Genomic DNA, 72,089 nt, shown 5'->3' on the forward strand with positions numbered 1-72,089 from the left:
AAATTGCAGAGAGGAAAATATTCACCTCTCTTATGGCGTTTTTCACTTTCAACAATTGCTCGTGACTTGCACTGATCATCCTGTGGAAAACCATTTCTTACCCATGTTTGTGTTGTCTCAATGCCTCACATTCAAAACATCTGTATAAACTATAAGTTACTGTATCTTAATTTCATATGGTCTGAAGTGATTTCAGATTTTTGGTAGTAAGCCTTTACATTTCTTATGCCCAAGGTTGGCCAATGATCTATTGGCTTGGAAATGCTTGTTGTTGTAAAATTTCCTGACCCCTTTGGGCCTTTCAAACCTGCCTTAAGGCGCATGACTCCAGCCAGTGTACCTGTTTTGTGAGACCCCTGCAATGCCCTTCAGCAAATAGGAGCTACCTTCAAATGTGTAACGTATTCAGTAGATATTTAGCCCACAGCTGATATTACCTCAAATCACTAAACAGGGTCTCCAAATGAAAGGAGCCAGGGAGCCAGAAGCATGAACTATGAGAATGCTAGCGTTGTAAGGAAACTTTGATACCATTTAATACAATCTCTGATTTTCCAGGAAAGCAAACACAAGCCCTGTGAAGTGAGGTTGCTCAGTCACCCAACTAATAGAAGGTTTTGTAGGTACTGAAACTCAGGCATCTAACAGGGTGTCTACCTGTCATGAGCATATTCTGTTAAATGACCTTAAAATGTCCTGAGTATTAAACTGTGCATTAACAATCAAAACGTTAGAATGATTACAATTGTTTTTGAATGCATCGTAGTTTGAGTTCTCAAGTATAATTTCATATTAAGTTTTATGCTACTTGAAACATGTATTTCAAATCTTTGCAGTAGAAATAATACCTCTTTATTGAAAAAAATTATGAGAAAACATAGATGAAAAAAACCTGATATTTGCTGACACCTTAAAAACAGTCTACATATGTTACAGTAGTATATTTAGCTATTTTATGCATTTGGTTTCTTGCATAATTTCCAAAATGTTCTAGAAGACAGCAATACTTTAAATGGAGTCAGCTGGAGTTTTAAAAAGTATTTTAAGAAAACCACAATCATCTGTCCTCTTGACAGAATGTTCTAGAAGACAGCAATACTTTAAATGGAGTCAGCTGGATTTTTAAAAAGTATTTTAAGAAAACCACAATCATCTTCTGTCCTCTTGCATTCTGAAGAGCTCTGATTGGTTAATATTCATCTTTGCTTAGGTCTTAATCAAAAGATTCAAAGCTACTGTTAGATTGAATTTAATTAATCCAAAAACCACAGAAGAATTTACTTTTCACTCCCTCCAACATTTTGTTTTTCCTTCGCCATAGGAGGTAACTTTTTGTGGAGCAGACCATCTGTGAGACAGGGTTAAGTGTGGGTTAAAATGGTCAGCTGTGGTTCTGTCTTGATCATGTGGTTCTTCCATGACAAAAGAGGCTGTTTGTTTGCTGGGAGAATTCTGTTGTGCTGGGCCCTGTGTCTATCTCCAAATGATCGCACTTAGTTCAGGAACACTGACAATGTCCCAGACACGGAGAGGTTACTCTTCTGCTTAGGACTAGGGAGTGGTAGAGGTAGGCATTTTCTATTTATTCTCTAATGACATCCAGCATCTGCTGCCTGCTCAACCCTGTGTGAACCCTGGACATCTCCACTGACACAGGTAATCTTCTGTGTATTCATAACTAGCCTGGATTTAGCCTCCATTCTTGTTAGGTAATTTTTGAGCATAGTGTTATGTTCATGGAGGGAAAGCTGTGGAAGTAAGCCTTAACCTGCCTGACGGCTGCTTCTCAATAATACCTTGCCTTTCATGGTGCTTCATATTTTTCAAAGTGCTTTCATATATACACATATATGACTTAATCACAAAAACTGGGCAAGTGGTGTGGGAAGTGTACTCCCTGAAAATTCTCCTGAACTTGAGTGTGGGCAGGACCTGTGAGTATGATAAGATTACAGTTAAGACTGCCTTAGCAGACTTGAGAGAGTCTCCTGCTGGCCGTGAAGAAGCAAATAGCTGTGAAAGGCCCCGTAAGCAGGCCACGTGGTGAGGGTGCCCTTTGGAGCTTAGACTGATTCCCCAGTAGACAGCTAGTAAGAAAACAGGAATCCTAGTCTTCAGCTGCAAGGAGGTGACAGCCAGCAACCTGAAAGAGCTTGGAAGTGATTCTTCCCCCAGTGTATCTGGATGAGAACATCATCTGGCTGACACCTTGACTTCGGCCTTCTGGGACACTGAGCAGAGGACCCCGCCTTGACCTCTGGCCTACAGAACATGTGCAATAATAAATGGGTGTTGTTTGAAGCCACTAAATTTGTGGTAATTTGTTATGAAGCAGTAGAAAGCTAATAAAAGCAAAGGCAGATAATACCATAACCATTTCACCAACAAGGAGACTAATTCAGAGAGATGAACTGATTTGCTTAATTTTATTCTGAAAATTACTGACAGGACTGAGATTAGTACCTCAGATCCCCATTTATACCCGCGCATTCTTTCCACTGTACTATAATGCTCCACACTAGAGTTTTACTGGTAGCTTTTCTTTACCTCTGCCCACTAACAAGGTAGAAATTGAAAGTATAATATATTGTCTTCTTGCATACAGCTCAACACAGAGTAAAGCAATGATTTTTATTAATTCTCACATCAGTTCTGTAGTATAATGAAAACAATAATCAAAATCATGTTAAATGTCAAGTTGATAATATTTTAAAAGAATCTTGAATCAAATGTCAATCTTCATCACTAAACAAACAATATTCTGAATAGTTAAGATCAGGAAATGTCATTGGTAATTCTACCCACTTTTTGTATTGCTTCTTTGGTAAATTATTTTTGAAAACCACTACAAAATTCTTTATTTTGAGACAAGGCAAATCTAGGCCTTTGTGCACCATCATCGTTCCCCAAGCCTGGAAAACAAAAGAGAGAGCAAGAGGAAAAATTAAATGCACATTCACGGGCTTCCCTGGTGGCACAGTGGTTAAGAATCCACCTGCCAATGCAGGGGACATGGGTTCGAACCCTGGTCTTGGAAGATCCCACATGCCATGGAGCAACTAAGCCCATGTGAGCCAACTACCGAGCCTGCACTCTAGAGCCCGTGAGCCACAACTACTGAGCCCGCAAGCCACAACTACTGAAGCCCGCGCACCTAGAGCCCATGCTCCGCAACAAGAGAAGCCACCGCAATGAGAAGCCCTCGCACCACAACGAAGAGTAGCCCCCTCTTGCCGCAGATAAAGCCCGCGCACAGCAACGAAGACCCAATGCAGCCAAAGATAAATAAATAAACAAATATTTTTTTAAAAAAGAGCACATTCAATTAAGAATTTCTTTTGGCCAAAGTAAAATTAAGCCCACAGCAATTTACTTACTTGGCCACATTTTTTGCAGATTATCTCTCCATTTGTTTGATAGTCAGCAAACTTTGTTTGCAGTGCTTTGTTTCCTCTCACAATGTACAGTTTCCTAAAATTATCAAGGAATCAGAATCACCCCTGAGAATTCACACAGGACCAGTATGCAGCACACGGTACGCATTGCTGGGCTTGCCACTTGTCCACATGCATGCACCAGCCAGCACCTCATCCCCTCTTCCAGATCATCAGGCACCTCTCAAGGGGTAGGTTGCCTTTTGTAGCTTCTTTCAAGTCTGCTGATTACTTTAACTAGACTTAAGTTGTTCAAGAGGTTGAGAACAAATATGAGCATTCACAAACTGATGTGCCTTGGTTGAAATTGGCTTTCACTTCTCCTTTCCTGCCCCAGTGCATGTATTTGAAAAATGGACACGAAGTAGGGTTTATAATTTGGGGGCTGAGAAAGGAAAGTTCTGAAAAATAATGAATCTCACTTGTACTATTTTGGAAGAACATTTACAATACAACCTGCTTCATCCCTTATAAAGAAACTTAAAATTAAGTCTTCCTGGACTTACTTGAACTCTGGTGTCATATTGACGTGGTGCATCTTTTCAATTACATGGATATCTTCTCCAGAGCAGGCTGGCACACTACAGTTTTTACAGAGAAAACTTATTAATGATGGGTTGTCCTTGAACTGCTTTGCAATACTTCTCTTGATTTTCATTTTCTTTTCCAATATACTTTGCATCTGTAATTCCAAAATCTGCATCAAGAAAAGAATATTCAGTGTGGTCTTTCTCATAGTTTCACTGAAGTAAGTCTCCTGGAATTCAGAGATCTTAGACAGTTATGAAAATGTACACTTGACTCATGAAATTCTACACTTGGTCTAGAAATAGAAGTAATGAGGTGATGGCCCTCAAAGAATTTAGTATAGAATCTTCTCCTGTAATCACAGAAATATGGAATCCTCAGGTGTTCAAAACACAGCCCATTCCATTTTAGAAAAGTTCTGTTGTGAGAAAGTCTTTGGCAATATTAAAAAAAAAAAAAAAAATCCCTCTAACCCCCACCTCCGTTAGTTTTAATTATGTCTCATAAAATAAGTCTAATTTTTCTTCCACATGGAGTCTCTTTAAAGAACTAAACACTGTTACTTCGTCACCCTTAGTCGTTTCTTATCCATGATAAGCCCCCGGTTTCTTTCATTTTTCTTCATATGTTGTAATTTCCAGACTCTTAGCTATCTTTATCTCCTCTATACATTTGTGACAGAAAATACTAGTTTCCCACTCAGCAGCCATTCTTCGTAGGAACAGAACTATAATTTTATTCTGAGTGGAAATATGCCAGCTAAATGAGGACATTTCCAAACCAGTGGCCTTTGAGACATAAGAAGATGTTGAGTGAAATTTCCAGGAAAGTTCCATAAGTATCAGATAGTTGGCATGGGCACTGTTGCCTTTTCCATCTTCCTCTTCCTTCCTTCTTAGAGTGAACATGCAGCAGCTGAAATTCTAAAAGCTTTGACCTTGAGAATGGAAGCCAAATAATAAAGGGCAGAGAAGAGAGAGGAGTTTTGGCTTCCTCATGACGTCATGGAGCGATTGTATGGGTCTAGATTGCCCACTGCCCACATTCTTTATATGAGAGAATAAGTCCTTAAATTTTTATATCCCCCATTCTGTGGCTAGTAGAAAACTTATCAATATTTCATAACAGAGAAAATATAGTTTATGAGAGATATAAAACTTGAGGTAGGGACTGGCCAGTTCTCATACCTATACAATTTCACAATAGAAAACCTAGTTCTTAAATAATTTATCTCCAAACTAAACCTCTCAGAGATGACAAATTTATATTAAGTTGTGGAGGAAGCCATTGTTTTCCTTAAGATCGAAGGAAAGTTTTCAGTAAAAGTAAACTATAGTGCTGAGGAGCAAAGCTGAATGGCCCCTCTCTTTGGCTCTCGCCTCTGTGTTTTAGACCTTGATTTGAGGCAGCCATATTTAGCACAGAAAAGAGAACAAAACCTTGCAAGTGAGCCTGCAGGCTATGACATAGTTTAATCAGACAAGTATGAAGACTAATTTCCCACGTAAATTATAACAATGTAATGAATTGAAGTATTCTGTTCTTTAAAAGTTTAATTAGGTTGTTCTTGCAAGCTATTTACAGGTCAGCGAGCTGGTGCAAAGATGATTTGGCATATAGGAACAGATACATGTGGGCAATTAAGAAACACCTATGAGCTCGACACAACAAAAGACAACAAAACCAAGGTCAGTGTTTGGATATGTAATCAGGACACCGGAAACCAAAAGAGTAGCTCTAAACTAGTAAAGAATATGAAACAATTAGAGGGGCAAAAAGAGAAAAGAGATCATAACAAATATATGGGAGGCACAGCTATGATCAAAGCCCAAATAAAATGTAAAAATGTGGCAAATGTTGTTGGGTGAAGGCCAGGGAACATGTTTAACATCTTCAACTTGCTCCTAGAAGGCTGATTTGATTGAAGAAGCTTTCAGTTATGTATAAACTCAGTATAGAACATGGAGAATAAACCTCCCCTTATGTGTCAACTCTCACCATTCATTAGTGGTTGCCTGAAAGCTGTGTTGAGGAGGTTCTTAAGTCAGAAGAAAGGAGTGCTTTGACCTGGTGGCAATGGGTGCTGGGGGCTTTGTACAGAGTAGTGGTGGCATATACCCCACGTCATTGCCATCCCTTCTCTGGGTTTGTCTACCTGGAGTAGTTTCAGGAGAGTAGGTCTCTTAGCCAAAGGAGACCTAAAAATATAGTCCATTCCAGGGCCCCCAACGGGACTGGGTCTTTTTCTAGAGATTATCTGGAAAAATGTGACTCATAAACTCCAGAGATGGTTCTAGAGTTTATACAAAACAGCAGGTCTTGAAACATCAACCTTTGAAAACATCCCACTTGACTGATTTATTTAGGACTTTAAATGTAAAACAATAACTTTCCAGGGGTATTATATGGCCACAAATGTTTGATCTGACACCACAAAATGTTTGGTTTGCCTTATATTTAAAGGGGTTTTAAAATATAAATTCATGTAGAAACCTGGCCAGGAAACCTTGGAGTTGGTTATAGCAATGCACACCAATTTGAAAGCATCCCTTTTGTGAAACTCTATTTAGGGTAGAGCCAATTCCAATGTTAAGAAACTAACATTCACACCCATATGCAAGGGTGTGAATTTTCTTCTAAATGGATTGTTTGCTATTATAGTAGTTACAGTCTTTAATTCAGTGGTATGGGGGATTTCCTGAAATATTGTAGAAATACATTCTTCCTTCACTGCATTCCTCTCACAACTCAAATGACTCCATGTTAGTAAACTGAGATGCAGCTAGATGATATATGATGTATTTTCTTACCATTCAGGGCTAGCCTCAATGTCTCTCCCTCTAAGAAGCCTTTCCCAAACACCTAACCTAAAGTGCCCATCTAGAAGCTTGTTTCACATTGTCCTGTTCTAATTCTCCAGCTCTTCTTTCCATTCGATGTATTAGTTGCCTTATTTCTGTTTATTGTTTCCCCTCCTCAAATCTCACCATGTACGTACTCGAATATAAGTTTCATGCAGCAGGGGTCTATCTGTGTTGCTTGCTGCTATGTTCGGTTTCTACACTGTTGCCTGACACACAGTAGGCACTTCACAGATATTTCTGGAATGAAACAATTGTGCCTGTCCAGATTAGACCAGACCAAAATGACCAGGTAGGGTTGAACAAGTGAGTTGCACTAGTCTTTCTGGATTAGGGACAATGTAAGTTTATATTATCAAAGTTTATAGAACGGCTCCCTGACAATTTCTGCCCACCATGGATCTTGATTCTTTGTATGTGAATCTGGACTCAGCATAGCTCATCAAACTGGAATTTATAATTCAGCACAATTTCTGTCTGGAGACTTAGCCACAGAGATATCAATGGTAACCACAGGCAGCCATTTTAAAGGGAAAACCAAAATCCAGAGTTGGCCCAAAACAATACCTTATGAGTGTACTCCTCTGGTTTCATATTCTGAACACGGTCTATAGCTTTATACATCATCTTCTCTCGGAAATCATTAACTGCCTCACGTTCAATAACTCCTGAGCCTCTTTGGGCAACCAGGACGTAGGTGCTCTCGTCAGCTCTGGCTCGCCCACGGGCCTGAGAACAGAAAGAAATCAAGTCACTGAAGGACTATATGCCTGGCTGTGAATGCTCCCATTTTTGTCCTGGAATGATATTCACTGCTCAGTATCCCAACCTAAAATGATCCCTCTATTCTCTGTAAAGTTAATTCTTTTTCATTCTTTCTTAGTCGGCTACTTCAAACTCAAAATGCACCTTAATGCAGAAAAAATGTCCTAGAATGAGGGTGGTTAAGTCCCCACACCAGCCCTCAAAAGCTTCAATAACACAAGACCGTCTTGTCCCGCCTTTCTGTTCCCCGGGGCACCCCTCTCAAACCCTGTGAACCGTCATCAGTGATTTGGGCTGGGGGAGTCCCATTGCCCCCCACCCCGTAGGAGGGATGAACGGGGAGAAGTGTATCTCTGACCTTGCCGCCAGAGCTGTAGAGAGTGCGGCTCTGCTCCTGGCATCCTACCCTCAATGCTGAGCACATATTTCCATGAAATCATGCTCAACATGGTGATACATTTCTATAGTCTTCTGTATAAAGTGATAATATTTAGGTACATTTTCAGTAACAGAAAATGTTATGGCCTTGCCCAGGAACCTCACTATCAACTATAATATCATCCTCATGAAAAATGCATTCTGAGTAGTGAGGCACTGAATAACACATGGACTCCTGAAATCCAAGTATTTCTTAATTTGGTGGCTGTCTGGTTATCTGGTTGATTTCTCTTTTTGTAGGAAAACAGATATATTTTTAAAATTATGTGTGCTGTTTCACTAAAAGAAAACAAAACAAGAACACAAAATCAAAAATTAACATAATCGAGGTATTTGAATGTACCTGGACCATGGCTATTTCGTTAGTGACGAGACCGTAACGGATAACGATATTACATTCTTTAATATCCAGACCTTCTTCTGCCACTGTGGTAGCGATAAGCAGATTTATTTTTCCCGTGCGAAATTTACTAATGACTTCTTTTTGTTCATTCTGAGGAAACATTTTAGTAAATTAAATGTTGTAACACTAAACACAGTAAAATCTTCTAATTAGGAAAAGAAATATTAAATTGCAACTGGTCAGTGTAAATTAAAGGATTAAATCATCCACGGATTTGCTGCCATCTGTTTTTGGCATTGAACAAAGACATGATGGTGAGACAACATTTGATTTCCAATCTGGGATTACTACACAATGACAAAAATATTTCCATCCTCCAGTCTGGAGGTGGGAAGGCCATCATTTATGCCAAGGAAACAAATTGATGGGTGACTTGGGAGGAAGAAAGGAGGTGCTTTCAGTTGAGAAGAGGATCCAGCAATGAGAAACTAAAATAGGCTTTGCTTTTTACTATTGATACATTAATTTCAGGCTCTTTAACAGAGGAGAAGATGCAGTGACAATTTTAAAGATAGTAGAATTTTGAGTCACAGAGAAAATTCACACGGTATACTGCATTTGGTCATTTTAAGAGACATTCAAGCAAAAAAAAAAAAAAAAGAAAGAAATATTCCTGGAAGAAACTGAAAACATTGGCTGCCTCCAGTGAGGGGAGCTGGGAGACTGGAGGACAGTGGTACATCCTGTACCTTATTAATTTTGAAAGAGGTAAATATATTATCTGTTCAAAAGGATATAAATAAAAATGAAAGAATAAGTTATTAAAAACGTAATTAAAACAGCTATATTTGTGAAAAATCTGAATTTTGAAAGTTAATATGGGTAAAGAAATCAAATATGCACTCTGGTCCTTGCATAGGAGGAATGATTGAGCATAATCCTAGCTTGACGTGGCCAGTGGAGTTTTATTTTCATAACCATTCTTATCAAAGCTGTTGGTCCAGTGGCCTTTGGTGCACATTCACCCTATCTTTTGCCCCCAAACATTAAACAAAAATACACCTGTCAGACAAACTGTATGTTCTCCTATTCCCATCCCTTTCTTTTCAGAGGCAGCATGTCAGGTGTCTTTATTTGACTCCTAGCTGCTGGAGAATCCTGCAGAAAGATCGCTCTCCAGTCTTCTCTGATAATTTCTCCTTCTTGCACTCATATCCACTGATAAAAACTTACATGTCTTTGGATTTTAGCAGATGTTTGTGCCTTCATTCACAGGAGTAACTTTAATAAGGAAAATTTCAGACACAGTGTCAGACCCTCAAATCATATCACATAGATGCCTAACTCCTCTTCCAATAAGTCCAGCTCAGTTTACAGGTAGGGATGTGGGGAGTGAGGAAGGGGGCATGTTCTAAATTTTGGCATGCAGCCACCAAGTCTGAAATGGGTAAGGAGCAAAAAGTAGCTTGAATGCATACCTTCCATTTGTACCCCATCTCTTTTCAAAGAGGAGCTGAGGCCACATAAAATCAAAGTCTTAACACTAAAGCTAATAGAATAAAAACTTAAAAACAGGACCAAAAGTGAAAGAGTATAGGTGTATTACTTGCAAGGATTAACACATAGGCTGAGAAAATGAACTTCAATTTTGCCTGTGAGCTTCCTGGAAGCTAGGGCAAAAAGGGAAACATATTAAGTAAACCAGCTCTCATCATAAAAAAGGATGTAAACTCCTTATCCAAGGAAAACAGTGCCTTCTCTGGCATAAACTTTAGAGGCAACTTTAACATGAGTACGTGTAGAGAGTATACTGAGAGTTATGGTGGACAATTTCAAGAATGACTTTTTTCAGCAAACATTAAAACAGATTTAATTTGCTCCAGTGGACCAAATGATGATGAACATAACAGAACTGAAGTGTCCCCTTGTCCAGCAAGACTGAGGACCAATATGACTTCAGAAGAACATTTTACTCTAACAAGCTATCCTGGTTTCACCCATGCTTATAATCTCTATGACTGTCTTTTTTTCTCTCCCAAGTGTTTTTTTAATACTGTGCACAAAAGTAGTATAATGAATTGAAAACAAAACAAAACAAATCTTAAAAAGGAAAAGAAAATCTCTCATAGTCCCAAATCTCTAACACATCAAATTCTTAATTTTTCCAAGTTCCCTTCAAGATCTCATTCTATGCAAACATATTTTACATAATTCTAATTATAATGCACACATTTTTGTGGGAATTTGATTTTTCCACTTGATATTATATTGTAATTGTTTTCCCATTTTGTTACTAAGTTTAAATGTCAATCATTTTTTGCAAAGGAAACTCAATCTAGAAAGTTCCTCCAAGAATGTGGAAAAAAATGATTCCTAGAACAATGGTTAGCCTATCAAATACCACAGATTGATTGCTATTAAACAATTTTCTTTCAAGAACAAGTGTTTCATTCCATTAAAGTACTGGTGGGTTGGTGGGAAGATTGATGAAAAAAGACTACAACTAAACTGGGAAGAGAAACAACGGCATAAGGAGAAAAAAATCCAAAAGGATGGTTTCACCTGTGTCATGGGCTTGAACTCACTGCTGTGTCCAGCTCCAATCAGATGGTGGGCTTTGACTCCTACTTCTGCAAATTTTTCATTTTCAGTAATCCACTGGGAAAGGGCATATGCACTTTGTCGCGTTTTCGTGAAAATTATTCCTCGTGCGGATTCCTCGGCCCTTGTATATTGTTCCATTATGGTGTTTCTCAATTTGGTCAGCTTTTCATTTTCATGTTCTGGGTTTACAGCCAGCTTTTTCAACATTTTCTTATTTTCTTTAAGAAATAATTAGTTTATTTATTTTCTTTTTTATTGAAGTATACTTGATTTACAATGTTGTGTTAGTTTCCGGTATACAGTACAGTGATTCAGTTATATATATGTAAGTATGATATATATATATATATTCTTTCTCAGATTCTTTTCCATTATGGTTTATTACAAGATATTGAATACAATATTACAAGATATTGAATATAGTTCCCTGTGCTACACTGTAGGACCTTGTTATTTATCTATTTTATAAATAGTAGTTTGTATCTGCTCATCCCAAACTCCTAATTTATCCCTCTCCCACTACCTTTCCCCTTTGGTAACCATAAGTTTGTTTTCTATGTCTGTGAGTCTGTTTCTGTTTTATAAATAAGTTCCTTTGTATCATATTTGAGATTCCACATGTAAGTGGTATCATATAATTATTTGTCTTTCTGTCTGACTTACTTCACTTAGTATGATAATCTCTAGGTCCATCCATGTTGCTGCAAATGGCATTTTTTTCATTCTTTTTTATGGATGAGTAGTATTCCATTATCTATATATATCTATATCTATCATCTGTCTATCTATACCACATCTTTTGTATCCATTCATCTATTGATGGACTTTTAGGTTTCTTCCATGTCTTGGCTATTATAAATAGTGCTGCTATGAACATTGCGGTGTTTGCATCTTTCAGAATTAGAGTTTTCTCTGGATATATGCCCAGGAGTGGGATTGCTGGATCATATAGTAACTCTATTTTTAGATTTTTGAGGAGCTTCCATATTGTTCTCCATAGTGGCTGCACCAATTTACATTCTCACCAGCAGTGTAGGAGGGCTCTCTTTTCTCCACACCCTCTCCAGCATTTACTATTTGTAGACTTTTTAATGATGGCCATTCTGACTGCGTGAGGTGATACCTCATTACAGTTTTGATTTGCAAGAAATAATTAGTTTAAATTAGTAAAATATGTGAATAACTAACTGGAAGATTTTATATAATGAAGTACTACGATGTTCAACTACAGTTAGTCTTGTGCCATATCTAATAATTAGGCTAGTTTTTAAGATAAATTTATTGTAGTCATCTTGACAATAAAATCAGATGACCGAATGATTAATTATGATCATACAGCTCATGGCTACTTAATCCCATCAATCAGAAATAGCCCCAATATGAGTGGGATTTCTTCTTTCACAATGAAAGATTATTTTAAGAGGGACTTTTGAAGAGCTCTTCAGAAGCAGTGGGTTCATGCCAAAGAGGTAAATGCATGAGACCATGCAAAAATGTTACACTGATTCTTACCCAAAAATAAAGTCATGAGAAATCCATCTGACTCATCCAGCTTCAAAGGTTTCTTTTCATCACCTGCATCTTCATCATCACCATCATCATCACTGTCATCTCCTAGGACTGCAAACTTCTTTTCTTTCTCATCATTGTAGAAAGTTTCAAGGTGATTATATGCATCAATCATTCGGATTGTATCATTAATTTGTAGGGCCTCATTGTACTTCCTCAGATGTTCTGCACAAACACGATCTTTGCGATTTCCTTCTCTTGCAGCTATGAAAAATATGTTATGTAGAGTGAAATCATGATAGAACACCCCCCCCAACTGTGCTGTGGACTTGAATATGTTTATGATACTGACTCGAAAATAGGCTTCACCATGTTTTTGAAATGAGCAAATTAAGGCTCAAAACGTGCCATGAGCACTAAAAGGGGGCCAGTTTTTTGACTCCTAGACTTGCTACTTGTGTTCTGCGTCAGCAAGAAAACATACTTGACTCATGCTGACTCAGAGGAATGGCATGAAAAACATATTGTTTGCGTTTGCATTTGGAAACAGAAATACTAATATTTATCTTAATATTTTAAATATACAATAAGTGAAAGACTCTGGAGATAAAGAGAAAATGAATTGGTGCCTCTTTCCTTAAATAAGGAATTAGAATGTGTTTATCCTTGTCCTACTCAGAACACAGAAATTCCATTGGCTATTACACTTACTTTCAGTTTGCTTGGGAATATGTGATCTGGAAACATGGCATAAACATGGGATAAATTGTGTTATGTCAAAACCCAAATTACCTTTTTTTTCCATCTGAATGAGCCATTGTTCATAGGGTTGAGTTCCAAAATCTGACATTGGACTAATTTGGCAAAAAGTTTGAATCTTTGTCATTATTTCTAGAAGTTTATCTTTAAATGGATCCTAAAAACAAATTATACACTTATTCTTACATGTTTATATTGCTGAATGAATAACATTATCTTTGTTAAAATAATTTCCATGTTATAACAAATTTGATTCAGAATCTTTGTCTAGACAAAGTAACAAGTCACTCTGATCACCTCTTTGTACACTGATTTTTTTATCAGCTTCTCTTTTACTTCCACCCTCAAGCCACACCACACCAACACCAGGTATCCCTGCTGGAATTTCCAATTTAAAAGTGTTTACAAAAATAAAATTAATGAATGATATACACTTTGAATGCTAATAGTAATTTTAAAAATATATATTAAAGTAATGCCCCAATTATTCAGAAAGCTTGTAATTTAATTTAGAAAACATTCTTTTTTGAAGAACTGGTTTCAGTATTATTTCTACCAAAATAAAAAGTTAAAAGGTAGAGTTTTGAAAAAAGCCAGACACAGAAGAGTACATACTATAGGATTTCATTTATATAAAGTTCAAAAGCAGTCAAAAGCCATCTTTGGTGTTAGAAGTCAGGATAGTAGTTATCCCACGGGGGGTGGGTGACTAGAGGGGAGAATGGGAAGTTTTGAGGGTTGTGGTAATGTTCTGTTTCTTGATCTGGATTCTTCTTTTTTCTTTTTTTGGCCGCACTGCGCAGCATGTGGGATCTTAGTTCTCCAGGAATCGAACCGGAGCCCCCCTGCAGTGGAAGGGCAGAGTCTTAACTACTGGACCACCAGGGAAGTCCCTTGATCTGGATTTTGGTTATACAGGTGTGTTCAGTTTATGAAAATGCAGCCATCTGTACACTTACGAATTTGAACTTTTCTGTATGTGTGTTATGCTTCAATAAAAAGTATAACCAAAGTTAATTAAGTTAAAAGGTAAGATGGCAAATTCTTTTAAAATATACTCTGAGGGGACTTCCCTGGTGGTCCAGTAGGTAAGACTCTGCACTCCCAATGCAGGGGCCCCGGGTCCGATCCCTGGTCGGGGAACTAGATCCCACATGCATCCCTCATGCATGCCACAACTAAGAGTCCGCATGCTGCAACTAGGAAGTCCGCATGCTGCAACCAAGAAGTCTGCGTGCCACAACTGGGACCCGGCACAGCCAAAATAAATAAATAAATTAATTAATTAAAAAATAAATAAATAAAATAAAATACACTCTGAGGATGTGGATTTTTTTTTTTAGACTGAAGGTCAAATATATTCATTATCACATATAAACGAGGTAAACATATCAATTAAAAGGTAAAATGCTGTGAGATTTAAAACTCAGGTATGTCCTACATACAAGAATCAAACATTTATAACATTCTCAAAATGAAAAAATTATATACAAGAGGTAAATTATATAGGAGAACAGATTAATAACTATTACTTTGCTCTTTTATTGAGATATAATTGACATATAACGCTATATTAGCTCCTTTTTACATCACTTTTTTTTTTTCACACACACACACTGTATTTTATTTTTACAAGAGATAAATAAACTGACACCAAGCATTGTAAATGGATGACCACAGATGTTGTGGATTTTTTTTTAATGATTACGATTAGAAACATGCATTTAAACTTATCAAATAAAACTGAATAAGTAACAAAAAGTGAAGAAAAATAAAGTACATTCAAATGTGCTACTCCAGCTGGAATAGATAGTGCTGTTTTTCAGAATTTCCAAAAAAGAATGACCTATGGCAACTGGTTGCTAACGTTAGTTCAGTGCCTACATTTCAAACACAATGTTATCTGTTATGCATATTTCATAATTCAACATCCTTATGAGGTAGATTTGCAAAGATTACACTTATTATCAAGTACACACAGCTAAAATTTATGATGCTTTTTATATTTTACAAAAGAAAGTACTGACATAATGTACTGGTTATAATGTTCAAACTGACTCTCAGTTGGTTTTTATAATCAGTGAAGGTGTTCATCACAAAAATACCATTAAATTAAATATTTCACTGCTTTACCATAAGTATTTTCATAAGAAAGTAAATGTGTCAGGTAGGTAGGATTCCCATTATCATTGCCAACTGTAATCTATTGCCTCTGTTCAATGTCAGGAAATCAATTCTGGAATTCATCAAGAAAGTAAAAAGAATAAAAGAAACTATGGTGATCCCTCTAGTTTAGCCTTTCAACCCTCCTCATCCCCTCCACCACCCCTACCCCATCGCGGCTCATATGCAGTCAACCAACTACTGAGCTACTCTTCATATAAACTAGAAAACTGAAAGAAGAATTGAAGAGAGACTTCACAGTAGTGCTTTGCTGCCCAATATCAATAAAAAAGGAATAACACTGTAACTTTTTTGCTAAAACTTCAAAATAACATTCTTCAGATGGTCAGTATAAATAATCTTTGTATCGTTCAGTTGTGTACCGTATCATCCATCAAATGAATATAAAAATTTAAGGGGCTTCCCTGGTGGTGCAGTGGTTGAGAATCTGCCTGCCAATGCAGGGGACACGGGTTCGAGCCCTGGTCTGGGAAGATCCCACATGCCACGGAGCAACTAGGCCCGTGAGCCACAACTACTGAGCCTGCGCGTCTGGAGCCTGTGCTCCGCAACAAGAGAGGCCACGATAGTGAGAGGCCCGCGCACCGCGATGAAGAGTGGCCCCCGCTTGCCGCAACTGGAGAAAGCCCTCGCACAGAAACGAAGACCCAAAATAGCAACCAATCAATCAGTGAAAAATAAATAAATAAATCTTAAAAGTAGAAACCTACCATTTAAAAAAAAAAAAAAAACTACCAGATTTTATAAAAAAAAAAAAAATTTAAGCACATACTTCTTTGGTGTCATCTGCGATTACGAACTTTTTACATGGCTCCTTTATTTGGTCTTTAAGTTGATGAGTATTTTCTTTCACGGTTTTAATGGTAAATGCATCAAGATTGGCACATATCTGAAAAAGAGACATTTTTCAATATTCAAATACTTTTCCCTTTCAATTGATTCAATGTAGAATTCTTTCTCATGTAAGAAGTAGGTAGCATGATTTGCTAAACATAGCATTTTAGTATTGCTTTACTGTGGATCTGACTAACTAATAACATTTATCCTGATAGAGTAAAATAAGAACTTCTAAATCAAGTTGGTGGAAAATTCCAGAAAAAAAAAGTATTTATTTTCATTCCTTACATTCCATTTTCCAGCTGGAAAAATGGACGTGGAGAGAGTACAGAAAATTGCAGAGATGGGAAGAGAGTGGTTATGAGCTAACCATATTATATGAGGCATTTTAAGGGTCATCTTGACATCCATGGATCATATTACCACTTTCTTCTACATATAAAAGAGGGCAGTGCAAAGACAGGAGCAGCCAAAGCCCATGTGCCTGGATTTGGATTGGAGTTAGTCCTTAATGCTAGTAATAAATTATATGTTGGAACCAATAATTGTGCTTTTGTCTACTCTATGATTTTTACTGACTTCAACTTAAAGGGACTTAACATAAAAATGCAATGCCTTGGTGCCAACATATTTTGTGAGTTACTCTGAATTCATTCAGTGCTTGAGATCAACAATAGTACTTTATGTGTTGTTACCATTTGGGGGCAGCTGACAAGAAATACACCTTTAATTAAAGGTTCTCATATCTCCATTTTCCTATTTAATTTGAATTGCCCAGAATCCGAGTATCACACAGAACAAAAAAAGGCACAGAAGAAAATATACAATTTTGAAACTCATGGAATGTGTATAAAAAATTAGAAACTTTCATACTTTATACATATTTCTATATCAAGTAGATCATTAAGTTTAACAATAGGGGTAGACATTTAAAAGAAGGTATTTCATTTGTCCCAATTTTTCACTAATTACGTTTGCTTTCCATAATTTTTGTGATATTGTTCTGTGTCATAGTTATTTATTAAGGCACTTACTGTTCTGTAGAAGATTGAGTGTATTTACTTGAAAGTGTATAGATTTCACTTAACTGATGATCATGGAATACCATCTTTCATGCACACCATGGCACTTGGACTTAATCTTACCCAAGAAGCACTGGCATTTTCTTTAACTTTGGTTTTTTGGGTTATGCATAAAGTTAATGATTTACTTACTTTTAAAATGTGTTCCTCAGCTTTGGCTTGCTTTTTGGCCCCTCCAACACCTGGTGACGCTGTTAGTCCCAGTATCTGAGGTAAGGGAATCACCGGTTTGTTTTTTTTCTCAAGTCTATTGTTTTTCAACTTCTGGTTCAAATAACGCCTCATGATGTTATTATAGACTGCTTCTTTGTTGGTGTGATGGCATTCATCAATAATGATGAGAGAAAAGTCTTAAAAGAAAATTCAAATGGTTCATTTGTCCATATTGGCAAGGTACAGTGTAAAAGTACCTTTAAGCTAGGAAACTGAGCAGTCAAGCATCTTTCACCTTTTAAGGGGAAATGTAACTATCCTAGCCACCTGTATATACAGATGTTTGTGTATATTAATCATGAAACTATCCCTGTTAGACACTATCCCCACTTAATAGATGAGTTTTGGAAAATTTATAGATCTAAAAAGTGTTATGGGATGGACTTCAAACCCTGGCTTATTCCTCAAAACTCTCAGGATTACATTTTTGTTCTTTAAAAAATATTTAATTTTAAGTTGGTGAATTTTATTTTCATTCTATCAAATGAAAAACATTATTTAAAGAGGAATAATTTTACCTTGTTTTAACACTGCATTTAATTATTATGATTATATATACTTCTTTCCCTACCTCTCTCCTACCTTTTCTTCCCATCCCCCACAAAATAGGAAGGATTGTATTTATTCTACGGAGAAGAAGGCATATCTAACAGGATCAACTAATATGTAAAAAGAACTTGTTGGTAATTAAAAATACGGAGTAAATGAAAAGTCCAGTAAGTGTTTGATTTAATAATGATATTCTTATGCAGAATAAAGTGATCTAATTAAAAACTTATCCAACTTTTTGTTTGCTTCCCTAAGGAAGAAGGGTTTGAATGAAAATTTAAGCAATGGAAGACAATCTAAATCAAAATTATGGAGTGGGAGGTTAGGGTTAGCAGATGTAAGCTTTTATACCTAGAATGGATAAACAACAAGATCCTACTGTACAGCACAGAGAACTATATTCAATATCCTACAATAAACGATAATGGAAAAGAATATAAAAAAGAAAGTATTATATGTAGAAATGAATCATTTTGCTGTACAGCAGAAATTAATACATTGTAAATCAAGTATACATCAATTAAAAATTGATAAAATGTAATAAATCAAAATGAATCAACATTTTAAAAATTATGTAACTAATACAGCCTCTGTTACTACCTTTAGTATTACTAATTCTTTTTACAAAAATAAACATTTCAACCAACCTGACAACTGTACACCATCATCTTCGCCTTCTTCTAAGTTTAAAAGGGAGTTTTCAAGGATTTGAGCTGTGCTGATAATAACATCATGAGACTTGACAACTTCTGGAAATGTTATTTTCAATTGGGTATCACCACTTAATCTAGTAACATGATACCATTTCTTCAAAAATGGTTCGAACTCTTTGCGGAAGAGCTGTTCAACTAATGGTACCTTTAAAAATGCCAAAGTTAAAAAGAGAGAAAGAGCATTGTCAAACAAAAGGAGTATTGATCAAAGGCCTACTATGTGTCAAGCATTAACAGAGGTGTTTGCATTATCAGTTAATTAGGTGTAACAACCTATCCATCATTCCATTCATTCACGTGTCAATAAGCATTTATTGAATGTCTATTAGGTGTAGACATTGTGTCTGGGACACAAAGATGTTTAAATTATGGTTGACAACTGTCAGGAACTCATTCTAGCTGAGCACATGGACCAAGAATCAACAAAACAAAACAAATTATCACAACACAATGTGATCATTCTCCCATGGAAACACATAGAAAGTGACAGCAAAATGGAAGAAGCAACTGACCCCTCAAAAGAGGGGTTTAAGGAGGAATTTTAATCTGTAAACCATGGGTCAGTGAAGAGATAAACTGAAACTAAGGCTGAATAAGAAATAAATTTTGAGATTGTAAAACAGGGTCAAGCTGTAAAGGGCTATGAACACCAAGCAGAGTACTTTAAATTTTGTATAACAGTTCATAGGACCCTTATGAATTGTTCTGTAGAGTTATTTTTTGGGAATCAGGCCAGAGGCAACCTGCCTAAGGAATTGGAGGAAGCAGAAAACCAAAGGTGAAGAGGCAAGACATTGCCTAAGGGAAAGGATGGCGGTGAAGGGATGGACTGCTGGACTAGCTTTGGTGGCTGAGAAAGAACAAAATAGCAGGTTCCTTAAAAAATAAAAATTCAGTAACCATATGATTCAGCAATCCCACTCTTAGGCGTATATCTGGAAAAGATGAAAACCCTAATTTGAAAAGACACATGCACCCCAGTGTTCGTAGCAGCATTATTTACAATAGCCAAGACATGGAAGCAACCTAAATGTCCATCAGCGGATGAATGGATAAAAAAAGATTTGGTATATATACATAATGGAATATTACTCAGCCATAAAAAAGAATTAAATAATGCCACTTGCAGCAACATGGATGGACCTGGAGATTATCCTACTAAGTGAAGTAAGTCAGACAGAGAAAGACAAATAATGATATGATATCACTTATATGAGGAATCTTAAAAAATGATACAAATGAACTTATTTACAAAATAGAAATAGATTCACAGACATAGAAAACAAACTTATAGGAGTTCCCTAGGGACCTAGTGGTTAGGATTCCGGCCTTTCACTGCCATGGCCCAGGTTCAATCCCTGCTTGGGGAACTGAGATCCCACAAGCTGCGTGGTGCAGTCAAAAAGAAAAGAAAAAAAGAAAAAAAAAAACAAACTTATGATTACCAAAGGGGAAAGGCAGGGGAGGGATAAATTGGGAATTTGGGATTAACAGATACACACTACTATATATAAAACAGATAAATAATAAGGACCTACTGTATAGAACAGGGAACTATGTTCAATATCTTGTAATAACCTATAGCAGAAAAGAATCTGAAAAAGAGTATATATAATATATATATATATAAAACTGAAGCACTGTGTTGTACACCTGAAACACTGTAAATCAATTATACTTCAATTAAAAAACAAAACAAAAACAAAAACACCAAATCAATGAAAACGCTTTCGGAGAGGCTGTCCAGTGAGTGCGTTGGCACTGAGGTGACTCCACCTGATTGGTGGGTGACTCACAGTATTTTCACATGCGCTAACAGCTCAAAATGCAAATCTCCCTGAAGACCCTGACCTGCAGGACCATCACCCTGGAGGAGGAACTCAGTGATATCGTGGAGAATATAAGTGAAAGCTAAAATCCAGAATAAAGAAGGCATCCCCCCCTGGCCAGCAGAGCTCATCTCTACAGGCAAGCAGATGGAAGATGGCCTCACTCTATCTGACTACAACTTCCAGAAAACATTGCGCTTGCACCTGCTCCTCTGTCGGAGGGGTGGCTCTCAGTTCTTCAGTCTTTCACTCACAATGCCCAAATGATGGCATTACTCTTCGTTCTACCCCAATTTACATTTAGAAATTACCAGCTTCGGTAATAGCTGAACCTGTTCAAAGTGTTAATAAAGGTTTTGTTGCATGTAGAGAAAAAAAGAGCTGACTCTCTGTATGTTGTAGTGCCTGCTGAAGGTGGTTGAGTTGACACCTCAAGGCTACACAGCACTAGTCGTTCAGAATAGCTCCTATACTGGGGAAAGGAATAACCAGGCCATCTTGCAGGTCATATCCTAGGAGAATTTGTACAGTGGAAGCCCAGGAGTGTACAGTGTGGCAAATAGAGTTGGCAGGAAGAGTTTCAAGGGCAAACATCAAAGAATGTGCATTATACTCCTCATAATTTAATTACCTGATAATGTGATCAGTGGTTATCTTTCCACTGGTCTGCAAGGTATGCATTATTCTTTTTTTTTTCTTTTTAACTTGAGATGAACTCCACTTATGTGAAAAATAAGGGTTGGCTGATCCTCCTGGCTGGAGAGAACCGTGTAGGAAGAACACGTCTTTGTATTATTATTTAGTAGAAATGGTGAGGGCTTCTAAGAGTGAATGTGGAGGGGAGAAGGAGTTCAATGGAATCCATGAATTCCAAGGAAACAAAGTGAATCAATAACCAAGTTTGGTAAGTGAAAGAGCATAACACAGGTAGAAAGAGAAATTTTCAGTTAGTGGTTCCCGCCTACCCACCCGTCTCCAACCCCAAAGTGAAGTCTCTGGCCTACTTGCCACAAAATCAATTCAGAGATTTGGAAAATACAGACTCCTGAGCCCCACACCCAAGAACTACTTAATCTAGGGACTGACCATCTCTGGGGACTGAGTCTTGAAGCTTGTGCTTCTTTTTTTTTTTTTTTTTAATTTATTTATTTATTTATTTTTGGCTGCATTAGGTCTTCGTTGCTGCGCGTGGGCTTTCTCTAGTTGCGGCGAGCGGGGGCTACTCCTCGTTGCGGTGCGCAGACTTCTCATTGCGGTGGCTTCTCTTGTTGCAGAGCATGGCCTCTAGGTGCACGGGCTTCAGTAGTTGTGGCTTGCGGGCTCTAGAGCACAGGCTCAGTAGTTGTGGAGCATGGCTTAGTTGCTCCGCGGCATGTGGGCTTTTCCCGGACTAGGACTCGAACCCGTGTCCGCTGCATTGGCAGGTGGATTCTTAACCACTGAGCCACCAGGGAAGTGGAAGTTTGCACTTTTATGAAGCTTCCAATATGACATTTAGGTCTTTTTAAAATTTGAGAACCACAGCTCTTCTCTTTCTTCCACAAAGTCATTTCCAATTCACTTTTCTAGAACTATTCTTTTCCTTCTACTTATAGAAGAAAGAGGAAATAATCCAGCTCTTCTCTTTCTTCCACAGTCATTTCCAATTTACTTTTCTAGAACTATTGTTTTCCTTCTACTTATACAAGAAAGAGGAAATAATCTAAGAAGGAAGTCAGCAAAAGAGATTCTGGGGAAGAGAAGGAAAATTGAATTTAGTGGAGATAGCATGCTCCAGAGGAGAGAAAGTGAGCTCTGAAAACAGCTGCTCCAGCTACCTGCTTATTGTGTGACCTTGGACAAAGCTCTTAATCATCTCGATTTCCACATTAATAAAGTCAGGAAAATATTAACCTGTGGTGGAATTATTATGAAAATTAAATGAAATAGACACTGACATATTGCCAGTACTCAGAAAACTTCCCTGGTATTTCACCATCCTTTTATTCTAGCAGTGGAGAATGACAGAAGGGAGGACCAGTTCACTTCAGAAGAAAAGCGTTCAAGTCTCAGCTCTGCCGCTTATTGGCTGGATGACCCCTGACAGGCCAATTAAAGCCTCAAAATCTCTGTTTCCTGATTGGTAAAATGGAGATAATTATGGTTACTTCAAAGAATAGCTGTGTGGTTTTAATTAGATAATATAAAGTGTAATACAATATTTATTATTATATTAATACATATCTCTCATTTCCTAGACTGTAGATTCCTTGAGGGCAGGATCTGCATTTGATTTGTCTTTAAATACTCTCATGTTGTTGAATGATTTAAGAATCTCTATACTATGGAGTGGCATAAAAACCTGAGGTTCTGCCCATAAAGGGTGGGCCGAGATCTTCCAAAGAAGCAGCATCTTCTGGTCTACAGAACAAAAAGACATTGTCACAGGTGGTAGCAGGTGTTGGAAATCCTGAGACTCACTTTGGGTGGTGTTGACTTCCTACTGAAGGACACAGAGAGAGCCAGATGCAAGCCTGACATGGCTAACTGGGAGGCGTGTGGGCCTCTTGGAGCCTTTTCCTGAGGTGTGACAGAGTGCCTGCCAAGACTAATCAAACCCAACTGCTACCCACTTCTGCTGAATCATATGGGGCTGCATTATAGCATCTGAAGGAACCTGGGATTTCTCTCTCATGATGTTGAAGCCCTAGATAGGAAATAGAAAGTCTGGGAACACAGGTGGTGTTTTCATTTTTCCCTGCATCTGAAGGCGATAACTTTGGAAAGGATGGAGGGAGATAAAACTAAATGGTGTTAGGAACAGGATTTCTCCTTCCTAGATCAAAGGTTATAATACCTTGCCACTGGGCCAAATACAGAATGCAGGTTATATTGACTTACTGCGCCTGAGATTACCTGACTCAATCAAAAAGAATTAAAGCTGAAATTACTTTAAAATTCAAAGAAATGGGATAATAAAGTAAACGATTATGACATAGATGGAAGATCTAGTGGAGGGATTTCTAATAATTCTTAGGGAAAAACAACAGGGAAACAGATCAGGAATTAGACCCATGTCCTTAAATGTCTACACAACAATGCAATGAATATGAGTAACCAATGAGGATAACTTAACATTTAAACATGGCTGCAAATGTGCATTTGTAAGTATCACCTCGATCCAAAGGGATGAAAGATTCGCAACCAGAATACAGCACTGAGAGGATAAGGAGTTTTACAAAAAGGAAGGTGCGTGAGATGCATACAAAAACATGAGACCTGAAAAGGTCAATCAAGATGAATAATATGAAAAAAATAAATGTAAGTATTTGCACTAACGCTCAAAATTAACTGCACAAAAATAACAAGAGAGGCCTAATTTAACAGATTTTCAAATGAAAAGGAGCTGAGGGTTCTTAGGTTATAGAAAACTCCAGATGAGTCTGTGGTGCCAGAACTGGTGACAAAGGCAAACCCAGTCACGGACAAAATGTCACATCTCATCTCTCCTATACTCCGCACTAAGACTATATCTATAGTATTTTGTTCTGCCCTAGACACTGTGTTTTAACAGGGTTTTAGATAATGTCTGGAAAAGTATGAGATCTCAGGATGATGAAAAGTCTGGAAACCATGTTATATGAAGAACGTATAAAGCAACCGGAAGTACTTATCCCAGGAAACTAAGAGAAAAATCACTTTAGAGTCACATGATGCAAGCCTTCCTTCTCTATGTGAAGGGCTGTCATAAGGCAGAAGAATTAAGACTCAGCTTACTCTGTATAATCACAGAGGAAAGAACACTAACCAATGAGTGTGTATTCCAGAGAAACAGATTTTGATGAATGCAGGTAGGGCTTTCCAGCAGTGACAGTTGTTCAAAGAATGGATTGAGCTGTCTTGTTAGAAGGAGGACCTCCTTGATATGAGAAGTTACTCAGCAGAGGTGAGAGAACCACTCAGCAATGGATAAAAACTGGATCTCTAAGGCGTCTTTCAACTCTAATAGTCAAAGATGCTGTGACCCGATAAGGGAAGAAAAGGAAGGTGATGAATCAAAAATAATTCATAGGTTTTGAGGCTATGTGCTTTGGAGGAGGTAATATAACCAACAGAGAGACAGACAAGTAGGTAAGGAGAGCTCTTTGGGAGAGTAGATGAAGGGAATGAGTTTGAGGAAATGGCAGAATGTTCAAATGGTATCAAGAGCATCAGCTTAAGTGGTTTCAAATCCAATTAACTTTGTTCTCTTCTCCGGACCTGGCACTTAAGACCCTGCTCACTGGTTAAGGAATTCCACTTTATTAGTTATAAAGGTGAGGAGGAAGGGATGGAAGAAAGAACTAATATTCACTGAGTCACTCTTAGGCTTTAGATAGGTTATCTAATTTAAACTTCCAACCCTGTATAGGGTAGTATTCTTTTATTCACTTTACAGATGAGGAAACTAAAGTAAGAGAAGTTAGTGATGTGCCCAAGATCAAATTACTGGTAGGTAGAAATTGTATTCACACCTAGATTTCTTTTATTCCAAAAGATAATATCCTTAATAAAGGAAATACATGAAAAGCCCTGGAAAAAAATTCTAACGTATCACCATTACCACACATACACAAAACCTGTTCTAATAGTGGGCATGTAAGAATAAAGGAGCAGTCTTTAGGCTTGGCATGTACATACAAAGTGCATTTGGAGCTACATGACATAAATCATTAAGATAGTGGATTCTGAGTATGTTTCTTTAGTACTGAAAAGCAGGTTGCAACTAAAACTTTCAGCATAATAGAAATCCAAAAAACAGAGGAAAGTTACATATATAGTCTATCACTATAATTTCTGTAAAGGAGTAAATGAGAATCTAGTTACCATAAGTAATGGGAAAAAAGACTGTTTCTGGTCATGGAAAAGTGTACTCAATTTTACTCCATAAAATGGTAAAGATTAATATCCCCAATTTGCAGATTTATAAATTAATAAACTCTGATGTATCTGAATAAAGCTCAGATAACTAGATTTTGTTTAAAATGAAGGAGACCCATACCTGTTTATGAAGATAGGCTTCAAAAATCCTAAGATATAAATACTAAAGAAAATCTCAGTTGCATTGAATGATATATATATATAATTACATATATAAAATATCTGAAAATTTATCTATTTAATTTGATATAAATCAACCAAATATTCACTTAATTTTCTCTTCATCTTCAAACCAAATTGCATATATTCTGAATAAAGAGCACTTGCCATTTTTGACTAAGGGTCAGTGGTTAAAGAGACTCCAGAACACAATGTTTAAACCTAGATTCCAGGGATATTTTGAGGTCCTTTATGTTCATATGCAGTGATAAATAAGTACCAGTTCACCTTAAAGAAAATCTGGGTAAAATACTCTTTATACCTCAGTTACAGCTATTTAACTTAATGTTCTGGCTTAAGAGAAAAAAAAAATCGACTTTAACGGCTAATAACTGAGATATTACAAATAGCTGGAAAAGCAAAGATTTAAAATAAATTACCTATTTTGACATTTTTCCTAATTAAACTAAATGTGTGATCCATTGTTACAAATGTCACTATACAAATGCTTCAGAAAAGTAAAATGAAAATAAACCATGTTCTATTTCTGTGCTGTTTGAATACCTTATTGACAAGGACCATAACTTTTCCAAGTTCAGATGCTTTTTTCTTCTTGTCCAAGTGATCCTTGGCAATGTAAGCGGCCACTCTGGTTTTCCCACTCCCTGTAGGGAGGCATATAATGATATTCTTCCCCTCCAAGGCTGGCTGGGCCACTTCCAGTTGGTAAGGCCTGAGATGCATTTCTGGCTCAGGGGATGCTCTCTGTACCGCATTCTCTTCATCTGAAGGAGGTGAAAGGGAAGAAAAATAAGGAAATAGGCAACAAAATAACTAAGGCTAGGAGGCCTGAAACTGAACATAAATATTGTGGCTTAAATTCCCTTTCACGTGTGGTCCAAACCAAAGTTCTATTTTCTGTACCAAATAGGTGTCCACTCTCCGCATCTGCAGGATACAACCCAAGCACTATGGAAGTGGCCTGGGGAGATGGGGGTACAGAGGGAATGAATTAACAGGATGGAGGCCTAGGAGGGGGCAACACAGAAGAGTCTTTTCACAGAGTGGGCAAAGCCAAGTGGAAATGACTGTGGTGCAGACTTGGCAGTTTATGGTTCTTAATGCATCTGACTTGCCATTTCTCTGTGGAACCATTCTGCCCCACTTTTTTCTCTTAGCCTTTCCACCAACAGATCAAGAGGAACTGGGAAAGTAGGACTCATTAGTCCTCCTTGTTCTGTATTTCCCCTCACTTTTTATTGCAAAGAAATATTAGAGCTGATGCTACTTTCCTTCATTTGAAAAACTTTACCTGACAAACCGAATACCAAAGAGCACTTCTATCTAACTATCTATCTATCTATCATCTATCTCAAATATCTAAAAATGGTTCCCCCCAAATCCCATTTTTGCCATTTAAGACAACCAGATTAAACAGAAGCAATATTTAGGGAAAAGGAAAATCTCCCGTGCTAGCCTTTAATTTTTATGTTTTCACTGAAAGATGAAAAACGATTTTGATGGTTTTAACTGAATTGTAACTAACTTTGCCATTTGGTTTTGAATGTGGTTTTTTTCACTTCTTTATAGGTATGTCTCCACGCATTCATATTTTCCTGAAACTCAAAGTACAATATATTAAAAATATTTCCAATTAACATAGATTTCTAAATTTAAAATACTGATAAAATAAGTACTAACATACATTAATTTTATAAACATTAGAATCAAATCATTATAATATATCTTGGTTTAAATATATTTTGTTTAGAAGTGACCATATTTATCTAATTAGTCAGAGGAAAAGATCTAAAAATGTATAACTTACCATGTGGAATGCAGTAAAATAGATATTACATCAATTTAAAAGCCCATCTTATGCTTTATGTAATTACAGAAAAAATGAAATGACAGCACTTATCAGTATTTCATTACACGTGAAGTAAGCGTTCTTTCTCTTATCAATGATTGCAATAAAACTAAACTAACATGATCCCATTAACTACCCAAAAGTTGCTGATTGTTCCGTTTCAGGAACTGGATGATTCTATTTAACTGGGTTTTAACTTGTTGTTATAGCACTATCTGAACAGGTAGGAAAATTCACACCAAATACCACTTAGTAAGGGTCATCTACTAACCTGGCAGGAAATTTGCCTTCTGTATGGCTGAGTAAACACATATGCAATACATTTACATTATCATTGGCTCATCTGCTGATTCATTTACTATGACTGTCAGGAAAAACTCATTCAAGATCACCAGCTTTTAAAAACATACATTGACAAGTTTTCTTTCCATGCTTGTTTTGAACTCTATAGCAATTATAATTCATCTTTATTATATTTATGTAAGATTCAAGTTGATTTACGAATATCATTATTTCTCTAAGTGGCTTTTATAGATTATCAAAATTCTAATATTCCACCTATATTTTGAGCATTTGCCACCTAACTTTTCCAAAAGAGCCAGAATGTTTGCAAAGGAAGATGTATTTTAAATTGTGTTTTAACACCAAGATCCAGGAATTTACTTTTGCTAAATTGCCATTTGAGGTAGGAAATTTATTAAAAGATATCAGCAAATTCTCTCTGTTTAATTTCACTCTAGGTACATTTTTTTCAAAGATTTAAGAAAATAATAAAATTCAGCTTCCCTCAAAATAGTTGCATGTACTTTTTTAATAATCACTTTCCCCTTTTGTTTTTCATGCTTACTACTACATCCTTGGGTAACAAAAATTAAAAAGAGAAACTGAGACCAATTTTCTAAGTCTCTTTTCCAGGAATCTAAAATGAAGTCAAATGAGTAAGACATCAATATCACTCATGTATATTAGATATTTGTTGTACTAATACGCTTAAGAAGAGTTAAGAGCTATCATGTTCAAAATTTAATTCTTGAACCAAATGCGTGATGTTTACTGTTACTTATCTAGTAATGTACCACTAATTCATTCCGAAGTAAACATTTACTGGGTGCCTACTAAATGCCAGGCACTCCCAAGAACACAGTCCTTATTTACAAGGACTTCAGAGGCTAGGACACTCCACTACTGCCACTGAAAATATCTGGCTAGTGGACAGCTCAATATCGTCCATATTTTTTTGAGTCAAGTCCAGGAAACTTGATGGGTGCCCCCAAGTTTAAAAGAGAGGCACAGAGTGAATATGGAAAAAGTAGAGCTGGATTCATTGTGAGGATAGCATCCAAAGAAAAAGAGCTGGGTGAGTGCTAAATATTCAGCCTGATTCTTGCCTTATCACATCCTCTGACATAGGGATGGAAGAATGTATCCACATAAGCAACGAAAAGAGAATTTTCTCTTCTCTGCCACCAGAAGGAGAGAATTGGGCTGGTATCAAGGAGCCAGGAGCCAATTTCCCTTATAAAAAAAAAAATGTTTGGGTTTTGTTTGTTTGTTGTTTTTGGCTCTCTTTGAAAAGCAAAATCAATTAAATGCAACAACGAAAATGGTATTTAAAATATGCACAGGCTTTGAATAACATTGTGCCCATCCTCTATGACAAATATTAATCAAAGACCTTAAAATTATACTATACCCTACAAATGGTCAAAAAATGAAATCAAATAGGGCTTAAATAATAACATTCTATTGGAACTACACCATGTGGCAAATTTCATTCTCACATTGATTTTGACAGCTGAGTTATTCTTGGAGAGAAAAGGTCTGTCACTGCATGTGTTTGAAATCGACAAAGTATTCCTTTACCTATAGTATGTAACCTCAGAAAAATACACCATCCCAGCTGGACAAATATTAACAGATATTACCTCGAAATAGTAAGGAAATACTTTATATCAGGCCAATGTGCATTGCCAAAAATATTGCCACTTTGAGAGAAGCAGTCTATCTCTCTGAGAATGAGAAACAGGAAAACAAAAAAGCCTCCCATAGTATAATTAGAATATTTAAACTTTATAAGTGCCACTAATTATGCTTTACTAGGGCATAATAATATTTCTAAGAAGGAACATAATGTCACGTCCATGATCCTTATGGCCCATCATGTAACCTTTGAAGGTGAACAAAGGGCATGTGGAATAGGGTCCCTTTGATGTCAACCTCAGAAGTTAAAACATAATCCCAAACACTGTAATGCTTTCAGTGATTCAATATGTGTTTAACAATTCGCAGTTTACATAAACCTGTTTTTGAGTTGATTTCCACTTCAGCCTATATCATGCACCTGAGGGAAAGGAATTTCAGAATTTCATAATTTCAGAATTTTGCTACCCACTATGCAATTTTATACCCACTAGTCTTTGTTCCTAAACACTGACCATCCAGAGCTTCAGTGAGTGCCCTTTAAAAATGTGTTTGTCTTCAAATGTATTTGCCTTTGAAAATGTATTTGCTTTTTAAAAGTAGGTTGCATTCAGATTTATCATGTCTTTCATGCCACATTGAAGACTGAAAATCAGTAAATAGTTACATTTGCTAACAGCTCTAAACTGACAAAATGCCCGGCACATAGAGAATATCCATTAAATATTTATTAAATGAATGAATATTGTTGAAAAGCCCTTACTTAGACAAACAAAAATTAGGATGAGGCCCACAAGCTTAAAGCAACCATAAAGATGTTAAATATTAGCTAGAGTATATTTTGAGTTCTAGCATCAATAGCATTTAATAAAAATGTTAAATATTAAATTTAACAGTTGTATAACAAGCATAGAAAAAACAAATACAATCCACAGAAATATGCACATGGCAAGAACTTAATAAACACTGACTAAATTGAACAGAAAATTAATTAACCCTTTTTAATTAACATTAAAGTTATGACTGACATCTGGTGAATTGTGTTTCCTCAGACCAACTTGTTCTAAGAGATTCAGGGGTGTTACTAAGAGAAAAGGGCATTTAAATATAAGAGGTGGTACATTCCAATTGGGAAAGCTTTTAGGGCAGATGGCCATCTTTATGTAAACTGTTTTGCCCCTTTAGGCCTATTGTAGATGTAAATTTCTAGAATCCTTCTGACAACGCAGGATAATCTAAAGTGCACAATATTTTCTCCGTGTTTTCTACAACTCAATCACTGAACGAATGAAGAATGAAGTAATTTGTTCTTAATTTGCCGTTTTGCTGCTGCCTCTTAGCTGGCCACATTGCAAAACATTGTTTTTTGTTTGTGCTAATTTGTTAAGTTTAATTATAAAATATTTCAAACATATAGCCAAATGTTAGAAAGTTGTGTAACAGATATCCAAGGACCCATCATCCATTCTTAAAAGATGTTAACATTTTACCTTAGTAATAATAATGGAAGTGCACATTCAAAGAACAGAAAGGAGAGATTTGAAATCGATCAGACTGACAAAAGTTGGGGAGTCTGATAACAGGAAGTCTTGCTAAAGTGTGGGGATTGGGAAGAGGCACTCTTATTTATTGCTGGTGGGATATTCAACTGATACGAAGAACAATTTGGGAAATACCTAGTAAATTTCTCATTTAGTGATGAATATATTTTGCAAACTCAATTAAAGAGGTTTTTATACAAATTGAAATTCTTTTAACTATATGTGTAAATTCTAGCTCTTATTTTAAGAAGGACTCATTATATGCCATTAACTACAGTCATACTCATCTTATTGATAGTATTTTTTATTTATAATGTATTTTAATTTAAAAAAATTAGGGGTTGGAAAAAAATGTACAAAATTGAGTACATAATTTGAAAGCAGTCAGATTAATTGAAACAGATCATGTAAATAACATAGATTACATGATTCTATGGAACGTGGCATATGCCAGACCAAAAAGCTATGTGCTGGATCAAAATTAGAGAGCTTGATTCTAAGACTTTTGTAAGTTGTACTTTTAAAGAAAGTGAATGGCAAAGTTCCAAAACTACTTCAACTGTAGAAAAGAATTGCTTTCATTGCATAAATACATTAGGGAGGGTATGAACAGCCCCCATGCTTCCACTATATGGTGTCTTATTTCACACTTTTTAAGGTTTACACAACAGTTCGGCAGTACCTGAATCACTTCCCATGGTGCCTGAATCACTGCCCATGTTGCTGTTATGTCCAAGACTTTCATCTAAGCAGCTGACACTTCCTTCTGCCAAACTTGTGTCTGATTCTGCAAAGGAAAACATTTTAAAATATTTTAAAAATATTTCTGAGAATAAACGTATTTTAACTGCACACCTCTACAGCACACAGTACATACAGTTCAATGCAAGAGGAGAAAGTACACCCAGACGACTACGAATAAAAGGTAAGAGTTTCTGGCAAGCGACGTTTAAAAACTCCACTATAGATGAGCAGCTGTCGGAGACTGAATCAAATACATGTATCTACCTACTTAAAGTACCATTCATCCAATATGAGAGGTCATGCAAATTTGTAAGGGTTTATGACTTTTGTCGTCCCCCTATGTGTAAATTTTGTCCAAACAAAGAAGATCTAGGCCTGATAATGTCATTTAAGCAAAAGTACTATATAGAAACCATTGAGTCATTTTCCTGTAAAACGGTAGAGAATTAATAAATTATAGAAAAAATTAATGAATTAATGAAGTACATGGTTCTACTGATAGGTTATGAAAATAGCAGTTCAGTGATACACATAACTTTAAAATCTCACAAAGAATTTACTCAGGAAGAATATCATGAAAGCCTGGCATTGCAGTGGCACTGGGAGCTTACGTGAAGTTGGAAATAATTTTTTTTCTTTACTGTACTTAAACTAAGCTTCCATCAAAGAATTACAATTAATATGAGGGGCAAGGGTACGTCTTTCACTTATTAATCCTGATTTTTTCTTTTCAGTACTCAGTATCAATTCCTTTTGAAAACCTCCCTTCCCTCAAGGGAAAACTTCCCTCCTTACAGTTTATTTCCAAGGATTTATGCAATCCCACCCGCAAGGATCAGAACTACTGCTAAACTGGTAAAAATAAATGAAAGATGGTTACAGATGTTGGTTTTGGAATTAGAAAGACTTGTGAAATTTGCTGTTGGCAATGCTGTGAGCCTAACTTCCTTCCCCTTATTTAAAATGGGGCCAGTAGAGGCACAAGCTATTATAAAATAGCTTATTACAAAATAAGCTACGGGATATATTGTACAACATAGGGGATATAGCCAATAGTTTACAATAACTATAAACAGGGTATAACCTTTAAACATTGTGTACTCCTGTAACCTATATAAATATTGTGCATCAACTATACTTCAATAAAATAAATATAAATGAATAAAATAAAAAATAAAATGGAGCTAGCAAAATTTATCTCACAGGATTTGACAACCATGGAGTAGTATTAGGTACAACAAGCTCTTTGCACTTTAATTGCTGGTGATTGGAAAATGAAATAAAATTCAAGTAGTTGGTGGATTACTAGGGCAAGATGTCATTTAAAAATCTCTTGGGAATTCCCTGGCTGTCCAGTGGTTTGGACCCCGTGCTTTCACTGCCGGGGCCTGGGTTCAATCCCTGGTTGGGGAACTAAGATCCTGCAAGCCATGCGGTGTGGCTTAAATAAATAAATAAAATATCTTTACAATTAATAATATTTCATAATATTTACACGTGTTAGATAATTATTATTTTATGCTAAAGCTTCCAAATGCACTAAATAAATTATATTAAAGAAGGCTTAAGCTATGTAAAACTAGTCTGAGTGTCATATATTTAAACTGGAAATAGAAATGGGTGCAAAACAGACAGATAGTATGTTATCAATAAAATGTCTCTGGAAAGGGACAACATACAACTCCTTAAAACTACAAGTATCTTCTTTTTCTTTAACTGGTTATTTCTTTTTTTAAGTCAGGTATGTTGAGGTACAATTTCCATACTGTAAAACATCACTCTTTTTAGGTGGATAGTTCGATGAGTTGACAAATGTATAGTTTTGTAACCACCATCACAATCAAGATTTTTCCATCACCTCAAAATCCCCTCAAGCCCCTTTGCTGTCACTGCCCTCCTGCGGTCCCCTGGCAATCACTGATTCGGTTTCTGTTCCTAGAGTTTTGCCTTTTCCAGAATGTCATATTAATGAATTCAGGCACTATGTAGCCTTTATGTTTGGCTTTGTTAACTTAGCATAAAACATTCAAGATGCAGTCACGTTGCTGTTTATATCAGTAATTTGTTCCTTTTTATTGCCGACTACTATTTCATTGCGCATCTGTGACGTGTGTCTGTGACATCTCCCTTCCAACTTGGATAAGCCCATTTAGCTTGGGAAATATAGTGGAATTACAGCCAATGCCAATTAAATATGTAAGATAGCTTTCTTAAAAGTTAAAAGAAAGCTTATAAGAAATTTGTAAAAAATAAAATTGTCAGTGGACTTGCATACTGTTTAAGTATATTAGCACAACACAAATATACTCATGTGAAAATACTGTGCTTATCAGTTGTCGTAGATTAGCTTTGAAACTCAGATTTGAGGAATCCCTTATGATCACACGGGAAAGCCTGTATATCTCACTGAGAGATTTTAAATATGGCACTTTGCAATTCCCAGAGGTATGCCTTGTTAGGAACTCAGAGGCGAGTGTGGGATAGAACTGTCAAGTAGGAGAGCGTTTTGGGCAGATGTACTGATGAAAAGAGAATATGAGTTGTAAGGAAAAGGCAAGGTGTAAAATGAGATGGGGAAAATGTCACTGCAAGGATAATTCTAGATCTAGAAAGAGAGACCAAGATTTTTAAGGCAAAAAAAGTGAATTTTGACATGCTTTTCACTTGCTTTAAATGTGGTATTGAGAACTGAAGACAATGCCAAAAACACTGAAAAACATTAACAACTATTATCTAAAACTGAACATTGTATCTTTAAGTTTTCCACTAAGTATAATCCAGATGGAAATTATACTTGATTTTCATTTCATTTTCTAATCACTAGCAGTTAAACCACTATCTTAGACCTCCTCTGTGTATATGTAAAGTCAGGATTTTCCCCAAGCTTTGTTCCAACATACATAAGGTTTTGGAGAGCTGCTTAATGCAATGTGCATGAATAATTTATGAATATTAAAGAAAGTTACTACCGAAAGAGGGTATTATTAATTAAGTTCACTATCTGGATTATTTTGATCTAGCAAACAAATCTACAATGTGTCAGAGGACACTGAGCTCAGTGCTTTCACAGATGTAATGTAAGTGATGTTTTAAGCTCTCAACATCCTATGTGGTAGATACCTATTATCACCTCAGTTTCACAGGTGAGAAACCAAGTCTCAGAGAGGTTAAATGATTTATCCAGATCACACAGCTAGAATGGAGCAGAGCTGGGGGTCTCATTTTCTGAATCCAAGCCTAACATTCCAGTGCTTTTTTTTTTTCTAAGCAACTTAATAAAGTTTATTTTCAAAGTAATAAATGAAAACTTTTCATGGTTAAGATGAGCAACTCCAGTTTTTCTCTTCCTGTGACTTCTGAGGTTTGCTTTTTTAATGATGTTTACTGGAGTATAATTGCTTCACAATACTGTGTTAGTTTCTGTTGCACAACAAAGCAAATCAGCCATATGCATACACATGTCCCCATATCCCCTCCCTCTTGAGCCTCCCTCCCATCCTCCCTATCCCACCCCTCTAGGTCACTGCAAAGCACTGAGCCAATCTCCCTGTGCTATGCTGCTGCTTCCCACCAGCCAACTATTTTACATCCGGCAGTGTATATATGTCGATGCTACTCTCACTTCGCCCCAGCTTCGCCCTCCCACCCCACGTCATCAAGTCCATTCTCTACGCCTACCTCTTTATTCCTGCCCTGCAACTAGAGGCCAAGAGGCACATGAAAAGATGCTCAGCATCACTAATCATTAGAGAAATGCAAATCAAAACTACAATGAGGTATCACCTCACGCCAGTCAGAATGGCCATTATCAAAAAATCTAGAAACAATAAATGCTGGAAAGGGTGTGGTGAAAAGGGAACCCTCCTGCACTGTTGGTGGGAATGTAAGTTGATACAACCACTATGGAAAACAGTATGGAGTTTCCTTAAAAAACTAAAACTAGAACTACCATACAACCCAGCAATCCCACTACTGGGCATATACCCTGAGAAAACCATAATTCAAAAAGAGTCATGTACCACAATGTTCATTGCAGCACTATTTACAATAGCTAGGACATGGAACCAACCTAAATGCCCATCAACAGATGAATGGATAAAGAAGATGTGGCACATATATACAATGGAATATTACTCAGCCATAAAAAGAAATGAAATTCCAGTGCTTTTTGCCCAATGCCTAGCATGGCTGATGATCATTGTAAAGCTTTGTGAACAAGCAAACAGTACTGCATCCATAGTGTTAAGTGAAATGAAAGTTGTTTTTTTTTTTTAAGTTTTCATTGTAATGTCAAGTTTTCTATCAATCTTGAAGTAGCTTATCTTTCCCGGAAGAAAGTTAGAGATTATTTTATTTTGCTAACATCTCTGATTTCACCCACAAACTTTCATTTACTTTACTTTTAAACATCCACACTTTTTAAAAAAAATTTGTATTTTATATTGGAGTATAGTTGATTAAACATCCGCACTAAGTTTTAAACTTTTTTCTGCACACAAATAAAAGAAGAGCATTTCTATCCTTCTTAAAAATTAAAATTAATTAAAATTAATTGCAATAATTCGGCTAGAGATCATTATGAAAATGAAAGTCAGCATATAGAGGTCTATTTCTTTGTCATTTTAAGGATATATAAATCTCCAGTTTCTCAACACAAAAATAATTTTGTTTCCTTGGCAGCAAATTCTTATGCATTTGATATATTTTTTTGATTTCATAGAAGTAGAAGTACTAAAGGAAATAACTCTAATAATTAAAGAAAATATATTGTCTCTCCCATAACATTGAGAATGCCTTTCCCAGAGATTTTCTTCCTGCATTCACCTAAAGAAATCATGTTACACGCACACACACACACACACACACACACACACCCCAAAAAGCCAGATCAAAAAAGTGTTATGTGATGACAAAATTAAACCAACCTATTGAGTTTATAAGCCAAGAATTCCTACAATTGATTATATAGGATTATCATGTTTCATTCTTTGTATCAATATTTTTCACAGTATCAATCTGGACTTATGTCCTAATGAATAGTCATGTGTCTATGATTTTAAAATAGATCAGAGACTGGGTGTTCCCATGACAAGAACATGTGCTGTGGAGTCAAACAGATCAGTCTCCAGATCTGAGCTCAGCCACTGCTAACAAGTGACTTAATCTTTAAAAATTTAAAAAATATAAATACTAGTTTCTACTTTCTCCTTTATCATGAGAATGATTCTGTTAGATCAAGGAAATAAATCTTTAAGAGAAACAAATTTTAAATTCTCATGAAGTTGCTGTTTAAATGAGCTTTGAATATTAGAGTTAGATTACATAATAAGTTTAGTTAACTTTTAGATAGGTGTCATTTCCTCTAGGAAAAATATCTAAGCTAGCTATGAAACAGATTAGAAAACACTGGTGATTTCTGTTAAAGAAAAGCAGTTATTCCTATCAAAATCTATTGGAATGAAGAAAAACAATACTCATCCAGTTAAAAGATAGGATTTCTAGAATAATTTTGTAAACAACACAATACAGAACAGCTTTGCTTACAATAATAGTGTCTAAGACCAGTCCATAAGCCATGGAAAAAAACTGCCTCATTTTATAATCACATCTTGAATAGTTTACTAATATGGCAGAAATATTAACTTGAATCTGAGAAATTTTATATTTAACATCTTCTGGAACTTTAAATACTTTAAAATATTTTTAAACCATTTAGAAGCCAAAGAAAATTGAAATTAAAAAATTTCAATTGAAAAAAACCTCTTCCTTGAAAGCCTTTTTAGATCTATTCCAATGTAAAGTCTGCCCTCTGCTGGAGAAATGCTATTATAACAATTAGTTGATAAGTATATCGTTTATTCAGCCCAAGAACTGAGTGAGTTTCATTAGATAAGATACAAATTGGTTCTTCTACCCCTACCAGGTAGCGTCCCTCCTATTTTCAGCCTAAGATGCATGTCTAACTCCACAAAAGATTTCTCCTCTTACCCCTCGCCTCAGGCTGTCAGTCTCTTTGCTGGAAAATCGTTTTGCATTACATTAGGAAGGGGGCCAAGCCTCTGTGCTACTGAGAAAGAAGAAGGGCACCAACAGATCCATTCTCCTGAGAGGTAGTGCTTACAGGGTCTGCAAATAGTCTACTTTCACTTGCCAGATAATGGTATATTTATTCTAGTTCTGACCTCGTGACGCACATCAGCTTCACTTCTTCAACTATCCCCACCTTCCCTCCAGTTGCATAATCCCCACAGTCTGGAACAGCAAAGACCACCCCTAAAGCTTCAAACACATGTGCACATATGGGCACATATGCAGCCTCATGAACTTCTTAAGTGTGCTTACTGTCATACTAATAATACCTAATTCCTTTTCTTTTGAAATAATCTTTTTTGAGAGGAGATAGAGGACTTTCATTTTCAGCTCTATGTATATGGATTTGTGTGTGTGCGTGCACACACGCACACACATACACACATACACGCTAACATTTTGGTCTGTCAGACTCTGCTCTCTGTGCCAGGGAACATGTGTTCCTGCAGAATGGAGAGAAGCCACCTCCACCCACCTTGCATATTCTCTCCTGGATCCAAGCTTCTAGGAAATGAGTTCCCCAAAGAGAAAAAAAAAAAAAATCTCCTGGAGCCACAGGCCCACATGGCTGTCCATGGAGCTCCTCTGCTCCTGTTTATAGAATTCACACTGCTGAAATGTTTCAGCCAGAATTAAATTGGAATTGTGTATATTGATGTTGGCTGAAATTGTATCATCTATGCCCTTTAGCCTTTGGACTTGGGTCTCAAAGGGAAAGAGGATGAGTCAAGTACAGGGTTGTGGGGCTAACCATACCCACTAGAGTGACCCATTCATTCATTGCTAGTCAGCAGCAGAGGCAAGAAGTCCAAGAGCAGAGTCAGTTAAGAGTGATAAGCCTGATGACCACATGGGAAGGAAGTCTTGGCAATCCAAGGTGGCAAGATAGAAGATGATGAACTGGAAACCTCTTTGGCTGGTAGGCACCCTTAAGGAAGAGCTATTCAAGTTAAGTAGACCTGAGGAAAGTATTGGGAGAGATTTGTTTAAAGGTATCCTGGTAAATATTCAATAGCAGCTCTTGGGGAGGAAAAAAGCGACAATTTTAATGTGTTTGCCAATCCTGATGGTATTCATATTCCCACCATGGCTGATTTCAAGCTACCAGCATGACATCACCAAGTGGAACTGGGAAGAGACATGCACACTGGGCTCCTGCAAGCTGGAAGGAGCCCATTCCAGCACCCTGATGGATACATCCCTCTAACTAAGGACTTTCCCACAAACACCATCCAAAATAATCACACATGCTTTGGGCTAATATTCCATAATTGTCCAAACAACGAATGATAAACATTTAAGAGTATTGTTTTGCCTTAGGACAAGGCTTTGTAAAAATCATAGTAAGAGAAACCCACTAATTCTCATTGATCCTAGAAGTCTTATCTCCAACCACCCTCCTCCATAAATGTTCCCCTCTAATCCAACTGTTCCCCTACCCACATTTTTTATAAAACTTTCTTATGTTTATTACAGCTGGATTTTGATGTGTTTATTATAGCTGGATGAATTTTTTGGAGATTTTCTTTTCTAGCATTTTAGTTTTGCAGCAAAATTGAGTGGAAGGTAGAGAGATTACCCATATCCCCCCACTCCCACATAAGGATAGCCTCCTCCATTATCAATATCCCCCCAACACACACACACACACACACACACACACACACACACCACATTTTGAACTTTCCTATACCTGCACTTTTGCTCATGGTGTCCATGTAACGGGAAGTGTTGGCTACCACTTCTGTTTACAGGTCCAACACAGGACCTTCAAGGCGCAGATGAACTGCCTCACATTCTTCCTCTCTGGTAAGCTTTCTCTAAGTCTTCCTTCTTTCACCAGGCTTCTCCCCTCATCCTTTAATACTTTCTCTTTTGCTAGAGATAGATTACTGTCTCTCTTTGGGGACATGAAACTTGTTTTCTTGAACGGGATTATAAACTCTCTGAGGGTGAGGACAATACCCCAGTGCTTGGTTTTCTCAATAATATGACCTGACCAACTCATTCTCAGCCTCTAGTCCTCATTCATATGCCAAAATAGAGAAGGTAAGGTCTAACGATCAAATTAAAACCACTGCTTTTGTTAAAACTCTGCTAGAAAAGCTTTAGGCTTGTAGTCATAAAAAGATGTCATGAAAATAAATCCAACATGTATTAGCTGCACAGTAAAGAGGTTTCTCTCCATCAAAATACATTCTCACTCCTGAGATATGAACAGTCACCCTCCTAGAACTATTATGCCATTGGAGGTCATATAACTAACCTAGATGGCTCTTGGTGGGTTTCATATAAAATACAAACCTATATTATCCTTTAACAAACACCAATATCAGCATCTGTAACAGCATCTCTTCCTCCCTCTCCCTCTCTCTCTCTCTTTCTCAGCTCACAATAATATTTGCCTTTTGGATTGCCGTAGTAGTATTTCTACTTCCCAATAATTAATGTAACTAAATTTAGAAGAAATATAGATGTAAAGGAGAGCTATCTTAATTCAGAGCAATCCTGTAACAGTATGGGTGATCTCTCACAGTATTATTGCAGACTGCTACATCAATTATCTTTCCCACTAAGCTCTCAAGGTCTATGTGGTATGTATTTCTAGAGATTCTAAAAATCTCTAAATTTCTAGAGGTTAGTACTATAGAACATTATTCTGGTCCTCAAGTGCAAGGATAAATTTTGTGGCATTTTTACAGAGATTACTATAGACCAAATCTAAGATTGGACTTTGGTCTATAAAAAGGGAAAACAAAACAACAACAAAAAAAGTGCACTAACAGATTGGGCCAGAAAGAAGGAGGCTGTTTTATAAAGGTCAATTTTTAAACCCCTCCTACAGAAGATGATCTATGCAAAATATATCCACAATATATTCCAAAGCATAATGTCACCGGATAAACCTAAGGAGTGGAACATATGGGGGAATATGAAAAAGAAGGTACTAAAGTCTGAAAACAAGCAGGTTGGTAAGCTCATTAGCTTGGGTGGAATTTTAAAATCTTCACGTGAACGAATATATAAATCAAAATATACACATGCACTCACAGTCATGCGCACTGTGTATTCACACATGGCACGCTCGCCCTGTACGTTATAATCGTCCACCCTGGAACAGTGACATTCCATTCTCTTTATAAATGTCAAAGCGCCCTCTGCTGGCCAACCTGCGGTACTTGCATTTTCTAGTTTCATAACAGGGAGATCAACAAAGGATGATAAAAGAAATTTGGGGGATTTTCTGTGGAACTCTGCATAAAAGTAAGTTCATTCCAAATACAGTAAATTTTATTATTTCATTTTGAACCTCATTTGCTTTATTTTTTATTTTATATGTCATTAATTCCTAAAATAGTATATTAAAAAGGTCAATGTAAAATAACCACTCACTTGTTTTAACAAAGCAACAGTAGCAGACAATTAAAAATGATTGCATAACCAATTTTACTGTAAGCCTATAGAATTAGCATAAACCAGATAACTGTGTATTTGCTATAATTAAAATATTTTTAATAGAAGAAAATGAATGTGGGCATTGTGCCCCTCTGATGTTTTCTAGGGAAGTGTGGTCTAGAGAAACACCAAAGTTTTCCAATAATTTCTTGTTAGAAAATGACCAGTGACCTCAGAAAGCAGAATTATTACATCCAGCATTAAAATTCTATGAATAGTCTGAGAACTATTCAAATATCCTTTAGAAATGGTTGTATTCGTGTGGAAAAAGCAAATTTAAAAAATGGGGTATACCTTAATTATTAACCACTTTTTAAGGGAAGAAGTTGAAAGGAGAAAGGAAGAAGAAATGCCAGCCTCCGATGTGGAGGCATGACAAAATCCCTGTCCAGAACTGCCCACTAGGGAATTCTCATCTATCACCCCAGACTGAAGGAGAGATTAAATTTGGTGATTAAATCACTGATTTAATCACTGAAGGAGTGATTAGAATTGGTTTCAGGGTAGGCCACTATTACTAATACTAGTGTGTCTTACCTGTCAGGTGTGTTAAGGAGTAAAAAAGGCTAAAAACAATATATAAAGAATCTTTGCATTAAAACTATAAATAATTAACATTTGTATCCACAAAGACTATTATGCACTGAAAAACAATATTTTAGAAACTGATTTGGAAATAAAAATTAGAGAAGTCTTAATTTAAAATTAGAAATAATTCAAGTCACATTTTTTTGCCTATGAAAATTCATATTTATAGAATGTGTGTAGCTTAAGTAATAAGTTTCTCAATGCTACCTTGGTAAATGTATTTGAAATCTTAACCCAATGTACTGAAATTCAAAATAAAGATTATATATTGTCAATATCATTAAGCTACACACAAAACATTATGTAAATAAATATTACAGATTATTGAATATTGTCTTATTTATTTTGACTGTTAATCCTGTAAAAGAATGCCAACGTAGGCAAAATCCTTCTACAGTTAATTTTGCAACAAAAACTTCAGTTCAAAGAACTACAGGAACTTCTTTGGGTTAATGATACTTTACAAGTCATTTATATGGGCAATTCTTAGTTCTGAAGAGCAGCAAGAAAAGAAATGAATACCTGGAATGATCCACAACATCTATCAGAAGCAGAGGCAAAGGCCTGAAGCAAAAGCGCTCCCTTTTCATAAATCAGTTACCCTTTCTTACTGCTCTGGAAAGGACCAGAATGCGTCGGATGAACCTGTTCCCAAATCCACATGAGACGTCCAGACACCACAAGAATCTTACAGACTAGAAGACTGTTAAAGTCTGTGCATTGGATGGAGTCCTCAGATTCCTGTACAGTTTGTTGTACTCTCACATGTTCTGAGACTAGTACACATTTTAATAGTCTGTACTTTTCTTTCACAGCACTTACTGTGCAGCTATATAGTGACTACCGTTTGACGTGCCCATCATTTGAAAGCTCCCTGGGAGCAGAAGTCACATCTGGTTTACTCCACCCCAATATTTACAGTGCTGAACACTGAACAGTGCATGCCTGGCACACGATAGGAGTTTAATAAGATTCGTTAAATGAAAGGAAGGGAGGGAGGGGACCCCAAGAGGGAAAAACAAACCCCTTTCTGTCCCTTAAGGCCATTATTAAGATCCAGATTTTTTTCACTTGATGCAGCTTTAAGTTTTATATCAAATAGTAAGAAAACAGATTTTTTTAAAAAGGTTTTGTCTTTAATTTTGTCCTTGTTTAGACTCAGAATGCTCCACAGGTAAATAAACTACAGGCTGACAAGATGCATCAGGTTGGCAACCTCGGATGAAAAACCTGCATTTGAGATGCAGGATCAATTCCCAGCCTCAGTCCTGGCTTCAATTCTTTCTAGTGCGAATTGAGAAAATAGCCAGTAACCCACAGAGACGTCAGGTAGCCTACCAAGGAAGTTTTTTAAAACGTGAAAAACCCACATTCAGGTAGTAGTTTTGGCATTCCTACACAATCATGATTTCTGAAAGAAAGCGCAGCTGCTCAAATGAAAAGAAAAAAAAAAAGGTCCTCTAGAATTCAGGTTTAAAAGCTTTGCTATTCTGTACCGTAAACCTCGCTACTGAAAGTGTAGTCCAAGACCAGCAGCATCACCTGGGAGCAAGTGAGAAAGGCAGAATCTCAGGCTCCATACAGAGCCTACTGAATCAAAATCTGCACATCAGTAAGACCTCCTCTTCCAGGTGACTCATAAGCACATTAAAGCTTCAGAAGTATTCCACTAAAAAAACAAACACCTTAAACAAGGCAATAGCAGGCAAACTATAAAAAATCTTGATACTATTTTATGACAAAAGATTGCTATCCTGTATATTTAGCTAATTCACATAAACCAGCAAGAAGAATATAAAATACCCTAATAGAAAAATAGGCAATTAGCAACAACAAAAAGAATGAACTTGTAAAAACATTTTTCATTGGAAAAAAATTCAGATTCAAGTAGTAAAATACCAAATTGGCAAAGTTTAAAAATAATATTACCCACTCTTATAGAATAGACTTCAGGGCAGTAAGTACTCTCCTATACTGTTAGAGCACATGTAATTTGGTACAAGTTCCTGGAGTGAAATATAACATTAAGTATCAAATGTCTTAAAACTGTAGAAATCATTGATCCAGAAATTTCAATTATGTAATATGTTTTTAAGCATTAAACTGGGTGGGGTAGGAATGGATTGGGAGTTTGGGGTTAGCAGATGCAAACTATTATATAGAGGATGGATAAACAACAAGGTCCTACTGTGTAGCACAAAGAACTATAGTCAATATCCTGTTATAAACCACAATAGAAAAGAATGTGAAAAAAAATGTATATATATAACTGAATTACATTGCTGTACAGCAGAAATTAACACAACATTGTAAATCAACTATACTTCAATAAAATAAATTTTAAAAATTAAAAATAAATTTAAAAAGAATTAAACAGACATAAATATGAAGAGAGTTATGCAGCATTATTCATGATGTAGAGATGTGGAAACATCCTACATGTTCAACAGTTGGGTAATTAATCATAAAGCATCCAATGGATGGAATTATTATTCAATTGTTAAAAACCATGCTGTAGAAGAATATCTAATGAATACAGGAGAAACGCCATTATATATAAACATCCAGGTATGTAAAAAAATGGGATACCCAAATGTGAAGAGTAATATATCTTACTGTAAAAGTGTGTGTGACTTTTTCTTTGTAGGTTTCTATGTTTTCCAAATTTCCTGCAATGCGGCTATATTACTTTTCTGAGTCGAAAATAGTATACTTTGTAATAGTGTGATGGAGTCAGCTCATACTGGCGCACAAGAACAATTGTTAAATTTTCTAGAATTTCATGAGCCAGTTGTTAATGTTAAACGCAGGCAATTTTAAAAATTAAATTATATGGACTTACTAAAAAAATTATATTAAAACAAAGGTAAAGAATACTTAAAACTCATCATTTTCTAATCATTTTACTAGATTTTACAATCATCAATGATGTTGAGGCTATTTCAGCCTATTGTCTCTGTATAATGGAAATGGCAAATAGTGGTGTGCTACTGCACATCTATTCCTGACTTAGTGTTCGGTGACATTATGTGGGCACTTGAAAGTAGCCTCAGTGGGAGTATTTACACCATGAAGATTGGCATATGCTACAAATCAGGGCTTTTTTCTTTTCCCCAGAGAGCCACTTGGTAAACATTTACCAGCACACCAGACTTCAACCAGACTATTTCTAGTGAAAAATGAATGTGGCCATTTGGGGGACAAAGGGAAGGAGAGAAGGATTCTCCTATTATGAGCAAATTAGGGAGGGGAAATAATTAAATTAGTTTGATTCTTCCAGGGCTGTTTCATATCAAAACGGTGGACATGGTGGATCTAGTACCCATACCAATTAGTTACTGAAATTCAAACCAACTCCTGTTTAGCACCCATTCATCTTCTTTTCTAAAGCCTTGGTTTTGGTCTCTATAACCCAGTTGAACCTCTCTGCGACATGCCAGTCTGTCAAAAAGGGAAAACGTAATGGCCTCATTTAATTCTCAGAAATTTGGATGAGTCAAACTAATTCATGGGGACTTCCCTGGTGGTCCAGTGGGTAAGACTCCGTGCTCCCAATGCAGGGGCCTGGGTTCGATCTCTGGTCGGGGAACTAGATCACGCATGCTGCAACTAAGAGTTCACATGCTGCAACTAAGAAGCCCACATGCCACAACTAAGAAGTAGCATGCCACAACTAAAAGATCTCACATGCCGTAACGAAGATCCCACGTGCCGCAGCTAAGACCCAGTGCAGCCAAAATAGATAAATAAATAAATAAATCTTTTAAAAAAAAACCCCACTAATTCATGTATTTGAAAGTATTTCGAAAATCATGAAATGCAGGACATGCTTATGATATTTATCACATGACAAGGACCATGGATATCTTATAAAATAAAATTAGAACCCAGTGTGTTCATGTTCATAACATATTAATATTGCATTAGTTTTAAAACATTTTTAGACACAAAGAGAAATTATTTTCATTTAATCTCCTCCAGAAATATTATTTTAACACAAGTACTCACAAAACTCCAAAGCCCAAAATTTCTCCCTCTGTTTAATAGATCCTAATGTCATCAATGCAGCAACTGATTTTTCCAGAAGTAGTTAATTAGTGCATATAAAAGTCTGTGTGTGTCCCAAGTACCTGAAGCTACAGAAGAATCTGCAAAAGATGGTTCCGATGAATTATTCTCTCTGTCCCAGACCTCCAGACTGGGCTGATCTGTGACTAAATGGAGGGGCTCTTTGACTTCAGGACCATCTTCTGGTGATAAATTCTCAGACTCTGTGAATAAAAGTATTAGAATGTAAACAATAGTGCCATGCAAGTTTTTATACAGTATACATAACTGTCATTGTTATTTTGAAAACAGAATAGGGGTTCCTAATAGAGATTAACCTGAATATACTTAAATACTTTGAAATTCTAAACAGAATGTAAATTGTATTGCAATGCAAGTTTTTATACAATATAAAGAGCTGTTATTTTTATCTTGAAAACCAAGTGGGGTCCCTAGTAGAGATCTGCCTAAATATACTACAATACTTTGACATTTTGTAAGGCTTGGAACATGTTTTTATGTTGTGACAAAGTATTTTTATTTCTAATATGAACACAGTAGTAATTCTTTTGTGATGACTAAATTTTATCTAAAAAGCCAATATAATAAGTATTATGCTAATCATAAGTGTGACGATTTCCTATCTGACCATCAACTTTAGGAAGTAAGCCACTTGTTCAATGATACAAAGTCACATGTAAGGCTGCATTAATGAAAATGCAAATTTGGTGGTAGTTTTTCTTCAGCTTGTGCTCTAGCCTTTTTGTTCTCTCACTGCGTGTTCTACACGAGATGTACATATGCTTTAATGTCAGCCTACATTCATGTATTCTGAATTTCTGGAGATTTTTTAGAAATTTAATGAAATATTCTGAATCCTTCCTTTCTCCTTCCCACCATTTCTTCCACCTGACCTTTTATTTTCCTTCAGCCAACATGTATTGAGTGTTCTCTTAAGGACTTTTGAAAGAAAGTTACAAAGAAAGGCAAGAGTTTCTGCCCTTCTGAAGTACAATGTGTCAGAGACTGATGCCATAAAGAAAATTTCTTAAAGTATCATTTTCGATTAACCCATCTTAAAGAATAAGGAGAAAATGCGTGCTGTGTATGGAGAATTTCCTGAAGAAAACTGTTCTGACTTTGTAGTTTGTCTTTAGACAAGATGATTTTATAATATTTGTAGGTACATATTAAGTATGTTTGGGGTTTATAATAATAATAGTCAATTTATTTTGTGCTTTACAAATGTTAAATCTTTTAATCCTCAAAATAATCCTGGGTAATCAGTAATATTATTATCACCATTTCACAGAGGAGTAAACTGAGGCACAGAGAGGGCAAGTACCTGGTGAAAGTCACACATCCAGGGACATGAAAGAGCCAGGACTCAGTAAGTGTCAGGATCCAGAGCCCAGGCTCCTGTGTTAGTCAGCATGGGCCAACATGATAAAGTACCATAGACTGAGTGACTTAAGTCAGAGAAAAGTATTTTCTCACAGTTCTAGAAACAGGAAGTCCACGGTCAATGTGCCAGCAGGTTGGTGTCTGGTGAGAGCATGTTCCTGAGGTTGCAGAATGTCACCTTCTCACTGTGTACTCACATGGTGGGGAGAGAGAGAGAGACAGAGATCTGTCTTCCTCTTCTTATAAGGCCTCGGTCCTATCAGACTGGGACCCAACCTTTGGATCTCACTTAACCTTAATTACCTCCTAAAGACCTAGCTCCAGACACAGTCACATTGGGGGTTAAGGCTTCAATATATGAATTTGGTGGCAGGGGGGCTCGATTCCATCCACAGCAGCTCCTACCACAGCTAACTTTGAATAATGACAGCTAACTTTGTTCTGGGCATCAAGACCTGCTAGAAAAATGATTAGATTCCCTTAATAATATGTACAGTTTAGCCAACAATATTTAAATTCCTGACTCCCCTGATTGGATTTTCAGGGAAGGACATGAGAACTAAGCCCTACTTAATTGGAATGAGTTGGTCAGGAGCACGAAGGAAGCCCTGCTTATTTGGAATGAGTTGGTCAGGAGCACCCTGACTGCTGGTAGGGGTAGTGAGAGTGTAAGGTTGCTGAGTCCCAGAAGGGGATTGCATCTTCCATCCAACCTTCAAAAGAAGCTTAGAAATCCCTTTCTACTGGGCTCCCTGTCTTTGTAAGAGCCCACATATCTGGGGCAACATCCATCATCACCCACTTTGGTTGAAAGAAGGAAAAGCCCCAAATGTAAGAGGATCCTGTCAGGGGACCAGGGAGGGCGAAAAGAATGATGGATAATTGGTGCCACTTTTTTCTTTTCAGAAGGTCTTTATCCCTTTTATAAAGTGTTTGGCCTTGGCCAGTTGATATTATGTGCACAGGCTAGGAGAGTCTGGATAAACTAGTCCCCAGGCCATTCTGAAACAGACATGTAAAGACTTAATCATAATACAAAGTTACGGCATATAATAAGGAAAGTAAAGAGGAAGGCATGTGAATATTAGATAAGGTATGTGATGAGGTGTGTTATTATACAGGTATTACGTGTATATACTTTACCTAGGATTGCTATCGTTCAAAGCATTAGAATTTGAAAAATCACATTAGCTTCCAACAAGGCACCTTGTAAAGTGGAACTTAAAAATATCTTAGAAAGAAATATGTTGTATGTAACTTGTTGCTCCGCTCCCCCCCCAACAAAAAAAAGACAGAAATATGGCCAGATGTTGCCTATGTCAGGAGAAGCTAGAAGACACTTAGAGTTGATCTTCTAGACTTTTTCCTAAACTAGTACACAACCATAAAATGGGTAAGTACCCTCTACTTTGGGGGATGAATATAACAAGGTCTTTTGTGATCTGCAAGGCTGCTCTTTCTAATATCCCTCCATACACTGAGGCCAAAATTTCCCAGGGAACAAAAAAATTGAGACTGTAGCCATTTCCCTTCGAAGTTCAAGTCCTAGAGTGTTTGTCATGGATGGAAATGGTCCCACGAGATCTTGAAAGGGAACTCATCATGAGAGGGTGTGATCTGCACTGGGGTCCAGCTCATCCTTGAGGTATGTAGGAGAAATTTGGCCCCATTATTGTATGTAAGTTTGGCCTGAAGTCCCTTTAGAATTAGCAAACTGGCATTAGAGTTACATTGTGGAAATAATAGCTGGGCCATAATATATAAATGCAAAAGAACCTATAATCTTGATGTTGCAAGCAAGTGGCACCACTGAGCCCACTCCAGAGAACTGAAGCAAAATCAAGGTGCTTCTACTGAGAGGGATTTTTTTTAAATACAGTTATACTTTGCTGTGGAAATAGAAACAATGACAGTAGAAACTGGGGGACCTGCTAGTGGACAGATCATGGAATTACTGCTTGGCTTTTGAAAGCTGGATTAACCACATTTGGCTGAATAAATCCCCCTCAAATCCCTAGATAATCTCAAAAAGAAGGGGAGCCTCTTGAGCTTTTCACTTTGTGGCCATCTCAGACATATGACACCATAAGGAATTTGCTTTGGGCTTAAGCAAGAAGACCTTCCATAAACATGGATTAGACTTCACTCCCCGTGATTCATTTACACACAGGTCCATTAATACTATTTTGTAATTCTTCTGGGCTTTTCAATATTTCACAGTAAAAATATTTGTGTGTGTTTGTGTTTGTCTCTCTCTATATACATATACACACACATATGTACACACTGTTATGTGTATGTGTATATATACACTAGATATATATACACACAGATATATATGTGTATATATATTGTGTGTATTTCTAACCATTGAGCAAAATTAAGCTATTTCATAAACAATACAGTATAAAATCATAATATGCTGTTTACTCTAATAATTTAGTAACTAGCTGTTTTTCTTTTGCATAAGTAACTTAGAAAATTGTTCACTGTGTTTCTTATTCCATTAGGAAGTGTGGTTTATGGGAATGGGGACTTTGTATGTCTCATTTAAATCCATATCCGCAGCACCTAGAACAGTGTCTGGCACATTGTTGGTACTCATTACATGTTGATTGAATGACTGACTGAATAAAAGAAGTGAAGTAAGCTTGAAATGATTATAATCATTTAAATTATATATAATTGTGAATAAATTATACCAATTATAAATTGGTAATCATTCATTACCAATTAAACTTCAATTTGTCTTACATATGATATTTTTAAAAGCATAGGATACATACTCTGTAAAGAAAAATAAGATGGCAGATTATATTAGATTTACAAATGATATATGTGAAAGAGCTCTAAAATGTTATTTTTATTATTATAATTGAATACTTTTAAAAACTCACAGAACGTAACACTGTGATATGTTAGCAATTACAGACCTTTTATCAAATGTTTAATAAATTCCTTAAAAATTTATATAAACGTCCAGAAGACTATGCAGCAGTTGTAATAACCACTAAAATATTTTCTTCCAATTTATTTGTCTAGGCAATGTTAAAATTATCTTGATAAAAATCTCAGATAATCACTTTGTTTCCAAAATAAGATGGGAAATGGAAAATATGTTGGACAAGGAGTCAGCTGCCAATATTCCAGCCCACCTTGCTAAGTGCTGTGGTCTTTGGAAGGTTCATCTTTTCCCAAGCAGCAGTTTCCTCATTTGTAAAAAGAAGAAAACGTATCTCTCAAAATCGCTTGAAATTTTGATTCTAAATACCCTAGTATTTGGCACTGTGTCTACAGGCTTCATTAAACTCTCAGTCACTAGGCGAAACGCACAAACCCTTCCTTTGCAGAATGAGCAATACCTTCATTGCTTTCATTGCAATGGGTGCCTGTTAACTCCTGGGCAAGCGCACAGTTTCCTGTTTGCCTCAGAACAGTCAGAAACGTAGAAAACCAGTTTTCTTTCTGCACGATCCTTTTCAGTAGCTCTCTTACCCCTGCTTCATTTCCATTATTTTCTGCAGCAGAAACCTGTTTTAAGAGAAAAGTAGAATTAAAGAAGTCCAACTATCTTATGAATAAATTTAAACAGGAACTAGCCTTTAGAAAAATTGAACAATTAAGCATATGTATAAAGGCTCATATTCAAATACTAAAGAAAACAGCAATACCGCTTACAGAAATTTTGGATTCTAGGGGGAAAAAAATCCCTGGGCCAATCCCCCTTTTAAATATACACTATTTTTTTAAGCTATTGAGATATTCAAAGCTGACACTTAGGAAACAGATGTTTTACCTCCGCCATTCTGAATAAGGGGTGCAAAAGAAGGCGTCTTTAATCTCTAGCCATGTTATGTCTATTTGTATCAATTTCTTTCTGTATATCTAGGGCTTGCTATTTCTTTTCAACTCATGGAGTCTATAAATAGGAAATCAAACATTTCTTATCCGATCTCTCTTTCTTCACTATTACCATTATGGAATAAGTAATTACTATCAGAGATTTATATTCTTTAATATTTGTATTATTTATTACTGCTATAATACATTTTTTAAAAAATTTGTATTTACTTAATATTATAAGACAAACTTATTTCTATATTCCTTTTTTAAAGTATTGGGCAGAAGCATTTCTGTATCCATTCATTACTATTTTTAACCTTCATTTAATTTCTCCTTTAATCTAGTAAATCTTTTTACATGTGAATCATTTGTGTAATCATTATTACAGTGTATCTCCCCAGTTCTTAATACAGCACCAGACATTTGGAGAAAAGATCACATTTAGACCAGAAAGAAATTAGGCAGGACACCATCACCTTGCTGGGCCATTAGGCAAGCCACTTCCTCTCCAGACCTCAGTTTCTACATGTGTAAAATGAAGCAACTGAAATGAAATTACAGCGTTTGTCCGTCCTAGCTGCACGTTAGAATCACCTGAGGAGCTTTAGAAAATACTGATGTCTGAAATCTACCCTCAGAGATTCTGATTTGTCCATGGGGGGAAACCAGAAATTTTTTTCAAAAGCACCTCTTGATTCTAATCCGCAGCTTAGGTAAGAAGTACTAACTTACATACGCTCAAAGGTCTTTCTCAACATTTGCCCATCTTCTACATGTATAATATGGACTATTCAGCTAGAATAATTGTTTCCTACGAATTTGTGTATTTTCTAGTCCTATAAATATATCCAATAACCATTTAATTTCAGGAATTCACATTTTTGGAACAATGTCTGGTACAAATTCAGTGTTTATTATTATGATGACTGGGAAAAGCATCTATCTTTACAAATATTTCACCAGCAGACAGTACTTAGTAGAAGATTATACCACATGATTTCTACCCAAAGGATACGTTCGTTTCATTAGCTAATAGATAATTATGTTATTATAAATGTTTTGCATATATCAACCCAACAACTCTGAAGAAGATACCGATATTAACCCATTTTACAGATCAGAAATCCAAGGCTCAGAGAAGTCCAGTTACCTCCCTAAGGCCACAAAGCTAGTAAATGGCAGAGGTAGAATTAGATCCCAGGCATTGGCTCCAGAGGCTGAATACTGCCTTACTGAGCTACAATTATAGCTGGTAATTGTCTCCAATTTTAAGTTCATTTTCTGACAAGAAGTGGTTAAAATGACTACTTGACTTAATAAAATTTAGTCGATTTCAGTCCATCTCCCCCACAGAATTTCTAAGCAGATTCTTGCTCATTTCCTACTTTTCTCTAATTTCGTTAATTTTCTAATGGAAATTCTTTGTCTTCTCTGATGTTTGTAACATCTCTATTATTATCTGCTAATTTAAGCAGTAGTCTCTAAAGATGCTAAATGAGACTGGTTTGAGCACCTTATTTTAACTCAACCATTTCCATTTTTAATTATCTCAGCCTTTTATCAGCTTTAAACTCATTCCACAGAAGTAGTAATCAGAAAGCATTTCTCTAAAATGAACAAGTGAAGCACTGTAATAAATACTTATACTTAAAAACCTAAGCATATTATATCCACTAAATTTTCTTTGACTATTAACCAGTTAGTCGATCTTTACCGTAGAATTGTATTTGTCAAGCTTGTTTTGTCCTTACTGAGCTCAGGTATTTGAGAATCATTATGCCATTATTTCCTGCAAGTATTTTTATTATTTGAATGTGGAACTACATATAATACCTGTGCAATTTTAGCAGTGTCATCAAGATTCTGAATTTTTAAGAAATCTTCCTAGTTTGGGTGCTAGAAAGTACATCAATTCCCTTTAAAGCAATCACGCAATGTTTTTTACTTAATCTGTTCTCCTATATATAAGATCCCAATATATACACTTGATTACTGAAATTCTTGAGAAATGAATATTTAGACTTGAGCCTGAAACAGGACATATAATGATTCCCACTCATGTTCCTTCCCCACCGAATGTATTCTCTGAATATGAAGTTAAAAATGTCTATGGATACATTGTTAACTAATTTATAGAGTGTAAAATAAATATGAATTTGTGGGTAATACAGTTCAATGCTTTCATGTCCTGAATTCTTTGATGTATGTTTTTTCTAACAGAAATCAGTAGAGAAACCAATGATATTTCGTTTAAGCACTGGCTTGCCAACACTATTGTAAAGTTAGATAAAAATGCTTTCTCCCCCCTCAGAACAACCTTAGATAGCTATTTAAATATAATGGTTACTTTTTAATATAACAGAGCTCAACCCGCAGTACCAGTAAATCAAGAAGCAAAACTCTTATATTAAAAATAAAGAATTTTTAAAGAACAAGTTCCCTCCAAAAGTTAATGTCTTTCTGAATGACTATGTACTGTCACAATGACATAACTAATTTCTTATTTGTACTTTTTGTTGCTAATAAAATTCTTACCCATCCTAATTTACCTGACATTACAATGAGCTAGAAGGAGATTAATTCTAATACTCAACTTCATGTTGATGGAACTGGAGGGTTTCTAGCTGGACTGGTGATATTATCTGAGGTTCTACTGTGTAAATGAAACGTACAGAGGGTCTTCTAGGACTATAGATGTTTGATGCTTTGAACTGGGCAGGGCTGAAACATGCAGCTTACTTAAGCTGTTCAAATTGATATTAAGACACTATGAAAAAAAAAAAAAAAAAAAGACACTATGGAGGGGCTTCCCTGGTGGCGCAGTGGTTAAGAATCCGCCTGCCAATGCAGGCAACACGGGTTCGAGCCCTGGTCCGGGAAGATCCCACATGCCGCGGAGCAACTAAGCCCGTGTGCCACAACTACTGAGCCTGCGCTCTAGAGCCCATGAGCCACAACTACTGAGCTCGTGTGCCACAACTACTGAAGCTGGCGTACCTAGAGCCCTTGCTCTGCGACAAAAAGAGAAGCCACTGCAGTGAGAAGCCCGCGCACCACAACGAAGAGTAGGCCCCGCCCGCGGCAACTAGAGAAAGCCCGCACAGCAACGAAGACCCAACGCAGCCAAAAATGAATAAATAAATTAATTAATTTTTTAAAAAGACACTATAGAAATGTTTATATGATCCACAGTTCATGGCTGTCTAAGTCATGGACGTGCTACGATGTCACTTAGCATCCTAAATAGAAGCAGGCCAGTACAGGGACACCCCCTTACTGTTAGGGAGCATTCTATTATAATGATCGATAAAGTGATTCTTGTATTTATTGCTGAGTCCTCAGTGTTTGCAATAGTGCCTCACGTATACTAGACCTTCTTTAATTATTTGTTAGAAGAATGAACACTGATCAACACTGCATCGTAAGCTCCATGAAAGCACAGACAGTATTTGTGTTATTCTCCAATCATTTCAGCACTAGCATGGTGTCTGGCGCAAGGTGCCGCTCCATAAATTTAAACCGAATGAATGAATAATCAGTCAATTAAATAAATTTCTTTGGGTACCGACTGGTCACAAAACTAAATCTAGGATCATTTTTTTAGATGTGCTTATGTAAGAGGGGCAGGGATTGGGAGGTGGAGGTAAGAATCCAAGACCAAGTAGAAAGTGTCAACTGGAAAACAGGAGAAGCATTAAAATAAAATGTTTTTTAGAAGTCCTGATTTCTTAGTTAAATGCTATTTTAAGGTGTCAAAAAAGCAGATTTGGAGATCTTATATTCATCAACCACCCATCCATTCCCCAGTGCCTGGCAAGGCAATTCATTACTCCAAGTGTTTTCATTTCTTATTCCAGACAATTCCGTGGAAATAAATCCAATCAATCAAAACTTATTAAGCACCAATATTATACTTGGTCCTAACTGGGTTCTGGTTTCATCCTTAGATGAAAAACATTGTTTCTTCCTCAAATCACAGTTTAATCCAGGGACTTGAGGAGGCAGATCTCAATTTCAACATGGGGTATTTACCTAAATCCCTGAAACTTTAAATTCACAAGGAAATGTGACCAAATAAATAATAGAAGTCATCATCATAACCAAACAGCTCTTTCTTATTTATAAAGCTTTTTCATAAACACTACTTCTCACTCATGTTCAATAAAATACTGTGAATGAGAGAGGAAATTATTATTATGTCCATTTTCATGGGTACACTTAGGATCAGGAAACAAATAATTTGGTCCAAAGTAACACAGATGGTAAGAAACAGAGATAGATCTCAAATCCAGGTCTTGCCCTTCCAAATTCCCATGGTTTCCCCACTACACTTTGCTGTAATACGATAAACATTCCTCAAGGACCCCGTATCAACATGCTGTGGATTCTTCTAAACCTAGTGGTGCCTTTCCATCATCCGCCATTGATTCCTTTTGAGACTGATGGTACCTGTAAAATGAGGTGTACGAAAACTATTCCAAAATTTCACACAGACACTATTGCTCCTTTGAAAGCCTCAGATACATAGCTCCTCTAGCTTTCAGGGCCTCCTTTGAAATATGACTCTGAGGGAGAATTTGGGTTGCTTTGGCCTTAACTGCTACCACTACACAAATGTCCCTTTACTCTGTATCTTCTTTGTGTCAAATCCCTTGCATTCCTGCTAGCTGCCTCCAAGCTTGCCAGAATCAAGAACTTGGATAAAAACTAGCTGGCAGAAATTCAATCCAGGCAAGACAAAAGTGATGCTGATAGGCAGACATATTTAGAGTAAATAAGGAGAAGTGCTGTTTCGCTGGCAATCGGGACATCGTACCCACCAAACATAAACAGCTTTGTGGTGTTACTGGACTCTGTTGCTTCTGGACTTCCTAACAGCTACTGTGGCTGGAAATGCCATCTTCCATCTCCAGCTGGCTTGAAGGCTGCATACTGTCTTCCAAATTAAGTTTCTGCCACAGTGATGTACACATTTGTCATATCCAGCTGGACTACTATAATGCGTTCTAGCTGGTTCTCAATACACAAAACTACATAAACGTTACCGACAACAGTGTAAAGTAATTTACTAGTTGGGAAAACCAGTCATCAAAATTAGATGCATGCTTGGGTCTTTGGACAGGCCCTATGGCTGTCAAGTGGACAAAGGAGTATTAACTTTAGTCACTAAAGACCAAGTCACATCATAGGCTGATAGGAGTCCCATGCCCAAAACTTTGTAACAAGGATACAAACAGTTGATGAGTTAAAAAGAAAGAGAGAAAGAAAGTGTCCAAAATCATAGCATGTTAGACTTTGACCTCCAAAATGGGTTTATTTGCCTACATGCCTTTCAAAATAAGACTTTTGACGCACACCCTGAATAAGTCAGATTTAAAAAGGTAAGCATTTCTATACTCCACAGTACATCCTCACTCATTGAAAAACAATGAACAATAAAACATTAAGTGTAAAGTCACCTGTATAATTCATCCTGTCAAAATGCCACGTAAAAAATCCACTATTCTTTTATTAATATGGAAAACTGCAACTAGCAACATATTTTTTCAGTTAATTATCTCCAATTTTTGATTCCCAGAGAGTTGAAACTTTGAGTAAAGAAAAAAAAAAGTGTGTGTGTCTGTGTGTGTGTACTATGTAGTTTCCCCATTTGGACCAAAATTAAATGGTATAGTGCATAATACAGGCCAGAAATTGGCAAATTTTTTGTTTAAAGCCCAGATAATAAATATTTTAGGCTTTGTGGGCTATACATCTCTGTTCAAATGCTCCTAAAGCACAAGAGCAATCATAGCATGTAAATGAATGAGCATGGCTGTGTTCCAATAAAACTTTCTTTATGAACTGAAAATTTAAACACCATTCTGAGCTTTCGGGCTGGATTTAGCCCATGGGTCATGGTTTGCTGATCCCTGTTCTATGGAACTTTATAAAATAAGACATAAAATTTCACACCATCAGGAACTAAATCCCTTGCTCTGTTAATGTCTTCCTGGGAGAACTTGGGCAAGTTATTTAAACTGCCTCGGTTTTCTCATCTGTAAAACGGCACAGTTAATAACATAAAAATCCTCAATAGATTATTGCGAGCATGAACTCTGATAATACCTTTTGCAAATGATACTAATTGCACACAGTAAGTGCTTAATAAATGTTGTCTATTAGCATACATTATTATTCTAGAGTTAACTCCTCTTTAGTTTATTTCAGTGAAAGAATTAGAAAAATAGCCGTTTTCAAAATTATGTTTTTAAAAGCCTAGATATTCTCTTCTCAAGGAGGGATCCAAATTTACCGAAAGATATCAAAGAATATCTGGAACGGGGCAAATGGAGGAACAACCCAGAGTTGCAATACCTGTATCTGCCTAAAAGTCCAGCTCCATTTGAACTGACACCTACCCGATTTCTGTCTTCAACTGTCAGCAGCTCCTCCTCCACACATGTATCCAAGACATCTGTAACCAGAAGCTTGTCCACCAGTGTGGGCTGAAGGAGGTTCAGCAACTGGAGACACTCATCGTGAGCATTCTCAAAGGATGGAGAGGGCAAGTCGGTGAGATCAGGGTTCACGTACCGGGCGGCTAAGGGGTTGCCTGCTAGCCTGAGGGCGTCCACAAACATCCTAGCCCAGCCGAGGGGCCAGACCCCCTTCTCCAAGGTGTCCAGAAGCAGGTCAGCTGCCTGCATGTTCCCAGTGGTGGCGGCCGTCCTCTGAATCTGCTCTTTCACCTCTGCAGGTAGAAAGGTCAGGTAGTCCAATACTGGCTCTACCTGGATGTACATTTTCACTCGGGCCCTGAAACACGAAATGAGATAGCAGAAATTCTTGTCTGCGGAACACCCATCCGACGACATCTTTCCTTCTCAGAGGCGGGAGAAGATTCTCCCCAGTCGACGGACAAGTTGCTGTTCTCAGCTCAGCGGATGAGATGTGTGTCCCGCTGCTTTGGAGCGGCAGGGTCTGCAGCGATGCTCCTGACAACGACGGGGTTGCCTGCACGACGCCCAGGCGGGCGCGCGAGGGCGCGGTCGCACCTGGGCAGGTGGGCAGGTGTGCAGGACTCGGCGGCGGCGGGCGCTCGCCGGGGCCGGGGACCGGTGCGCCTCGTCTGCTCACTGGGGTGGAAGCTTCGGGGCCAGCTTTCCGCCAGGCAGTTATATAGTTTGCCTGACTTCGGTTTCTGTTTCGATTCTCTTCTTCAGGACTTTCCGCATGTAATCCGCCGGGCGGGGTGTGTCTGGACTGGGAGGAGCCACCCTTTGGTCGGTTCCGGTACGCACAGTCCTTCGGTCACGGGCCCTGCGGGAAAAAAGAAAAGGAAAGGGAATTCTCTCTTCCAGCGAGTAAGACAGCAGCGCTCCAGCAATGCCAGCGGGTATTTCGTCTACCTTGCCAGGGTTCGCCCTTAAAATTCAGACTTCTTTCCCGGGGCCGTCTCGCATCACCCCTTGTCAGCGAAGATGTGGAGGGGGTGAAAGCGCGTGACTGGGGGCTTCCCAGCCCAGAGGGAAAGAGAAACTGCCAGAGACCCTGATGTCAACAGCACGGTGTTAGCGTTGGCTGCTGAATGCAGGCAGCCCCGGGCCGCGCCTGAGTGGTAAAATGATAGGGGACAGGCAGAGAGACGAAGCTAAGAAGACATCTTTTCAGAGGTGTGTTAAGCCCAGAACCCCAGGATGAAGTGACCTCTGTACCCTTTCCAGAACAAACCTGCCCTTCTGTGGGTCCCCAAGAAGTAACTCTTTGGGAATTTGTGGGTGGGTATGCAAAAGAGCAAGTAATGATAAACGATTAACTTTATTGCCTCATGCATAGATAGTAGTATTTATTTGGCTTTGACCAAGGCCTGGTGACAGACGCTGAAGGACTTGAACCACCAACTCAGCTTAGGGGGAAGCCAAGACTGAAGGTCTCCCATCTCCCAGTATGTAAGTTCCCCATATTCTTTAATATACAACTTTCCTTTAATAAAACAAAACAAAATGCCCAACAACTTATTTTTGATGTAGCTGCCATTCTTTTCTTGGATTCAATACAGCAAGTTTTGGCTGAAGCAGCTAGTAACTTAATTAGCAACTAATGTACCAACTTGTAGTAAACATCAACATTTGTCTATGTCATGAGGGAAAAGAAAAGACACCCACACTGAAAAGCGGCAGCTTTGGTTCAGTACAGAAGCCACATAAATGTGAGTCCTTCACGTTGCTACTCATGCAGGTGTTCTGCAGCCCTGGATGACTGTGGGTGGTAGTTTATCTGCTTCATAATGAGAACCTCATGGTCCAGAATTATATGGAGGAGGAAGGGGTCATTTAGGCTATCAAAAAGATATATTTAGGAAAAGGAATCTGCTAGCAATGCACATTCAATGAAGTTTGGATAGGCCGGGGAAGCTTGGTGGAGTTTTGGACTGGATAAGTGAAACACAGAATCTTTGTATTTACCGGAGGCATAGAAAATACCCAATTGAGTACATTATAGCTGTCGTCTTATATTATTTGCTAATTATATTATGTAGCTAAGCCTTTTTTCTTCCCCAAGGATTGTAAGCTGCTTGAAGAAAGGACATATTTACACAGGACCAGTACAACACTCTACAAATAGTAGGCCCTTGCTGATTTTCCCCCTGAATGGGAATTGTATTTGCCTTGACCCAGCAGCTGGCTTAATGTCAAACACACAGTGAAAGTTGTTGAAATGAAATAGAACCTTGGCCTTGCAGGTGAGCCTGATTTATGCTATTCTTTGCTGTCTCTTCATAAAATATTACCATATCTTTATTTACTTTGGAGAGTTTATCTTGTAGGTAGAAGATAACCACATTAGACATTTCTACAGAAGTATTCAAATTATCAATTTTAGTTATGTGTCTACAAAGATATCTGTTAGGGCTATTAAACTCCCCCTCACCCCCTCAGGTGCTGGCAGGTTTTATTCAGTATGTTAAAGCAAAAACAAACAAACAAACAAACCAAAAAACATTCTGTCCCCTGTTACTCATCCGTCCGTCCTTTAGTTTCAAACATTGGGGAATAAAAAGGGGTTGCTGATTAAATATGGGGAAATAATGACATCTTCTTAATGCCACAGAATTGCTGTCCTGGTGAAAGAGGGTCAAAAGTGGAAGTTTAAATGTTTGGTATTTAGATTATATCATTCATTCATTCATTCAATCACTTAAAAAAATTGTTATTAAGAACCTACTATGTGGGGCTTCCCTGGTGGCGCTTAAGAATCCGCCTGCCAATGCAGGGGACACGGGTTCAAGCCCTGGTCCGGGAAGATCCCACATGCCGTGGAGCAACTAAGCCCGTGTGCCACAACTACTGAGCCTGTGCTCTAGAGCCCACGAGCCACAACTACTGAGCCTGCATGCCACAACTACTGAAGCCTGCGCGCCTACAGCCCGTGCTCCACAACAAGAGAAGCCACCGCGATGAGAAGCCCTCACACTGCAACGAAGAGTAGCCCCCGCTCACCGCAACTAGAGAAAGCCCGCGCACAGCAACGAAGACCCAAAGCAGCCAAAAAATAAATTAACTAAGTAAATCTTTTTTTTAAAAAAAAAGAACCTACTATGTGACCAGTGTTGCTGTAGGGGCAGTTTATAAAACTAAACAAAGTTCCTACTTTTATGGGTCTGACATTCTAATGCGAGTGGGAAGACAGAAAATAAATAATAACTAGAAAATGTACAGTGTGCCAGATGAGGATAAGTGCTATGAGGACTATGGTAAGATCTAGCTAATAATGCACACTGCAGTTTCACTGGTTGATTTTCCGTACAGATGCCGTCTCCTGACCCTCACCGTTAGCATCACATAATACCCATCAATAAAAATTATCAATACATATTTCCTTTCAGGTAAGAGTCACTTTGCTGGATGAAGATTGAGTGATGAGGACTGATCCTGAGGGAAAATAGAAACCTCTTTTTTTTTAGGAATCTACAATAGTCTTAATAGGGCCACTGCTGGAGGAAAGAAGTTGAGGAAAAAGAAAGCCAATCTCTCAAAATGTATCCTTTTTCTTCATCTATATTTTTGCACCATGGTTTAGTTTATTTTCTTCTTTTTGTTTTAATAGGGGTTTCCTCTGTCACATTTCTTCAGATAACTTTTATTATCCTCCTCCTTATTGTTTCTAAACATAAGTTTCTGTTTCCTTTCTCCTTTGAGGTAGGAAGTCATACTGAGCTATATCTTTTCCTTTTTTCTAGAGCTGCCTTTTCTTTTTAAACCCAAAAGAAATATTTCAGTCTCCATCAGTTTTAAAAGTCACCTTTTAGCATTTTGTTTTTTAAATTGTAATTCAGGAGGATACTAGATAACAGATTCTTGCTGTTATCCAACTTACCATTCGAGTTTTCTACAGCTAAGAAGTAGTAAAAATCATAACTGCCACTTCTTTGACAAACTAGAACTACAGTTTAATGGCCACACATGGCAGAGATGCCTTTTCCAAAGAAAATGACAATAAATTTAATTTGATGAGGAAATGCTTCTAGAATTGTTGCTCTGTTTTTTTCACTTGTTTACTAAATTGTATCAATAAAGAGCCTATTTGTAATTTACAGTCAGATGCCCTTTGACTAGCAGAATAGAGCTGTGATTAAGCTGAGAGACTGTGAGCTCAGGATATCAGGATTCACGTCTCAGCTCTGCCTCTTAATTGCTGTGTGATCTTAGGAAAATAACCTCAAATGTCTCAGTTGTAAAACGAGAATGATGGTGATACCAGTACTATGTCATAAGGTTGTTGGAAGCACTTAGCACTAATCCTGGCATGTTATACATGCCCTATACATGACTGCCAGCACTTTTATACAAACGACGAGTAGGAGATGTTGCTAGCCCTCAACGAATGTGCAGTTGATAGAGGAAATAACTTAGTTATACACATAAACATTAGATAATAACTAGCCCTCTAACTGATACTTACACAGGATCCCTTTTTGCAAGAAACGAAAGCTCATAGGCTGATTTAGCAGAAAAGTTTATTGAAAGGATACCGTTTATATGTCAATGCTACTCTCTCACTTTGTCCCAGCTTACCCTTCCCCCTCCCCGTGTCCTCAAGTCCATTCTCAAATAGATAGCTGGTGGGAAGCAGCTGCATAGCACAGGGATATCAGCTGGGTGCTTTGTGACCACCTAGAGGGATGGGATAGGGATGGTGGGAGGGAGGCACAAGAGGGGGGGGATATGGGGATATATGTATGCATATAGCTGATTCACTTTGCTGCACAGCAGAAACTAACACAACATTGTAAAGCAAGTATACACCAATAAAGATGTTAAAAAAAAAGGATATTGTTTATATTTCAAAAACATAAATAGGTCCAAAATAGAAAAAAATTCTAAGTTTACTAGATCATGATACCCATTTCTTAATTACTTCCAAAAATTCGGTTATAAACTTTTGGTTTTAAGTGTGCACATGTGAAAGCTTTTCTACATAATGAAAAGTTTTGGCAAAAAAATCAGGTGTCATTGAAACATTTTCCAAACATCCATTTTTCTAAATACTTCCTCCATAGCTTAAGTCCTTTTAAAAGCAGTTACTTGCATATTTGCACACCTTTAAAACAACACCTTTGCCTCAAAGGCATAAATTGGCTGAGCTTTTCTTTTACTTTATTTTACAATAAATGCTCAAGAGCAAACTACAGGGCTTCCCTGGTGGCACAGTGGTTGAGAATCTGCCTGCCAATGCAGGGGACACGGGTTCGAGCCCTGGTCTGGGAAGATCCCACATGCCGGAGAGCAACTGGGCCCGTGAGCCACAACTACTGAGCCTGCGCGTCTGGAGCCTGTGCTCCGCAACAAGAGAGGCCGCGACAGTGAGAGGCCCGCGCACCGCGATGAAGAGTGGCCCCCGCTCACCGCAACTAGAGAAAGCCCTCGCACAGAAACGAAGACCCAACACAGCCATAAATAAATAAATAAATAAATAAAAAATTTAAAAAAAAAAAAAAAAAAGAGCAAACTACAGTCAAATGTAGGTAGAGTGCCATTGTCTTTTCCTTGAAATCCTGGTTGACATTTAGCTGGTGAGCACTGTGGGGTTAGATGTCTCAGCCTGTGTCCATTCTGATTGAGGAGTGGCTGCTCTAGTTGCTTAATACCCACCCCATATACTTAGTAAAATATTTTCATTTCACCTCTGCTCCTATATAGCTGACAAAGTCTTGAAGTAGGAGTAGGAGACATGAGTTATTGCTGTAGAATGAGTTATTGAAATCAAATATTGAGATAAATTGAGCCAAACTTTTGAGCTGCTAAATCACATGGTCACACTAAGATTTTTTTAAAAATAAAACATTGTCAATTACAATTTATTTTTATTATTAATACACGATTATATCAGTTGCATTTTAAAATCTTATTTCACTTTTGTCTGATCCCTTACTTTTAAGTTTGTATTGTTGTTTGTATTTTAGGATATGTCATTCTATTTGTACATGTAAAGATTTTCTAAATATATATATATTTATTTATTGGGGTCCGTGTTCAAATATTTTAGCTGATAGGGGATCAAGAACAAAGTACTTGGAGACTACAGCTCTAGAGAGCTTCCCAAGGGCTAGAGATTGTGTTAAATTTGAAGAGCAGTATAATAAGAATGAAGGGGGGGCTTCCCTGGTGGCGCAGTTGTTGAGAATCCGCCTGCCAATGCAGGGGACACGGGTTCAAGCCCTGGTCTGGGAAGATCCCACATGCCGCGGAGCAACTAGGCCCGTGAGCCACAACTACTGAGCCTGCGCGTCTGGAGCCTGTGCTCTGCAACAAGAGAGGCCGCGATAGTGAGAGGCCAGCGCACCGCGATGAAGAGTGGCCCCCACTTGCCGCAACTAGAGAAAGCCCTCGCACAGAAACGAAGACCCAACACAGCCATAAATTAATTAATTAAAAAAAAAAAAAGAATGAAGGGGGAAGGTGTGGAGGTGAAAGAAGAGAAAGCTCTGGGAGGAAAACAAATTCAACGTTTAGATCTTAAAAGTAGAATATTCCAAATTGCTAGCGTTATTATTGCTTTGTGACAAATGTTGGTATATTAAGTTAATACATGGAACTTGAATATATTTCATAGCCTATTGCCAGACATGCTGTCCAGCAGATTTGTTCCTGAATTGAATCTTTTATAAAAATTTAATTTTTATTTAAAAAATAGTTTATATTCACTGTAGAAATTTCAGGGGGAAAAATCACATCATATTGAAGAAGATTATATGAATTACTTATAATCCTATCACCCAGAGATAGGCATTATTAATATTTCAAATGCATTTCCTACCAATATTTAATTGCACAAATATATGTGTAAATGCATGTGTTTGCACATACCTATACACACTCAACATCTGTTCATCGGAGAGTGAGCTGAGGTGGTCTCAACTGTGAGGAAGAGATCTCCAAGGAAGAGATCTCCATAGGTAGATTGTATTGACATTCCAAGGGGAGAAAGAATCTGTGAGAAATTCCCTGCGGCAGGGAAGGCCAGGATATAATAAGTTCATTCCTGTGTTGCCTTTGCTGTACTGACTCTTCTTAGTCCCAGGTCTTCCATGAAAGGCTGCCACATGTAATAGGTTTGTGTTGTGGTGCTTTGGTTAATAAAGGAGAGGCAGTGGCCCCATGGAGCAGAGCTACACAGAGAGAAAAGTGTATCTGTAGAAAGTGAGACAGGGAGCATGGATTGAGAATTCCATCCAAGAGAGACAATGAGAGCATGAGCCCTCTAGGGATTGTCAGACATCTTAGGAACTGTGCCAGACTTACCATGCTCTACAGGATACGAAGGGCCATCTCAGGAGGCATACTTTCAGGTGCAAGGTAAAGACGATGCCTGAGTAGATGTGGCCCAGCAACAGGAATTGATTTTTCTCACATAACAAGCAGAGCCAATGATTCACTGAGGTCAGAACTCTGGGATGTGTCCTGTAATTTTCTTGGCTTTTCTCTCATGGTTGCAAAATGGCTACTACAGCTCTGAACGTCATTTCTTCCTACAACTCCACTTAAAAGTAGGTTGTAGCAGGATGGAACACAGAGTTTCTCCCACTTGCCTTCTCCACAGTGAAGGAAAAAAAAAAGTGTCCCTGGAGTCTCACAGCAGAATTTTTTTTATATGTCTCATTGGCTAGAACTGGGCTGTGACACCTCCCCTAAAATAAAGTGATACCTGCTCAAAATACTAAAAAATTCTGATTTCTAATAGGAAGGCACTGTTTGTCACAGGAGCTCAAGCCATTTTATTTGACTATTAAAATACAAAAATAACCCAGAGAAGGCTAGAAAAATTTGTTTTTTAGATGCTTTCCTTACCTGAGCACACACATTGCCCTTGACGAGCATCCCCAATAGGAAGTACCAAAGCAGCACATTCAGTTCTTTGTTGTGGTGGCAAAGTGAGCTAGAAAGTTGTTCTCAAGCCTAGCTGTATATTTGACTCACAGGGAGACATATATACAATTATTTATTGCATCAGAATCTCCACGATTGGAACTTTATTGTCAATTATTTCTCCTTTCAATTCCACCTGTGATTCCACTCTCCAGCCAGAGTTGAGAACTAGAGATGAGGGCATCTGCTAGCCTAGGGCCAACAGAGTACAGTGGAGTCTCGTTACTCGCTATAAACTCACCCTGAATTAGCGAATACGGAACGACTTCTCCTGGGGAAGTATTAGGTTCCTGCGAGCCTAATTCACAACATTTCTAAAACCAATCAATGCATAACCTTGCTTTGTGTGTGTTTCTATTTAAAGACCCCTTATTTAATATATATTGTTAATTCACTGACATTATACTCAGGGTCAACAACACTGTAACGCACACCTGAATGAAGCTTATCTAACACATATTTCTCTTTGAGGCACATCACAGCCTTCCAGTGCTTGGGTACACTAGATAACACTTCAGGACTATGCTTGGGGCCATTTAAAACAGTGAAATCACCAACAAAAAGCACAAAAATTAGCACTAAACATATGATGAAAAGGACACTGGTTTGCAAGATGAAAACTGAAACGAGTAGTAGAGCATCCCCTTGTTCAACCTCAGCTAGGAAAATTAAATTTTATAATATTTCAAAATATTTAAAATAAAATATTTCCTGATATACACCGAAGAGAATTTAATTTTTCTCCTCTGAATTCCTAATTAGAATGTGTGTATCCGTGTGTTGCATTTGTGTGTCTATATGCAAATTTGTGTTGAGGGTATAAAGATTCAACAGCTCTAGGGGAGCTTGCATGGTCCTTCCCACCCCTCAGAAGTGGTACACAATTTTAGAACTTAATTAGCACAGAGGGTTTCATTTCATTGATTCTTTCTCCCTCAAATGCAATTAAAAACCTCAAGAGGGATGTATCGTACTACGTGGGAGATTTTTAAAATTTTAATGATAGCGTGGTCCAAATTATTTTGTTACTACAAATGATCTATTTTAAAATACTTTAAGATGAAGGATTTATGATTTTAACAGATGGATGACTGTAAATAAGGCTGCAAGCTTGGACTGTAAGTGATGTTCTACATCTCAGAAATATTTTGTTTTTCAGGAATAGACTGCTTATGTGCACATAAATGTGCTGTGTGTTGTTAATTAGGGATTAAGAATAATAGTAACATACAGTATTAGTAGAACATCACAATGAACTGTAGAGAAAACCTGAGCTTCCTCACGAAATGAATTCTAAAAGCTGGCCCAGAATCTCAGGTGAGGCCAAGCACTGCCTGTGGCTTAGTAAGTTCCCTGGACCCTAGATGACCCGGCAGACCCAGAGCAGCACAGGCCAAGTCCTAGACATTCAGGAGTATGCACGCCCTTCCCAGAAAGGGACTTGCCTTGCTTCCTTCCTTAGGCTCCTCTGTAGAGCTGCTAGCTGCTGATGGTGTTGCCTCTGCCGCCACCTTGTGGGGTTTTAACTATCAAATCTTAATTGTGTCCGAACTGGTTTGGCTGGTCTCAAGTAAATAAAACTGTAACTAGGTACAATTCTAGATTTATTTTTTTGCCAGATAACAGAAAAGGGATATAATCTACACTTCCCAATGGGAAGATAATTTAGTATAAATTATTATATCTTGTAAAAACAGAGAACAGAAAGAGGACTAATTTATCTGCTAGTAGGGAATTTCCCCATTTTGCCAAAGGTGCACTGAGAGTCATAGAAGTTGTATTATTCTGCCCAACGTCACACAGCCAATCGATGAACTTGGAGTCAATTATCAATCTCTAAAATATTTACTGCACAGTTCCTTCAAGAGTTAAAATAGACAATAACGACTAGAACCAATTGTTGTAAAATGCAGGTAGTATTGTTATTCCAGCGTGCTGAGGACAACAGATCAGGGGATGATTGCCATTGAAAAAACAGTTTGTTACAGTTTCCAAGAGGAGGGGGCACACCAGACCATGCAGGACCACGTAGGAAAGCACCAGGGTCAGTCAGGAGGCAGAAGGAGTAAGGGGAAAGCCTGGGGTGGGAGCCTTTATTTTGGTTTCCATGGGAATGGCCAGGCAAGGCAGGGTAAGCAGGGTTAGAATTGGCTGGTTTGAATAATTTTAGCAGGCTCTGGGGCAGGGAAGCTCTTTCTTCTAGGTGCCTGGTATCTGGCCCCAGGAAGATTAGTGCAGAGGATACTGCCTCTTGACAAGTAAGAGCCAGAGAGAGGAGATAGTTCAGAGTTTGGGCTCTGGATTGGCTAGTTTGCGATGAAAGTGTTTTCCCTGTTCAGTGTTTTGCTACCTCTAAGAAGTGGTTAGTCCTGGGAGGGACAGTCAGTGAGGACCCAGATTCCAGAACATCAAAAATACAGAAAATAAGAAAATGTAGTTAGTGTACCAATTAACATATTCTCTTGAAGTCAGAGAGTGTGTCTGAATGAATGAAATCAGTAGATAAAGGGAAATTGTTCTGTTATAGGTGTTAATTTATTATCTGCATGATATGGTTAGCTGATAGTTTTCTACATGAATGTTTCTCAAATATCAATCAGGAGGAAATATCAAAATTGATCTAAATATCAACTATTTTTTTCATTCTTGAATAACTATCATAGGGTCATAAGCTTGAAGATACATGTTTGCTTAGTTAATACTTTAAGATAGAGATTATAATCATTTAATTTTTCAAATTTATACTGAAAAAGCTCTATTTTAGGCACATGCATTTTCCAATAGAAATCAGTTCTGTTTCCTTCCAAACAGTTTTTTACTTTATGTGTACATGTATTTAGAATACTATACAGAAAGACATTTTACACAGGAATTTTAATTTTTAAAAATATTTGATCTTTCTTACTCATATACCTAGATATTTGCTATGTCCTCACTCACACCTTTTTGGTAATTTCTCTTGATTTAATTACGTTTTCTGATATCACTAACTTCCATTTTGACAATTTATGAGCAAACTGTGGCCTAAAGATTCTGTTGCTAAGTTACATCCTCCTTTCTCCTCCCCGCACCACCCCACCCCTTCTTCTGGGCTGGTTGCCACAGTGCTTCTTGTAATGGGTGGCTCAAGTCTGTACTGGAATCATGGTGGCTGAATAAAAATCTAGATTCTCATTCTCCCTCTCTCATCTCCATAGCCTAGTTGCTCAATCAAGCATTTGGATTTAATTAAAGAGAGATTCACCATTTGATATAATTATTCTATAAATACTAACTTTAGGCAACTTATCTGGATTTTTGCCTTACAGAAAAATTACATAAGTTGAGTCTCTAACTGAAGAGTCATTAAATCTTGGCAGGATTATAAATGTAAGTTATGGAATTTATTTTTGTTCACTGTGTTTGATCTTTTCCACTTGCCTCTAAAGATCCATGCTCCACCCTCCTCTACACTGAACTGTTCCCTGGGAGGCTGACCTTTATGAATTGTGTCCTTGAACTCTCTTTTCCTCTGGCTTCTGATTGGGATCAGCCAGTGGAAGCATTGAAAGGAGATCGGAGGCAGGGAAGAGAGTGAGGCTGTGGTATTTGTTCCTCAGTTCCCTTCCATCCAGTTCATTGTGCATCCCTCTACTGAAGGTCAGGCCAGGTGGCCCTCTCCACACAGCTACTGTCTCCAGGTTTCAGTGGCTGCTTCCTTGCCTTGCCCCCCTCAGCCTAAGGGTGGTAACGGGTTCTCACTGTTGCTTGCACTGAGATGCTATATCATCCCTCATTGATGCCTCTTAACTATGTCAACACCTTTGTAAATAGTGACTTTATCATAGTCCCTCAATTACTGTGTTTGAGTGTGCCATCTGCATTTTTGGTAGATGCGCCAACAACTGAGTTTTATGGGTAAAGGCCAGAAAGCAAAGCAAATGTTTAGGTAGGCTCAGTTGAGCAGATCTTGTGGATGGTGCATTAACTGGGTTCCTTCTATCCTCCCAGGTTGTTCTGGCACCATCACTGATCATGAGTCCTCATCTATGTTAATATATGTCATAATTCCTATCCTCTGGGACCTTACAAGGAGAGTACTAAACTCTTTCCTTTTTCTTTTACCTTATAAGTGCTTTATAGCTTAATTCTTACCTTAGAAAGCTTTAAGCATGGGACTTCATTCATTCATTCAAAACTACAACACTGTGGGTTGTCATTTTCCAAACATGAAAATCATTAGGTTATATTTTGTTTTAAAAAGATTTTGCAACTGTTTTGATATGTGCCTGCATTCGCAATGCATCTTATTACTCAGTTTTCTCTTAAAATGTAATTGGTGCTACTTATTTCACAAGATTGTTGTGAAGATCAAATGTAATAATCTGAAAAATAGCTGTGAAAAGTATTATGTGCTATATAAATAAATAGATTGTAGGGGAATTCCCTGGTGATCCAGTGGTTAGGACTCTGCACTTTTACTGCCAAGGGCCCGGTTCAGTCCCTGGTCAGGGAACTACAATCCCACAAGCCGTGAGGCACGGCTAAATAAATAAACAACAAACATTTAGTTTAAAAAAAGATTGTAAATTTTTCATTCATTCTTATTACCAGGTCTTATTTCCACCAGCAATTTTATCTTCACACATGCACAAAACACCTGAGGATTACTGTGGAAATGAGATGATCTCAGCTTTTAGACAGTCTATAATCTAAAAATTTAAAAACTGGACCACTTTTATGGTTTTGATTAAATTATTTTAGTTTTTGGTAACTTAAATTCACATTATACATAATCAAGTTACTTACTAAAGGGATAAACACCAGCCAAAAGTATCAGTCAAAATTATTTCATTTATATCTTTCTAGAAAGTCAGTTTTGTGAGTGTATGATCTCATGTTAATATGGAGTCTGATATTCATGAGCATGAAACCTGGATTTAAAATCTAAGACAGGAGGGACTTCCCTGATGGTGCAGTGGTTAAGAATCCACCTGCCAATGCAGGGGACACAGGTTCGAGCCCTGGTCCAGGAAGATCCCACATGCCACGGAGCAACAAAGCCTGTGCGCCACAACTACTGAGCCTGCGCTCTAGAGCCTGTGAGCCACAACTACTGAGCCCACGTGCCACAACTACTGAAGCTTGCGTGCCTACAGCCCGTGCTCTGCAACAAGAGAAGCCACGGCAATGAGAAGCCTGCGCACCACAACGAAGAGTAGCCCCCGCTCGCCACAACTGGAGAAAGCCTGCATGCAGCAAAAAAGACCCAACACAACCAAAAATAAATTTTTAAAAACCCAATAAATTTTTAAAAAATAAATAAATAAAATAAATATTAAGACAGGTATTTTTCCACCATTACTCGAGTCACAGATTACTTAACCCAGGCTATTAATTATAGTGTTGCTGCTTTTATTGAGCATTAGTTGTGGACACACATTGTGGTTAACATTATATATAGCATTTCTAAAGAAGTTTGTGTTGCATCCAAATTGCTTAATAGGGCTTAGCAATCCAAGTGAGGATATATATATTCAGAAGCTACCATTCCTCACCTTTCTGAAGAGCCCTGTTGACACTTTTCATATATGCATTATTGTTTATTAAATTGCTTTAATAAATAGTACTCTTCTGCCAAAAGAGTACTTAATATTATCAGAATTAGAAACAGAAAATTGTGCTGTTGAAAGCCTAGCTGAATAAGGTCAATTTGTCAAGTGGTTGGTCTCAGTAACAAATGGTAAATAATACTCATTTTTGTCTTATTTGGGAAGCTTATTATATCTCTCTGTCCTCACCAGTGGGCAGAACCCTTAGGCAGTTGCTGAAAGAAATGGAAAGTTTTGGACTTTTAATGAAATTATTACTGAATGACTTCATTTTATACTGCCATGTTTTTATGCCTTACGAAATGAACACATATAGAGCCTTCATTATTCCGTGTCAAAAAGACAATTAATAATTTCTGGAGAAAGTATGATAATTATTGCATGTATATCAATTAAAACAATGGCATGAAATCTATGTGAATACATTTTAGCATGAAATAAATAAATTCTAGGGTGGATCCAAGGTGACAACACAACAGACACTTAGGACTAAGTGTCTCCTCTTCCTCACCTTTCAGGTCTTGTATGTTATAGACAACTGTGTCCCCCTAAAATTCGTTTGTTGAAGCCTAACTCCCAGTGTGATGGTATTTGGAGATAGGATCACTGAATGGTAATAAGGTTTAGATGAGTTTATGAAGGTATGCCCCTCATGATGGGATTAGTGCCCTTATAAGAAACACCAGAGAATTTGCTTCTCTGTCTCCCTCCAACAAAAGGACAAGCATGGATACAGTGAGAAGGCAGCATCTGCAACTCAAGGAGTGCGATCTCACCAGACACCAACCCTGCTGGCACCTTGATCTTGGACTTTCAGTCTCCAGAACTGTGAGAAATAAATTCCCATTGTTTAAGCCATCCAGTCTATTGTATTTTATGGC

General features: G+C 37.4%; 1 protein-coding gene across 4 annotated transcripts; it reads right to left on the bottom strand.

Moving 5' to 3' along the window:
• Positions 1–2,505: 2,505 nt before the first annotated feature.
• IFIH1 (interferon induced with helicase C domain 1) lies at positions 2,506–58,337 on the bottom strand. Of its 4 annotated transcripts, XM_036859030.1 has the most exons (16): positions 57,611–58,337; positions 50,729–50,897; positions 46,046–46,186; positions 31,720–31,824; positions 26,271–26,491; positions 18,754–18,964; positions 17,477–17,694; positions 16,198–16,314; positions 13,275–13,398; positions 12,486–12,746; positions 10,932–11,191; positions 8,370–8,519; positions 7,391–7,552; positions 3,941–4,131; positions 3,378–3,471; positions 2,506–2,912 (listed from the first exon to the last, which is right to left on the bottom strand). In XM_036859030.1, the coding sequence occupies exons 1-16, from the start codon at positions 58,064–58,066 to the stop codon at positions 2,733–2,735; spliced, it is 3,060 nt and encodes a 1,019-aa protein (XP_036714925.1). In that variant the 5' UTR covers positions 58,067–58,337; the 3' UTR covers positions 2,506–2,732. The 4 variants fall into 4 exon arrangements, with proteins under 4 accessions (XP_036714925.1, XP_036714928.1, XP_036714927.1 ...); XM_036859032.1 differs by lacking the exon at positions 3,378–3,471 and having other exon boundaries at positions 2,782–2,912; XM_036859031.1 differs by lacking the exon at positions 2,506–2,912 and having other exon boundaries at positions 3,385–3,835.
• Positions 58,338–72,089: the final 13,752 nt, after the last annotated feature.

Source organism: Balaenoptera musculus, chromosome 7 (assembly GCF_009873245.2).
Source record: "Balaenoptera musculus isolate JJ_BM4_2016_0621 chromosome 7, mBalMus1.pri.v3, whole genome shotgun sequence".
In the NCBI taxonomy this organism is placed as follows: Eukaryota; Metazoa; Chordata; class Mammalia; order Artiodactyla; family Balaenopteridae; genus Balaenoptera; species Balaenoptera musculus.

Excerpts from the sequence above, each read along its gene's own strand:
- IFIH1 (XM_036859030.1), bottom strand. The coding sequence starts at position 58,066 with ATGTCGTCGGATGGGTGTTCCGCAGACAAGAATTTCTGCTATCTCATT. Across the intron at positions 26,492-31,719 it reads CACCATGGGAAGTGATTCAG|ATGAAGAGAATGCGGTACAG; the intron begins GTACTGCCGAAC and ends CACCTCCTTCAG. Across the intron at positions 3,472-3,940 it reads AATATGACACCAGAGTTCAA|GAAACTGTACATTGTGAGAG; the intron begins GTAAGTCCAGGA and ends TGATAATTTTAG.